This window comes from Dasypus novemcinctus, chromosome 18, assembly GCF_030445035.2.
Source record: "Dasypus novemcinctus isolate mDasNov1 chromosome 18, mDasNov1.1.hap2, whole genome shotgun sequence".
Lineage (NCBI taxonomy): Eukaryota > Metazoa > Chordata > Mammalia > Cingulata > Dasypodidae > Dasypus > Dasypus novemcinctus.
The window spans coordinates 87565253-87634839 of NC_080690.1; the positions used below are offsets into that span (position 1 = coordinate 87565253).

At 52.4% G+C, this 69587-nt stretch overlaps 4 protein-coding genes and 1 pseudogene across 7 annotated transcripts; 3 read left to right on the top strand and 2 right to left on the bottom strand.

Moving 5' to 3' along the window:
- Positions 1-5737: 5737 nt before the first annotated feature.
- A1BG (alpha-1-B glycoprotein) lies at positions 5738-9519 on the bottom strand. Its single transcript, XM_058279472.1, has 8 exons — positions 9422-9519; positions 9315-9350; positions 8971-9246; positions 8370-8642; positions 7864-8154; positions 6966-7262; positions 6164-6451; positions 5738-5910 (listed from the first exon to the last, which is right to left on the bottom strand). The coding sequence occupies exons 1-8, from the start codon at positions 9453-9455 to the stop codon at positions 5903-5905; spliced, it is 1503 nt and encodes a 500-aa protein (XP_058135455.1). The 5' UTR covers positions 9456-9519; the 3' UTR covers positions 5738-5902.
- Positions 9520-11952: 2433 nt separating this feature from the next.
- ZNF837 (zinc finger protein 837) lies at positions 11953-24385 on the bottom strand. 4 transcript variants are annotated; one of them, XM_023586411.3, is made up of 2 exons: positions 24241-24385; positions 11953-16850 (listed from the first exon to the last, which is right to left on the bottom strand). In XM_023586411.3, the coding sequence occupies exon 2, from the start codon at positions 16810-16812 to the stop codon at positions 15451-15453; it is 1362 nt and encodes a 453-aa protein (XP_023442179.1). In that variant the 5' UTR covers positions 16813-16850; positions 24241-24385; the 3' UTR covers positions 11953-15450. The 4 variants fall into 4 exon arrangements, 1 of the variants encoding a protein (XP_023442179.1); XR_002795391.2 differs by lacking the exon at positions 11953-16850 and adding an exon at positions 19716-20262 and having other exon boundaries at positions 24241-24344; XR_002795390.2 differs by lacking the exon at positions 11953-16850 and adding an exon at positions 19716-22216 and having other exon boundaries at positions 24241-24344.
- Positions 24386-32535: 8150 nt separating this feature from the next.
- RPS5 (ribosomal protein S5) lies at positions 32536-36852 on the top strand. The gene is made up of 6 exons (XM_004483239.5): positions 32536-32686; positions 33469-33577; positions 35264-35473; positions 35670-35798; positions 36541-36639; positions 36733-36852. Exons 2-6 carry the CDS (start codon positions 33470-33472, stop codon positions 36799-36801), a joined length of 615 nt encoding a protein of 204 aa, XP_004483296.2. The 5' UTR covers positions 32536-32686; position 33469; the 3' UTR covers positions 36802-36852.
- Positions 36853-38323: 1471 nt separating this feature from the next.
- Positions 38324-40345, top strand: RNF225 (ring finger protein 225). Its single transcript, XM_004483240.3, has one exon. The coding sequence runs from the start codon at positions 38324-38326 to the stop codon at positions 39296-39298; it is 975 nt and encodes a 324-aa protein (XP_004483297.1). The 3' UTR covers positions 39299-40345.
- A 3437-nt stretch (positions 40346-43782) lies between these two features.
- Positions 43783-45605, top strand: LOC131274225 (prefoldin subunit 5 pseudogene; annotated as a pseudogene).
- Positions 45606-69587: the final 23982 nt, after the last annotated feature.

The window sequence follows — 69587 nt, forward strand, 5'->3', positions numbered from 1 at the left end:
GGGAGTGGAAATGGCTTAAGCAATTAGGTGCCTCCCTTCCACATGGGAGGGCACAGGTTTGGTTCCCAGTGCCTCCTAAAAAGAAGACAATCACACAACAAACAGACACAGCAAATGCAAACAACAAGGGTAGAGAGAAATATTTTAAAAAATAATAAATTTGCTCTATGAGCACAATAACATAAAGGAGATAACACAAGAGCCACTAAGTCTGAAGGCAGTAATGACAGGTCTAACATTTGTATCATTAGAGTCTTAAAAAGAATGGAGAAAGAGTAGGAGCAGAAAGAATATCTTAAGAAATAATGGGTGGAAACTTTACAAATTTGGCAAAAGATACACGCTTACAAGTTCAGAAAGCCCAGTGAACCCAAAACAGGATAATCTTAAAGAAATCCATGCCCACACACATCATAATCAACTGCTGAAAACTAAGAGCAAATTTTGAAATCAGCCTAAGGGAAACTATGGATCACATAAAGGGGGAAAATACGAATGATCATAGATTTCTTATCCAAACCATGGAGGACAGAAGGATTTCTATACCCAATGAAAATATATTTTAGGAAGGAAATAAAAATGAAGATTCTTATTATTTTTTTTTAAGATTTATTTTATTTAATTCTGCCCCCCTCCCCCGGTTGTCTGTTCTCTGTGTCTATTTGCTGCATCTTGTTTATTTTGTCCCCTTCTGTTGTCGTCAGCAGCACGGGAAGTGTGGGCGTCGCCATTCCTGGACAGGCTGCACTTTCTTTTGCACTAGGCAGCTCTCCTTATGGGGCACACTCCTTGCGCGTGGGACTCCCCTATGCGGGGGACACCTCTGCGTGGCAGGGCACTCCTTGCGCACATCAGCACTGCACATGGGGCAGCTCCACACGGGTCAAGGAGGCCTGGGGTTTGAACCGCAGACCTCCCATGTGGTAGACGGACGTCCTAACCACTGGGCCAAGTCCGTTTCCCAAAATAAAGATTCTTAGATGAAGCAAAACTGAGACAACCTGTTGCCAGTAGACTGGCTCTAAAATGTTAAAGGAAGTTCTTTTGGTGAAAGGGAAATGATATCAGAGGGAAAGTTTCAGGAACAAAGGAAGACTAACAGATTTTTAAAATATCTGGGTAAATATATTACTTTTTTTCTCTTAAGGTCTTTAAAATATGCCTGAATGTTGAAAGCAAAACTTATAATACTGGGAGTTTTCAAAGTATGCTAATGTATATTGCTATGACAACTACAACATACTTTATGGGTTATATGGTGATAAGGTTTTTACATTCCACTTGAAGTAGTAAAATATTTATCCTAAGTAGACTATGAAATGTTAAGTATGCCTAGAGGAGCTACTATAAACAAAAGCTAGGGAAGCAGATGTGGCTCAAGCAATTGGACGCCTGCCTACCATATGGGAGTCCCTGGGTTTGATTCCTGGGGCCTCCTGGTGAAGGCAAGCTGGCTTGCACCACAGAGAGGTGATGCAGCAAGACAACACAACAAAGGGAGATGCAGAGGAGAGACAATAAGAGCTGTAGTAAACAAGGGAGCTGAGGTAGCTTAAGTGATTGAGTGCCTCTCTTCCAAGTCAGAGGTCTTAGGATCGGTTCTCAGTGCCTCCTAAAGAGAAGATAAGAAAAGAAGACAAGCAGACACAGAAGAACATGACAAGCAGGCACAGAAGAACATGCAGCGAGTGAACACAGAACAGACAGAGCGCAGGTGACAAGGGGGGGGAATAAATAAAAATTTAAAATTTCTTTTTAAAAAAAGCTATAAAAAATTAATAGTCAAAACTCATTATGGGCCGTGGACTTGGCCCAATGGATAGGGCATCCACCTACTACATGGGACGTCCACGGTTCAAACCCCAGGCCTCCTTGACCCGTGTGGAGCTGGCCCATGCGCAGTGCTGATGTGGGCAAGGAGTGCCGTGCCATGCAGGCATGTCCCCTACGTAGGGGAGCCCCATGCGCAAGGAGTGTACTCCATAAGGAGAGCTGCCCAGTGTGAAAGAAAGTGCAGCCTGCCCAAGAATGGCACAACACAGAGAGCTGACACAACAAGATGACGCAACAAAAAGAGACACAGATTCCCGTGCCGCTGACAACAACAGAAGAAGCGGACAAAGAAACAAGACACAGCAAATAGATACAGAGGACAGACAACTGGGTTTGGGGTGGGGAGGGGAGAGAAAAAAAAAACCAAAACCCTAATCATAATTTAATCATGCCCAGGTACAGACTAATTTACAAACATAATCCAGTATCTATTTTTGGAATTCGTAAACCATATCAAACTGTTACACTGGGAAATGGATGTGGCTCAACCAGTTGGGCTCCCGTATACCATATGGGAGGTCCAGGGTTCAATGCCCAGGGCCTCCTGGTGAGGGCAAGCTGGACCACATGGCAAGCTGGCCCATGCGGAGTGCCAGCCCACACTAGAATGCCACCCCATGCAGGAGTGCTCCCCTGTATGGGAATGCTGCCCCATGCAGGAATACCAGCCAACGTGAGCTACCTAATGAGAATACAAGCAGAACACATAGAATACACAGAGGAACACACAGCAAATGGACACAGAGAACAGACAACAAGGGGAACAGGGGAGGGGGGGAGAATCAATAGTAAGTCTTTAAAAAATGAAAAAAAAACTTAACACTATTTTAAATATAATGATATTATGACAAGGGTAGATTTAAAGTTTTGTTGTTTTTTTGGTTTCTGATAGGTTTAAAGTTAAAGGATGAATGGAGCGTGGGTGTAGCTCAGTGGTGGAGCGCCTGTTTCCTATGTATGAGGTCCAGGATTCAATCCCTGGTACTTCCTAAAAAAATAAATAAAGTTAAAGAATGGGAAAAGATGTATCTTGCAAAAACTAGTCAAACAATGCTGGAGTGGGTGTATTGATATCAGAGCAAGGAAAAGTACCGGGAATAAAGAGGGACATTACACATAAAAATGTCGTTCACTGAGAAGACTTAACCATCCCAAATGCATGCATATGTACCTAACAAGCTTTCAGGGGAGCGGATGTGGCTCAAGTGATAGAGCTTCCACCTACCATATAGGAGGACACAGTTTGATCCTTGGGGCCTCCTGGTGGAAAAGAAGAGAGCATGCCCACGTGGTAAGCCAGTGCCTGGGCGAGTGCCCACGTGGTGAGCCAGTGCCCTGCGCAAGTGAATCACACAGCAAGATGATGATGCATCGAAAGAGAGACAAGGGGAGAGTCAAAGTGAAGCACAGCAGAAACCAGGAACTGAGGTGGTAAAATTGACAGGGAACCTCTCTCCACATTAGGGGTCTCCAGAATCAAATCCCGGTGAATCCTAGAGGAGAGAAAATGAGAAGACAACACAGACAGCAAAAAAACAGGGGGAGGGTGGGAACGGGGGAAAAATCTTTTTTAAAAAAGCCTTTCAAGTACAGAAAGTAAAACTGATAGATTTGTTTCAGTTACGGTTGGAGACTTAAACATCCCTCTCTCAGAAATCAATAGAACAATTAGACAAGAAATCAGCAAGGATGTAGAACTAAATAACATCATCAACCAACTGGATGTAACTCCACCCAACAACAGCAGAATACACATTCTTTTCAAGTGCACATTGGACATTCACCAAAATAGACCATATTCTAAGTCATAAATACATGATCTATGATCCCACTTCTAGATATATACCCAATGGAATTGAAAGCAGGAATTCAAACAGATACAGTACACCAGTGTTCATAGCAGAACAGTACATCAATGTTCATAGTAGCATTATTCCTAATAGCCAGAAGGTAGATCAACCCAAATATCTACCAAGAGATGAATGAGAACAAATAAAATGTGGCATACACATACGATGTAATATTATTCAACCATAAAAAGAAATGGAGTTCTGATTGTGTTATGACATGGATGACCCTTGAAGACATCATGTTGCATGAGATAAAACAGACACAAAAGGACAAATTTATGATCCCACTTACATGAAATAACTAGAACATGCAAATCTGTAGAGAGGAGCAGGTTGCCGGGGGGTGGGGGAGGTGGGGAGCAGTCAGTGCAGGGTTTGTGTTTGGAGTGACAGAAACGTTTTGGTAATAGATGATGGTGAGAGGAGCCCAACATTGTGAATGTGATTAATGCCACTGAATTGTATGTTGAGAAGGGAAATTTTACATTGGATATATGTTTCCACATTTTAAAAAAGAGACACTAAAGAGATGATGACAATTAGATACAATCCATGAGCCTAGACTGGATCTAAAGGAGAAAATGCCCAAAAGAACATTATTGGGGCAATTGAAAAAACTGGAATATAGATTGTATACTTTATGTCAATGTTAAATTTCTTGAACTTGATAACTGTACTTAATGTGGTTACATAAGTGAGTATCTTTTTTCTTAAGAAATATACATGGAAATACTGTGTTCAAGGAGCAGCTTACTCCTAACTGTTTAGAAAATAGACTGGTAAATCTCGGTATCTAGATAGGAGGTATATTAGAGTCCTATGTGCTGGTGTGTTTTGTAGTTGTTTTCTTTAGGAGGTACCAGGGATCGAAGCCAGGACCTTGTACATGGGAAGCAGGCACTTAATCACTGGTTTTATATTACTTTTGCAGATGTCCTGTAAGTTTGAAATTATTTCAGAATTAAAAGTTGAAAGAAAGAAACAAACAAACAAAAAGCAGAACGAAACAGGGACCACTATGAAGAGGCTCTGTAATAAAGGCTTCTCCCCTGGAGCCCGCCAGGAACCGTGTCCAAGGTCCTCAGGGATCTCTGCCTCTGCGTTCTGCAAATAAAGTCTTCCTTTGCTCATCTGCAGGCGCCCTCTGGACGGCTGTGGAAGATGGGCTTCAGGTCCCCACTTCCTCCCCTGGCCTGCAGGCAGCAGCCCAGGGCAGAGGAGAAGGCTGGGAGTGGACTGGACACGAGGCCCTGCTGCTGCTCTCTGCAGGCCGGCAGGCAAGACTGTGGCCTTCAGCTGAAGCAGGCTCGGCCCAGCCCCGGCTTGTCACTTATTAGCTAAGTGACCTTGGCCGGGTCTCTGAACCCCCCTTTCCTCACAATAAGGTTGATTTCCCTGGACTGTTAAAGAAAAAAAAATTAGAGAAGGCCTAAATTTACAACCTCAGTCATGAAAAAGGCGATATCACTGCACACCTAGTAGATATTGAAAGATTCTAGGAATAGTAGGAACAGCTATGCCAGTAAAGACTGCTTAGAGCAAATGGAAAAATTCCTCAAAAAACACAATTTATGAAGTATTCCAGGAGCACCAGGGAAGAATTCCAGGGCCGGGGTGGGGGTGGGCTGAATGAAGGGCCGGGAGGGTTTGGTGTGAGGGGTCTGGGATCGAGGGAGAGTCAGGAAGCTGGGCGCAGGCCGGGCGCGCAGAGGAGCCCTTGGCGGGAAACATGGTCCCGCACCGCCACCGCACGGCCACTCAGACCTGCAGGCGCCACACAGCCTGCAAGGCAGCCTCTGGGAACCACGAGGGCATATCAGCAGTGGGACCTGAGCCGTCCCAGCTCTGGAGAAGGCCCCTGCTGGGGGGGGGGGGGGGCTTGATGAGAGCAGAGGAAGGGGCTAGGAAAGTGAGAGCCCTTGATCCAGTCCAGCCCCCACGCCGGGTCCAGTGCCAGGGCCCGTCTGACCGGCAGGTTCCAGGGCCCGCCGGCCTGGGAGTTCCGCCCCTCCCCCTCCTCCAGAGCTGATCTGCTCCCACTGACCAAAGACACATTTTAAACAGTCTCTGTTCACTTTTTATTAATTCTTGGGAAGAATGGGGTTGAGGGGGGTGGAGACCCCTTCAGCGTTTCTGGAGGAGTCAGGACTCCAGCTGCAGCAGGAGGGGCTGGAACCCGGCTGCAGAAAGGACTTCTGAGGATCCCACTGGCAGCTGGATCAGCTTCCTTTTGGCACATTTGACAAAAGGAAACGAGAGAACAAAAAATTTATGTGTATACAGAACCTTCAATTGAGAAATGTATGTGTTTATTCAACTTTCTTTTTGTTTTTAATTATATTTTCAATTACTAAATGTACAAAATAAAGTTTAAAAAGAAATGAGAGGGGGTTGCCTCTGGGGACCCGGGCTAACTTGGTGGGAGTCCTGTGCCCAGCTGCCCAGCTCCTTGGGGCTGGGCAGGGCCCAGGGTCCCTCACCTGCCACCAGGAGCTCCACGGGGTCGCTGGCTTCAGACTCCAACGGCACAGGCCACCAGGAGCGGTAGCGGCAGCTATAGTTGCCGCTGTGCTGCGGCCCCACGTAGGCCAGCACGAGGTCCGCCTCCGGGCCGTGGTCCCAGCCGCCCTGCGACTCCACCACCTGGCCTTCCCGCAGCAGCTCGTAGACCACGTCGGGCACTCGGCTCTTGCAGCGGAGGACAGCGTCGCGGCCCGCAGTCACTGCCCCATGCCACAGGGGCTGGAGCTGAGGCCGCGGCAGTGGGCCTGGGAGGCATGGCCAGTCAGTGGGCACGTCGGGGGCTGCCCGGCCACCTCCGCTGTCGCCACAGCCAGGCCTCCGCCCTGCCTCCGCCGCGGCCTCTGCCCGGCCCCCAGCCCTGCGTGGAGGCAGCTCCTGCCCCCACAAGCTGGGGAGTCCACCAGACCCGGCTACCAGAGGTCCTCTGGGGTCCCAGCTCTGGCGCTGTGGGCCTTGGGACACAGGAGGGGGAGGAACAAAACGGTCAAGGAAACCCTGTGCCTGCAAGGTCGGGAGGTGGCCTCTGCCCCCAGGGAGAACAGACAGGCCCTGGGGGCTGGGGAATGAATCGTTAACCTCCCACCTGTGGGCCGACGACCCGCTGGGGCGGGGGTAATAATGCAATCATGATAACCTCGTGGCACCGGGACCCTCGGCCGCTAACCCTCCACCCCCGCTCCCCACCCGCGGGGAGGCCGAGGGGCAGGAGAGCCCAGGCGCCCCCGGGGCACCCCTGCCTGGCCGCGCGCCGCCGCTCACCGTCCACGCGCAGGTGCACGGGCGCGCTGGGCGCCGAGCCTGCGAAGGGCGGCGCGGGGTCCACGTAGACGCAGCTGTAGTTGGCCGAGTCCCGCACCGACACGTCCGGCAGCTCGAAGAGGGCCTCGGCCTCGGCGGAGCGCAGGCTGCCGTGCACCCGCGGCTCGCTCCGCTCCTCGCGTACCAGGGCGAAGCGCAGGCCGGCCCGGGGCGCCACGCACCGCAGCCGCACCAGCGAGCCGGGCGCGGGGCTCAGGTCGGCGGGCTCCGCCGAGAGCTCAGGCGCGGGCAGCGTCCCTGCGGGGAGGACGAGGACAACTGTGGGCTGCGGCCGACTCCAGGCGCCCCAGGACCGCGGGGATGGAGGCTCCCGGGTGGCGAGGGGAGGCTGCCCCCACGGCGAGCTGCCGCCCGCGGGCCTTCACACCGGCTGGGCCCCTGCCCCAGGGGTCCGCCCGGCGTCGCCAGCTCCCGCTTCTCCTCCGAGGGGAAGCGCAAACGGCCCGCCGGCCCACGCAGAGCGAAACCGCAACCTGCACCGGCCTCCTGGTCTATAGCCCTCCCAGGCTCACACGCACCCCTCCACGATTCCTTGTTCATTGCTCTGTCTATAAAAACAGTGGCAGGCTGGGTTTTATCCGCGCCTTGGCTCCTGGGGCCGGCGGGCGCTCAGGCGTGGATGGCCCCCTAAGAGCGGCTTCCGGGCACCGCCCCATGCTCGCCTCAGCGCCGACGGGGAACCCCCGGGCGAGGGCCTCCCGGCCCAGTGCTCAGTGTCCGCGGATGTCGACCCAGCGCAGGGCATCCCGGCCTGATCCTCCCGCCGCCGGGGACCTGGGAGCTGCGGGGGCCCGGCCGGGCCGGGACTGGCGCCGGAACTCGGGGCCCCGGGGCTCACCGTCGCTCAGCAGCAGCTCTATGGGCGCGCTGTCCGCGGACCAGGCCGTCCCGGGGTGGCGCAGGCGGTAGCGGCAGGTGTAGGGGCCGCCCGGGGCCGGGGCCTCCAGGGCGAAGAAGACGCGGTCGGGGCTGGTGCTGGACCTGGGCACCAGCAGCTCCTCGCCGTCGCGCCACAGCTGGAACTCCACGCCGCTCAGGGGGGCCACGCAGTCGAGGGTGACGCCCGCGCCAGGGCGCAGGACAACTTCGGCGCTTGCGTGGAAGGTCAGCTGGGGCGCGGGCGGCGCGCCTGCAAGGGGGACAGTCGCTGGGGCGGCCGGAGCCCGGGACGCGCAGACCCTCCCTGGAGAGCCGCGGTCGGCGCCGCCTTGGCCCTCGCGCGGGAGCCCCGGGAACCCCGCTCTGGTGGCCAGGCCAGGCCCTGCGCGCCCGGCTTTCCCCAGCCCGCGCTGGGCGGGGACACGAGGCGCTCCCGAGCCCCGCACCCGGAGGCCGCGCGCTCACCCAGCTCGTGGATGCTCACGGCGGAGCTGGGCTCCGAGGGGGCGCCCGCGGCGTGAGTCCGGTATCTGCAGCTGTATTTGCCGGCGCGGTGGACCCGGAAAACGACCCTCGTGTCCTGGAAGGCCTCGGCAACCTCGAGAAAGTCCTCGTCGCCTTCCCGCTCCAGGAGGAAGGTCACACCCCGCAGCGGCGCGCTGCACAGCAGCGACGTATTCAGGCCCGGGGTGACCCAGGGCACCGGCTCCGCCGACAGCGAGGGCGGGGGCAGGGACTCTGCCGGGGAGGGGGCGAGGTGAGGCGAAGCCCCGCCTAGGGGGAGCCGCCTGCCTGGCCCGGACCCCTGCCCTCAGGAAATGTCAGGGAGCCGCGGAGATGGTGGGCCCTGGGGGAAACGGAGGCAGAGAGGCAGCCCGAACCCCTCCAGGATCATCTTCACAAATCTCTGGATAGTACGCGTGGCGTCCCCATTTTACAGACAGGGAAACTGAGGCATGGAGGCACTTGGTGACCCACCCAGGGCCACCCAGTCGCTCAGAGAAGGGGCAGGGGATGGGGAGGGGCAGGGGATGGGGAGCGGCAGGGAGGCCCCAGCCCTGCTCACCTGTGCCAGTCACCTCCACCAGGTTGCTCAGCTCGGTCCAGCGGCTGCCCATGTGTGCACGGCAGCGGTAGAGGCCAGGCACAAGGGTGCCCGCCCCCAGCAAGAAGTGCTGCTCGGTGCTGGGAAGGTCGAGGTGCACGGAGTCCTGGACCACACCGTCCTTGAACAGCTGGAAGTCCTGGGTGCTCAAGACTGCCCGGCAGGTCAGATTCCCGCGGGCCCAGGGGCCCAGCGGCCACTCGGCCTCCGCCCACAGGCTCGGCCGGGTCTCGACCCCTGCGGGGGACAGGAGTCAGCACGGAGCGGCAAGTGGCCCCCCACCCAGGCCAGAACCCTGTACTCACATGTGGCCGCCTCGGTCTCGGGGCCCAGGGCCAGGCCTGTGGAGACAGCGCTGGGTGAGAACCCCACTCCCCCCCTTCCCCACCCCTTCTCCCCCAGGACACCTCACCCCACAGCAGCAGGGAGAACAGCATCGCAGACATGGCGGTCCCTCGTTCGTCCAGCCTCCTGCAGAGCGTCTGGGATTATAAAGCCAGGAGCGAGGGTGGGTGGGGACGGCACAGGACACTGACCTCTTGGGGCTTGTTTGCGCTTCCCTGAAGGTCAGGGGGGCTGTGCAGGGCGAGGACAAAGGGCATCTGTGGGCATCCGGCCAGTTCCTCAGGGCAGTAACGGTATGAATAAAGCTTAGCAATTAGCAAATAATAACGTCAATAACCACAGGACAACAAAAATAAATATGAATAAAGCTAAGCTAATATTAATAAGCCACTGTGCTAAGCGATGTATGATAAAATAACAAACGATGACCAGTAGCACTAAACAGAATGAAACGGTGCGGCGTAACAAAACAACACCTGACAGCAGCTGTGGAACGCGCGTGGTCTGTTTCCTTGTGGGCCCCACAGCCACGCCCTCCGACCCGTCCTGTGTCTCATCTTGGGAACAGCGCTGGGCCTTTTACCCAGAGGGGACTCCGAGACACCCCACTGCACCCTGGGCATGGCCCCTGGGGGCCTGTCTCCGGAGCCCTGCACGGCCCACCCCTGGGGCCTGGGGATGGCGACCGGCGTTTCACCCTTGGGCTCTCTGGAGCTGGCGCCACGCCCGGCGTCTGGAGGTGCACCGTGGCCCCTGCGGTGTGGCTTCTCCACCGCCAGGTACTTCTGCACTGTTTGACCACCTGGGGTCTGGATGAGCGCCTGCGCCCAGGACATTGGGCTCTGAGCAGCGCCCTCCGCCGCCCTTGACCTCTGCTCGGGCTGTGGAGAGTTGCCTGCGCTGTCCATGGTCACCTGCGTGGCTGCACCTCCCCTCTCCCCGCGGCCTCCCCCTCTTCGTGGCTTCGCCCTGACGCTCACCGACATCGCCTCCTGGGTGGCCCGAGGCCCAGGCTCTGGGAAGGGGCCGGCTCGAGGGCAGACGTGCCCACTGCGTCTGCAGCCCCGACCGCCTGCTCCGCGGGCATGTCAGTCTCTGTCCGTCGGCTTTGGATTTCGAGTCTTTCCTCTCTTGGTTGACGGGCGTCTTTGTGGCTCCAGGTGTTTGTGTGCCCGTGAACAACCTCGGGGTGGGGGGCTCGGTCAAACGAGCACCGGCAGCGGATACCGGGGTTCAGGGGCGCCTGGGCCTCCGCGCCTGTGGCCCTGAAGGAGCCCCGTCCCCTCCACTTCCTTCGCCACATGGGACAGCACCGTGTTTTTATCAGTAACTTCCACCTAGATCCCTTCTTGTTTTGAAACGTGGGCCCGGCCTCCTGCGCTCTTTCACGGAGCCATTGGGGGCGCAGAGCCGAGGTCCCTCGCGGCCGAGCCCGTCCTCTGCCCATTGGGTGGCCTCCGCGGCAGCCCTTCCTGCCTTCTGCTCCAGCCAGTCCCGGGCAGAGTCACGGAATCTCCCGGGCCATGGGCCCAAGGACGTGGCTGGTGATGGCCCGAAATTCCGCCCTTGGCAATCAGGGTATTGGGTTTAAGGGTGTCCCCACCCCGATTCCTGTTCTCATCTGGAAATAGGTCTCTGCAGATGCAGGCGGTGAGGCTGCGTGAGGCCGGGCTGGGTCCGGCGGGCGCCAAGGGCGGACGGCCGTGGGGGCAGAGGCTGGAGAGCGAGCACAGGCCAGCTGGTGGCAGCAGCCCGCGCTGGGAGACGAGCGGGACCAGCCCTGCCCACGCCTTGATTCCCGTGAGAGAGGAAACGCCTGTCGCTTCAGGCCATCCCAGTCCACAGTGACTTGCTTTGGAAGCCACCTCGGGAGTGCAGGGACCCCCTTTCTGTGCCCCAGCGGGGAGCCTGCCCATCCACTGGGGTGGAGCCTGCCAGGTCCTCTCGGAGGTGCAGCTCGGGCAGCAGTGGGCAGCCCCAGCAGCTCAGGACGGAGGCGTCTGCGGGGAGAGGGGGCTGCACTCGGCCTTGGGGACAAGGCCAATGTGTCGGGGACAAGGCCAACACTCCTTGGGGACAAGGCCAGCATCTCAGGGACAAGGTCTGCTCCTCGGGGACAAGACCAGCGCCTCCTCGAGGACAAGGCCAGCACCTCTGGTGGCGGGCGGGATGGCAACAAGCAGGGAGGCCTAGACAAGGGTTTGGAGGGTAGGGAAGGCCAGCAGGGTCCTCTGGGCTCTGCTCCAGAGACCCCTGTGTTACAAACACGCAAGAAACCTGGAGGGGCACGCCGCACGCCTTGGCTCTCTGGATCTGGCGCAGTAGAGCCGCTGCCTCCAGCTCTGCATGCAGGGACCCCAAGATGGTGTCTGCTGTCCTGGGCTGCATGTGAAGCCCTGCCGCAGCATGGGACACACCGACTTCTTGTATGACCAAGTGCTCCTCATGCTCCCTCGAGGCACGGGGAGGGAAAGCAAATTGTGGTGCAGCCATGCAAAGGAGTATTATATGGCCATGAAAAAGGCTGCACGGAGCAGAACACACAGCATGGAGGGGTCTCACAGACGCGGTGCTAGATGAGAGACCAGGCATAGTATCAACAGTGTAGGACTCCATTTTTATAAGTTCAAAAAAAGACAAAGTGAATTTATGGCATTGGAAGTCAGGATGGTGGCTATTGCTGGGTGGGAGATGGATGGGAGGGAGCGAGGGGATGTAGCTGCTGGAAATGCCTTCTTCCTTGGCCAAGGAGCCCAGCACACAGCAGGAAGCCTCACGGAGCTCTGCATTGCACCAGGGGCACTTGTCTGCATGTGATATTCCTACAAAGAGGGTTTTTTTTTGTTTTGAGATTCTGGATGTTGGGGGGCAGGGAGCAGGGCTAGGAGGGAAGGAAGAAGCTTTGAGAAGAAGTACAGAGATATGACTGTCACAAAGAGCTGAACATTTTAATACCAAAACAAAATAATCTGGTGGCAAATGGTCTTGTGACATGGCTTCCCCCGAGTGGGTGCAGGCAGAGCAAGGCAGAAGCCACCAGGCTTCCTCTGAGCTTGTCTTGGAGGTGAGACCCAAGAGGGCCTTTGAGTTTCAGGGTGGCCAGAAGAGCCCCAGGGCCTGAGGGTGACTCCTTCCAGGGGCCGAGGATTCCCAGGCAGTGGGGGCGGGGCGTCGCTCTGTCTACCAGGCCACAGGAGTCCTGCTTGTCCCCTGGATGGTGTCACCAGCTGGGAAAGACCCCAGCGCTTCCCCACCACAGGGGGCGCCAGGTCTCCTTTCTTTGCACAACTCCGGCAGGTGTGCCTGCAAGGCTCTACGCTCTGACATGACCCTCCTGGCGTCTTCATGCCTTACTGCTAAGCTGGAGAACCTGGCTGCCGAGGACACCGACTGCTGGCCTTGGAGACGGAGCCAGGAGGAGGGGCTGGCAGTGGGGAAGGCGTCCTCTGTCCACTCGGGCTGGCCCTGGCCGGGGCCAGGGAGCGTGAGCTGCCGAGCAGACGGAAGCCACCTCCCTGGCGCGGCCAGGAGCTCTCGTCAGCCAGAATCCTCTAGTTGGTAACAGGATGGAGCGTGTGAAGACAGACACAGGCACGGCAGCTGGGAGGGGACGCCGAGGCCATGGTCCAGGTAAAGAGAGGCGAAGCGCCAGGGGGGATGCCCGCCTTGGGGGCGGGTGGATGGCAGGAGTCCCCGCGTGACTGTCCTCCGAGACGGAGGTGTGCTTGTGCCACAGGAGGAAGGGTGAGCCGGAGTTAAAATACGTCCGCACGTGTTTTTTTACACTTCTCTTCACAGGAGCACTCCCTTGAGGGTCAGCAAGACTTACCGACTGGCTGCTAAGGGCAGAATGTTGAGAAGCAAAAGTGTGTCACCTCCGTGACGAGGCCACGGGCAGCGGCGGGGCTTCCACCAGCTCTCCCGACACTCCCTATGGGAAGCCAGCCGCCCACTGCCGGGACACTGGAGCCGCCCCTGGGAAGCAGATGCCCCCGTTCCACAGCCCCCGGCAGCCACCGTCCTCACTGACAGCTCGGCTGCGGCCCCACGAGACCCCGAGCTGGAGCCGACTGGCCAGGCCTCTCCTCGACTCTGGGCACATGTAAAACCGAGTGGTGTGAAGTGTGCCAAGCTCCCTCGTGGTGACAAGTTCCCAGAGCCCTCTGTCTCAAGCATCTTAAGTGCTGGGACCACATGCTCAGCTGGTGGGAGGGGCAAGGCGGGGGCTGTAGGGAGGAAACAAAAGGTCACATACAGGGTGTGGGGGGACGGGGTGGTCAGCAAGAGCCTCTCAGAGGAGGTGGTGTTTGGGCAGGGAGACCTGAAGAAGGTGCACGAACAAACCAGGCGGTGGGGGACAAGCACGGCTCGTGCAAAGGCAGAGGCACGAGGGTGCCTGATGAGCCTTCATGGAACCAAGTCTGACCCACGTACTGGCGCTTGACTGCTGACATCTTCGAACCGCCTGCTCCCTTTTCCCCACGGTACATTCGTCCACACCTGGGCAAGCCGGTTAGGACTCCTGGAGCCTGCCCCCGGTGCTGCAGCCCGCGTCCTGCCGCCACAAGACCCCACACAGCCCACTTCCCTGTTTTCAAGCTGTTTGAGACCGCCCTGGATGGCCTGCTCTGTGCTCGCCAAGGAGCCCTGCTATGCCATCGCCCCTTTCACATGCACTTTGCTCTAGTCGCATGGTCAGTCTCGACGTCCAAACCTAGCTTGGGGTGGGGGCCGGCCTGTCTAAACAGAAGGGCTGCAGCAGGACGGCAGCGAGGCCGGGGGCAGGGGACATGAGGGTGGAGATGATGGGGGGCAGGGGGCGTGAGGGTGGGGTGAGGGCATGAGGAAGGGGACGAGGCGGGTGGCCGGGTCCGGCCTGCAGGGACTTGAAGGACACGGCGACCACCCGACCCCTTATTCTGACAGGGAAGTAGAGGACGGCCACGATCAGCTCAGCTCTTTACAGGCGCCGGGATGGCCAGGGCGGTGACTAGAGCCTGGGGCCCTGCCCTGGTCCCTGATAGACAGCTGGCCTGGGGTTGGGGGAGGGTAAGACGTGGGACTCCGTCCACCTGAGGGTGGAGCCCCAGGACCAGATGTGGGAGTGGAGGTGGGAGGCACTGGGACTCCACCCTGGTTTCCTGCCCAAGGAGTTGGAGGCTGGAGGGGGTCCTCGGAGTCAGAGAGGAGGTGGGACAGCTGGGCAGGGAGACCGGAGCGCAGTTCTGCACCGCTGGGCTTGGGGCTCAAGAGGTCGAGGTAAGGCAAGCCCTGCCAGCCGGAAACTGCGCCTGGGGCCCTGGGAAGAGGGGCTGGGCATGGTGACAGGTGAGGCAGGTGCCACCCGCAGAGACCCACCCCTGCCCCCACCGCCAGTGGCAAGGTCTTTCCCCAACCCACTGTCCGTCCAGCCAGCACTTACGCAGGAACACATGGCAGGGCACGCTGCGCACCCCAGGACCACCACCAGTGCCCACCCTGGCCCACAGCCTGCAGGGCTCGCAGAGAAGGCAGAACTGGGACAGGATGAAACCAGAGCCAGGGGCACTGGGCATGAGGCGTCCCCAGGGACAAGGCGCCCAGGGACAAGGGGCCCTGGGGGACGAGGTTGGAAACCAGGCCAAGGACACACAGGGGGCGCAGGGCACTGAACAAGCACGTGCCATACTGCTCCCCCCCAGGCTGTCATTGTCCCACTTTGCTGGGACAGCACCTGGCACAGAGAGGTGATGTGAGCTAATCAAGGTCACACAGCAAGTTCGGCGTGGGGCCTGGCATCCCATCCCCTTTCCGCCGGTGGCTGCCTGGGGCCTGGCAGCCACCGCAGGCCACTGCAGCGGCAGGAACGGCAGTGAGAGGTCCTGGGTCCAAGCCCTGCCTCCCCCACTCGCTGGCCGGGCCCACGGAGTCACTTCACGCCGCTTCCCAGTACCAAAGCGTACAAAAATATCCACCTCCGGGCGGTGGACACGCAGGCTGGGACCACGTGCTTGGTCTAGAGACATGGCGTGCACCCTCTGCAGCAAGGGCCACGCGCAGGGCCCAGTGGCCGCTGTGCCGACAGAGCGAGGCTTAATCAAGGCCACAAATGCGGGCTCAGCGCGCTGCGCGGCCCGCGTGCCGCTTCTGGTGCTCGTTGAGGTTGGAGCGCTGGCTGAAGGCGCGGCCGCACTGGCTGCAGGCGTAGGGCCGCTCGCCCGTGTGCGTGCGCCGGTGGCGCACCAGGCTGCAGTTGCGCACGAAAGCCTGGCCGCAATCGCGGCAGATGTAGGGCTTCTCGCCCGAGTGCAGGCGCTCGTGCTGGCGCAGCTCGGAGCAGCCGCGGAAGGCCTTGCCGCACTCGGGGCAGCTGTAGGGCCGCTCGCCGGTGTGCGCGCGCTGGTGCTGCAGCAGCCCCGAGCGGCCCTTGAAGGCCTTCTCGCACAGCGCGCAGGCGTAGGGCTTGGCGCTGCTGTGCGTGCGCCGGTGCCGGCTCAGGTTGGAGCGCTGGTTGAAGGCCTTGCCGCACTCGGGGCACGCGTACGGCTTCTCGCCCGTGTGCACGCGCCGGTGCTCCACGAGGTGCGAGAACAGACCGAAGGCCTGGGCGCACTCGGCGCACGCGTACGGCTTGGCTCCCGCCGCGGCCTCCCGCCGGGGCCCCGGGCGCCCACGCAGGCAGCTCCTCCGGGGCCGCGCAGCCGAGTGCGTCTTCTGATGGCGGTGGAGGCCGGAGCAGCGCACGAAGGCGCGGCCGCACTCGGCGCACGCGTAGGGCCTCTCGCCGGTGTGGATGCGCTCGTGCTGCAGCAGGCTGGAGGTGCGCGCGAAGGCCTTGCCGCACTCGGCACACGCGTACAGCCGCTGGGCTGGGGGCGCGGGGGCGCGCTCGGGGCCCGGCGGGGGACCCTGGCCGGCCTGTGGCTGTGTGCACGTGGGGAGCGGCCCCACCGAGGGGCTCCGCCGCTGGGTGCCCGGTAAGGTCTGCGTGCCCGCCCCTTGGTCGCACGGCCTGTCGTCCGCGGCGGGGTCTCGGCACTGCTGGGCCCGCGGGCAGCCCCAGGAAGACGCCCGGCCGCCACAGCGGCCACACACAGGGGGCTCCTCCCCTGCGGGGTCCTTGCGGCGCCACGCCGGGCAGGAGCCCCGGCTGGAGGCTCTGGTACCCGCGGGGCACAGACAGGGGCCCTCCTCAGTGTGTGGCGCCTGGGGCGGGCCCTGGTCTGGAGAGGAGGCGGCTCCAGCGCCCGCGCTCTGGGCTCCCGCCGCGGGGCTCCCGCAGAGGCCGCAGCCCGGGGCACCAGCCCCTGGTGGTGGAGTCGTCCCGCAGCCAGCCGCCGCTCCACGCAGGTCTCCCTCCTCAGATGAGCACCTCCGGGCGCTGCCCTCTGCGAGGGGCCTCCGCTCTGTTCCGGGGTCCTCTGGACCTCTGGTGGCTCCCAGGCGAGCCTCGGGGAATCCTCCCTGCCGAGCCTCCATCCTGCGGCCAACCCCGACCAGAGCTCCGGTGGCTGGATCTGGAAGAACAGATGAGAAATGGGGAGGTTGGCAGTCCTGGGAGGTGAGACGGGGAGAGCTGACCCAAAGGAGGGGAGCTGACCTCTGGTGCTTGGGGGGGCGGGGGCTGTCCCTGCCTGGAGGAGGGTGCAGGTGCGAGCACAGGAGCTGGGGCCTTCCTGTCCCACCTGGGCTGCCCCAGTCCACAGCAGTAGTAGGGCCACCGCGGTGCCCCCAGCACTCAGCTGCCACTGGCCACAGCCTGCCTCCCTCACTGCGCTTGGACCCTCCTGGCTCCCTGCTGCCGCCCGGCCCCTCCCCGAGCCGCAGCCAACACGTTCTTCCTAGGTGAGGCTGGGAGGACCAGGCCCAGAGCCCCCACCCCGCCTCTCCAAGGGGCCGTGGCCTGCGCACGTGGGCAGTGCCACAGCACTTGTGACACACTGGGAAGGCCCAGTGCCTGCTGTTACTACTTACACATTCCACTGTGGTTTTATTGGTTTCCCATTGCTTCTGTAACAACCACAAATTTGGTGGCTTAAGACAACACACATTTTGGGCCAGCCCAGGAGGTCAGAAGCCCTGAGTCAGCTTCTGCAGGACTGTGTTCCTCCTGGAGTCTCAGAGAAAAGCCCTTTTCCGGGCTTTCCAGCTTCCAGAGGTGCCCACATCCCCCCACCTTCAAGGCCAGCAACGGCATGTCTTCAGATCTCTTGGGCTCTGCCCCCACCCTCACCTCGCCCTCCCTGACTCGAGGACCCATGTGAGGATGGTTAGAGCCCATCCGGGTAGCCCATGGTCAGCCTCCCTCTCCAGGGAAGGCCAGAACAAGCCACCGCGCCAGAGACACAGCATGTCGGCGTGAGTTCAGGCCTTAATTAATACACACAATGGAAGAAGCACACAGACACGCTCATCTCAGACACAAGCAGCCCAGTGCCCGGCTGAAAACAGAGGAGCAGCAGGAGGATAAAGAACTGGAGCACCACTCAGCTAATCCCTGCCTCCTGTGAGACTCGGGGAACGGGCCTCTAAGCCCATGGGAAAGAATGAGGTTTGCTCCAGTTTCTGCCCCAGCACAAGGGAGCAGCTGTCCAGCCAGCCCTGCAGCCTGGAGAGCCGGCAGCCAGCAGGAGGGGTTCCTGCACTAGCACCGCAGAGCACCTCGCTGGCACGAGGCCCTTCTCCTGCTTGCCTTGTCCCCTTTTCTGCTTAAGGAAGATATCCCTTTCCCAAACATTCTGGAAATCTGGCTTTATTTACTTAGGTCACTTGCTCTAATTCTCCTGAGAAAATTGTCACTTTTCCACCATTTTTGCAAATCTCTAACAAGCAGTTGCACCCAGCCACCTGGCAGCCTGCAATAAGTGCCCTGGGAACTGAAAGACACCCAAACCATGCTGCCCTTTCAGCGAAGGTCGCTCGAGCCACTGGACACTGTGGACTAGTGGCAGAAATGCATTGGCCAGCACTCTGGGAGCAAATGGTTCTGAGTGGAAATTAAATGCACGGAAGGGTCAAAGCCAAACGTGCAGGCGCTGGACAGTTCCTGAAGATCATGAAGGGCAGAAACTGCTCCCCTGGGCTTGGGGAGCTTGGGGTGCTGTCTGGTCACATGCTCAGCCAGAGGCTGGTGCCAGGCATGCCCAAGAAGCAAGGGGGCAACACGGATGGCTCCAGAGGGAACTCCACGCTACCTGAGGCTCCTCGTAAGCCCTTCCCCAGTCACCCAGGTGATCGTTAAACCCTCCTGTCCACTTTCAGGCCAGAAAGGTGGGGCCACATCTAGGACCACAGGGCACCTGTCCTGGCTTGTTCTCTCTCCTATGGGCACCAATGATTGAGACTAAGTGGTTCCTGCCATGAAAATCTGCTTTGTGCCTCAGTTTTTCACCTACAAATGAGTTGGCTGGAGCTGGAGATCCGAGGAGGTGAGTGCAGAGTCCCTGGTGTGAGGGGCTTCTCCGAGTATGAGGACATCTGGGTGACACTGAAAGGTGTCACGTCGCCATCCCATGCCTGGGTGTGTCCTGGCAGAGACCCATTGGCACATGAGCTGGTGGGGGCAAGAGAACATCTCTCCATGAATGCTAGTGTGAGGACCCCGTCCCCCAAGCGCTCGAGAGGTTGAGTCTGAGGACATTCTCTGCAGGTAGCTGTCGCTGGACACTGCTGCACCTTGTTACTCTGTCACCCTCAGACACTGGGCACCTTCCCCAGTCCAGCAGCAGGACGACACCCACCTGCCAGTCCGGCAGCCCCAGTGTGGACTCTACCCAGTGTGGAATCTACCCACAGCAAACACTGTACCCAGGGCTGGAAGGAGGGGCCAGGGAGGTGCTTTCTCTAGAATGCGGTGCTCTGTGAATAAACTAGACGAGCTGGGGGGTCCTGGGCACCCCAGCTGCAGGTGAGCTCCTTAACCTCGTCTGGGGCAATGCCCGCTCGGATGCTGGAGGCATTTTAAAAGCAGAGTTTTCCCTGACAAGGACAGGCCAGGTAGGCCTGGTGGGGACAGGCAAGGGCAGAAGGCACACCCTGCTGGTGGGATGTAACAACAGATGGCCACTGTGGGAAAAGTGTAGCAGTTCCTCAGAAAATTAAACATAGTTATGTATGGCCTAGCAATTCCACTCCTAAGTATGTGCCCAAGAAAAATGAAAACATATGTCCACATAAAACCTGTACATAAATGTCAGAGAAGCATGATTCATAATAGCCAAAGAGCAGAAAAACCCAAATGTCCGTCAATAGGTGGAGAAACAAGGTATGTCCACACAACGTAGTATTATTCAGCCATTAGAAAAGAATAAAGTTCTGATCTACTTCACACGGATGAACCTTGAGAACATGGTCAGTGAAAGAAGCTAGACACAAAGACCACATGTTGTATGACTCCATTTATAGGAAATGTCCAGGGTAGGCAGAACCACAGCAGGAAGCAGGGGAGCACGCCGAGGGCTGGGTTGGCGAGTGGGGAGTGATTGCTCCTGTTCTCGAATTAGAAGAGGTGATGGTGCCGGTTGCAGAAAACAGTGAATATAAAACTGCTGAACTTTAAAGAGGTGGATTTTGTTACACAAATTACATTCCAAGCACAGCATGAGGCGATCCTACTGGGCTTCCGTGCTGGGGCAGCCTGGGCTCGCCCTGCAGCACCCAAGGCGCCATCTGGGCTGTGGCGCAGGGGCAGCGCTGGGCAGAAGTATACGTGTGTTTCCTAAACAGCACTTTTGGGATGAGAAAAGCAAGGCTCTCCAAAATTACTAGGTACAAGAAAGTTAACTTCTCGCACAGCCAAAATGTGCGCTCAGTTGTTGCCTTCTCCCCAGGGCTCAGGTTTCTCCTCAACAGGCGCCTCTTAACGACCCCATCAGGATCGTGGGTCCAGACGAAGACTCTTCCTGCGAATTCCTGCGGCAGTGGATGCGCCTGCGGGGTAGAGTGGGCTCCATGCAGGGTGAGGGCAGAAGCCTCATGGGGTCACATCCAGGCACCACAGTCACCGTTAATGGGCAGGAAACGCTGGCTCGGGAGGAACCAGGTAGGACACGGGAAGGGACTCCCGCTCAGCTCTGCCTGGCACGAGGCCCCATGCTCCTCGCCCAGGCAGCCCCTGGCACCCGCCGTCCATGGCACCGGCTCCTACCTCCCATAGGCGGGGGCTGCACCCACCCCCCAGTCTCACCCCGTCTGGCACCACAGGCTTTGCAGAGACCCCACAGGAGGCCAAGTGCGTGGTCCTAGAAACCCGCAGGACCCACTGCGAGGGCACTGTCAGGCTCAGGTCCAGCCTGCCACAGCACCAGCATGGGACCCTGACCCTCCTACAGCAGCAACCCCCAGGGGCCCTGACAGCCACTCATGGGAAGAGGCGCCCCACCACAAACCCCCATGCAACTGCAGCCCCGGCCCTAGGGAAGGGGCATCCCACCAAGTGCTGGCGGGCAGGAGAGGGCTGTCACCAGTCGGCTGGGCCTCTGGCCCGGCCCTGGGGGGACCGGGGCTTCCATGCCAGGTGCCCACCGGGTTCTCCAGTGAGGTCATTCCAGGGTGGCCACAGCTGTGGTCAGTGTGCCAAATACCTGCCACTCTCCCGTCCAAGGCTTCCAGGGAACATGGCTGGCCTCATGCCCCCGGCTGCGCAACAGCTGGCAGCAAGGCAGGGCCCATGCCAGGTGCCCAGCGTGACCTCCTGATTCCAGGGAACAGAGGCCACACATGCCCCAGGGTGGAGAGACACCTGGAGCAGCCTGGCTGAGCCTGGGCGGCCTAAGGACTGGGCTGGCCCCAGGGAAGGAGGCCAGTGCCCTTAAGGGGCCATGTGAGAGGTGCAGGGTAGACATGACTGCTCGGGGTCATGTGCCCTTTAGAGGGTCAGGGAGGGGCCGCGGGGACAGGGCCAAGGTCTGGAGACCCTGGGTACAGGGAGACGATGGCTGATGTGCTTCGACGAGGGCCCGCTGCCCAGCACTGCCCAGGTAGGAGGCAGCTGTGGCCCATGGCGGCGTCTCCTCACACTTGCCCCCTCGAGTGGGATAAGCTTCCGGCTGCAGGCTGGGCACAGCACGGACGACCCAGGCTTCCAGGCCCTGCAGCGACTTGGAGCGAAGCCACAGGCCCAGAAAGATTTCCCCGTGCACAGCACCCCCTCTGAGGGTGCAGGGGACTGAGAAAGGCTTAGAGGGTTCAAGGCTGAGCCCTGAGGAACTGCACCGCCCAGCGCTCATGTTCCGAGCAGCAGCACAGCTGGGAGCCCAGTCCCCCTCATGAACGCTGAGCTGGCAGGGGAGGGCTGGGCCAAGGGTCCACATGGGCTGCTACCGCGGTGTCCCAGCCTCTCACCACCCAGGGAAGGGGCCGACACTTCCCAACCGTGCAGCCCAGAAGAGCCTCATCCTGGCTCAGGGCCCTCCTGGGTCTGGTGTTCCCCAAGACCAAGTGCCCGCCCTCTCACCAGCTCTCCTGACCCTCACCCAGGCTCAGGGTTCACCCCCCCCTCCAAGGTTCTGTCTGCCCCCTCACTGGCCCTGCTGACCCAGGAGTTTCCCCATGGTGACTGCCTCCTGGATTGGTGTCAGGGCTGCTGGTTAGGAGCCCCTTTGCACGATGGCATCTGAGGGGATGCCGGCCCTTCCCACACCCTGCACGCCGGCAACAGGGCAGGCAAGGCCCCTGCTCTCCTGGAGTCGGCACACCGACGCTATGCAAGGAAACCCTCAGGGCTCCGCCAGAAGGCGGCAGGAGTCCTGAAGTAGAGGGGAGAGCCACCCCACCACCCTGGGAAAGAGGGGGCCAAGCACCTTCACACCCAGTGGTGACCCCTGAGTAGCTCCACAGGAAACCTTCGCTGTCCACTTCAATCTCGCTCTCCTGAAACAGGGACCTGGGTGGGAGCAGGGGTGGGACTGCTTTGAGCCCAAAGGGCTTCTCCCCGAAGCGTCTACACTCAGCCAGCCTGTTGCCCCTGCTCCCCCTTCTGCATGTGGGGTCCACATCAGGCGCAGGAGCCAGAACGGGCAGCTGCCAAGGGCTCACTAGGGGTCGTGCCAGATTCCTCACATGGCAGCTCATTAAATCCACAAAGGGATGAAACCACCTGCCCAGGATGTGGACACTCCACAAACAATCGGAGTGTGCGCCGGCCCTGGGGGGCAGCTGAAGCGGCAGGCAGAAACCCTGTGCAGGCTCTGCTGTGGGCGGATGGGGCATCTCGAGCCTGTTCTTTCTCTCCAGCCTCCCTGGCAGCGCACAGTAGGGCAGGTGACAGACCCCACCCTGGAACCGTCAGGCTACACGGGAGACACAGCAGTGCCTGTGGACTGCAAGAAAGGCACCAGGGAGGACACGGAGACCCACGGACAGGGGTCAGCAAGAGGGTGGGCTCTTGACTGCTGTGCAGGGCAGGGCTGGGCTAGTGTGAAGTAGGGGATGGACTGGGGCTGCTGCTGTGGAGGGAGTGAGGAGCACGGATCAAGCAGTGCCAGGGAAATAGAAGTACCAGTCTGCCCACTGCAAAAACCTGCTGCCGGGGGTGGGGGGTGGGGGTGTCACATCTCCGCGTGGGTTAAAGGAAAAGACATGCCAAAGTGCAGGGACCGCAGAGCCTGCTACACAGCAGGTGCTCAATAAATGCTTGTTTAATCAATAAATGGAGGCAGAAGGAGAAAACCTCACCCTGCAGGAAGTATCTTCCACCTTAGACAGAAAGCTTTTTAACTTAACGTGGCAACGGTTGGGAGAGAAAAGCCACTAGACGAACCCTTCTCTTTCCATGGCCTCCAAAGGGACGCCTAGGAATATGTCATCCTTTGAGGGCCACAGGGGCAGTAGAAGCACTGAGGGAGTGACTTTACTGTACTTGGTGCTACCCAAATGTCCTCACACCTGGGGCACCCTGAGCACCCCCGGATTTCAAACTCGCTCATTTGTCAGAGGCGGGGAGCTGAATCACGAGCAGCAGCGACTCCTGCAGTGTGGTCACCGGCAGGACTGTGGAGGGAAACACCTAGCCCAGCAGCGAGAATACACTCCTTGTGCCGGAAGGGGGTTAATGAGGTTCAACGTCCTCCTGTGATGTCTTTGAGAGCCACAGAGAGTGTGCAGCAAAGTCAAGGCGGGCAGCTCTGAGGTGTTGAGGGCCCACGATGGGAGCAAGCCGGGCAGCTCCACCTCTCCAGTCACGGGCCAAGCTCACCCCCACCGACTGGTGCAGGGGACACAGACCCACTGTACACCCCTTAGGAAAGACAGTGCCCAACATACAGGAGGGCGGGAAGGATGTCCCCCGGGCGCAGAAGGAACGGCCTCTGCTCCCTTCTGGGCCTGTCCTCCCCACTGCGCCTCCACCTACGAGGGACCGGCACCAAGGAGCTCGAGGACAAGCGAGCTTCCACACTCGCCGAGCATATGCACCCGCCAGGTCCCGGAGACACGGCAGGGCCGGACCCTGCTCCTTGGTGGGTGCGTGGAGGAGCGCAGGAAACGGGTAGAGATCAGTGAACGAAACGCTTTGAGAGAGAAAGGGTCGTGAAGAACACCAAGTCGGGAGCGGCTTCTCCGGGCCTCTCCGGCACGGGGCATCGAGCAGGAGTTGGAGGAGCAGCCGCCCTGGCTGTGGCGGGGAAGCGAACGGGAGCAGAGGTGGGAGGCGGGACCAGAGGCAGCGGGGAGGCCCCTGTCGGCCACGGCGGCGTGACCGGCGCACTCCAGCCCCGACCCGGCGCCCAGCCTCGGGCTCTCCACCTCCCCGCCCGGAACCCCGGGCAGGAGGACCGGAAGCCCTGCGGCGTCGCCCCTCCGCCCCGGACCCGCGCATAGGGGGAGGGGACGGGGGCGGTGGCCGCGCACAGCGCCCGGAAGCCCCGCCCCGCGGGCTAGGGTCGCGCGTCCGCGCAGAATACCACTTACTCGCTGCGGGCAGCCCGCGCGGGTCCCCTGGTCCCCGCCCTGCACGCCGTGCGCAGCGCGGAGCTTAGCTCCCGCCTCCTCAGGGCCGCCGCGGCACTGAGAGGTCGCGGCCGCCGCGAGGACCGGCGGGAGCCCGCGCGAAGCCTGCTGGGAAGCGTAGTCCCGCCACGTCTCGCTCCATCGCTGAAGGAAAAGCCAATCACAGGCCTCACCGGTTGTCATGGCAACCACGCAGTCTCCACCCACCAAATGGGATAGGAGCCCGCAGTGTCGCTAAGGAGACGGCGTCCTGGTTGGGCGGGGCTCTCCCGCGCCTCGGGTCCGCCTCCCTCTCCCGGCAAGGCGGACGATTGGCCGTAACGGTGATTGATTGGCTTGACGCCCTGTCAGGTTTCTAGGAGGTCTGGCCCCATTTCCAGCCTCGCTCTGGTGGAACATCTTTTTGGGGAAACACCTGGGAGCTTTTAGACGTCTGAGCGCTCTGGCTACTAGAGGGTGGGCCTAGGCATCTGAGTATCTAAAGCTCCCCAGTTTGAGAACCGCAAAGGTGTTGCTGACCCTGCTTGCGCTCCTGCGTAGGAGAAGGGTAGATCAGGCCTCCTATCTATTTTTGTCACCTGCATTTTGTCCCCATCTATTCCGTGGCTCCTGCCCTCAAGAATACTGGCCCATACAGAGACATTAAATTTGGCTAACCGCTCAGCACTGTGCGCATTTGGGGCTGCATCTCCCTCGGGGGCTGGGCTGTCCCACTCCCTTTTCTGTCCTCAGGTGTCTCCACACTGAACGCCCTGTACAGGAACAAACGGCTTGCTTTGCAGTTCTGCCTTCAGCCCCTCGTGCTCACTGAGGTTGCAACTATGGCTGGAGGGCCACTCATCAGTGCGTTCGCTGGTGGCTCACAAGCCAGTTGTGACTTTGCCTTTGCCCCAGTCAGAGCAAAAGAGCTTCTCCCCCAGAGTGCAGCTGCTGGTGCAGGCATGGCCTAGAGCTACTACACACTCAGGGTGCCCAGGTGGGACTGGAAGGCCCTCCACTGCACCCCTGGGGCTTCTCACCACCATGAATCCTCTAGTGCCCAACAAGGCCTTGCCACAATCTGGACACACATGCCTTCTCACAAGTGAGTGTGTGCACTGCTGCTGAGGAGCTCTAAGCTCTCTGGAAACATAGTCCTGCTATCCGTCCACAGAGGGCCTCTCCAGAGGGAGTTATCTGGAGTTGTAGGTCAGAGCTGGGTTGAAGGCTTTCGCACTGGCTGAGCACTGGTGCTAGGGCTTGGAGAAGTAGGGGCTGTACCGTCCACAGGTCTTTGTGCCCTCCCCACATCTGCATGGCTTGTTGCCTACATGAACCCCATAGGGTAGTGGCAGAGAAGCACCTCCCCACATTGTTCATGTGGGGGGGCTTTAGGAGAGAGATGCTGGGTCACGTGGAGGTGCAGCTGAAGAGGCAGGGTGGCCTCCCAGCTCTGTCCTTTCTAGGGGCCTCTGCTCTGCCTGGGGCCTCTCCTGAGCAGCAGCCTCAGGGACTCCTCCCTGTCCAGATTCTCAGGCCCAGCCATCCATCCTGGGGCAGACTCAGAGTCAGGGTAAGAAATGGAGAAGCCGCCAACTCCCAAAAGGAAAAAAGGTATCAGGAAACATGAAAGTAAACCCCAGAGCTGAGACACCCTGGGCAGCTGGGTCTTGAAAGCTTAAAAGAAAAGGGGGGCAGGGATGGGAAGAGAGACAGATAATGAAACAGGTTTCCAGCTCAGCATTCGAGGTGGCCAGAGGTCACCTCCCTGCCTCTCCAGGTTCAGCTCCCATTGTTTCTTTCACCTGCCCCCTCACTGGTCTCTCACTGGCCTCTGGCCCATGTACCTCAGCAGCTGCCCTGGGCACGCATCCAAACTTCTCCTCTGACAAACCATGACCAAGCCAGCCCTCCTGTGACAGCCAGCCCCAGGGCCAGGGCCTGTGTGGCCATTGGTGCATCTGATGGGCTGCAGTGATCAGAGCCTAGAGTCTAATGTACCTTGTGGTAGGCAGAATACTGGCCCCCAAGGATGTCCATGTCTTGTTCCTGGAAACTGCAAAGATGTTACCTCCCATGGCAAAAGGGATTGTGCAGATGTGATTAAGGGTCTTTAGATGGGGGGATTATCCTGGCCTATCTGGGTGGGTCCAGTGTAATCACAGAGGTCCTTCTAAGTGGAAAACAGAAGCTGGAGAGAGATCCAAAGAGACAGCATTTTGAGAAAGACTAGAAGGGCCATTGTGGCTTCGAAGGTCAAGGAAAGGGTCACCGGCAAGGAATGCGGGCAACTTCTAGCAGCTGGAAAAGGTAAGGAAACAGATTCTCTCCTAGAACTCCAGAAGGAACCAGCCCTGGTAACACTTTGATGTCAGCCCCTTGGTTTTGGTCTTCTGCCCTCCAGAACTGTAAATAATACACATATGTAGTTTAAGCCTCTAAGTTTGTGATTTGTTACAGCAGTGATAGGCAACTAATATTCCACCCTCCGGCTTCTCCCCCAGTTCTGACCCCCTGACCATGCTCACATGTGGTGTCCTCCCTCCATCTCCCGTTCCCCAGGCTGACCCGCTGGGCTGGGTCCCTGGCCTGCCTCTGGCTTCCGTCCATGCTCTTGCACCAGCTGAGCTAATTCCCTCCTGAGGATTTAGACATGGAGGGCCTGGCTGGCGCAGGACAGGAGGAGCATGTGGAGCTCAGATGTGCCTCTTCAACTTGCAGGCATGCAAGAGCCTTATAGAAATCCAGGTCAGACTCTCTTGCCAAGTGTCTGGCTGGAAACCAGGTGGGTGACTGCACTCCCCAAGACAGCCCCCCCAAGCCTGGGTCAGTGGGCCAGTCACTTAGCAAGTCCTGCTGTCTTCACTTTCACCATCACTGTCTGCATCCTCCCCACTCACCTGACCCTGTCTCCTGCTTCTCCCTCCCCAGAACCCATGCAGGCCCCTGAAGGGTGTGGGAACATGATGCAAAACAGAGCCACAGAGGGAAGTATTTCTGGCATTCAATTCAAAGTATTCGAGGCCCTCGGAGGGGGAGGGCTGTGGGCCATCTCTCTTTAGATCTTTGTGACTGAGCCTTTCTTGTATTTTTTCCTACCACTAGGTATTACCTTTGGGAAAGGAAAAGATAAAAAATTGGAAGGCATAACATTTTTGCTGTCACAATACTCTGACCCTTGTCCTAATGTCTGTTCTGGGTTATTTATTCCTGAATAACAAACCACCCAATACCATTTTATTATGTTCATGACTCTGGTCAGGACTCAGACAAAGCTCCACAATAACTAGAGCCTCTGCTGGGGTGGCTCTAATGGCTGGGCATGGCTAGAGCAGCACATCTGGGACCTGGCACCCCAGTGGAGTTCCATAAATGTCTGTTGAATGGACAAACCATTTTACAGAAGATTAACTGCGGCCCCAGAGGTTGGGTGACTTCACAAGCTCACAGCCAGTGAGAAGCAAGTATAGACACTTGGGTGTCTATGTGATTCCAAAGTCTGCTGTGTGGCCACTGGCCATGGAGTCCCCTGCCCCTCTTTTGAGCCCCACTCATCAGCCCTCAGACTTGGGGCACTGACCTCACCAAGACCACAGTTAAAGAGCTGGATCTACAGTATGCAGGCACCATCTTAATCACAAGGGTTCCGGGACCGGGTAGGAGAATCTGATTCCAGCCACATATCACTCAGGTCAATGTGAAATTCATGTGTGTTTCCAAAGAAGAGGTTAGTCAGACCTTTACAAACTAGCTAAAAGAAGCTGGCAACAGGCCCTGTATTGAGGACGTTACATGGTTGATTGATTTTGTTCTCAAGTTGTTTCCATTGTACAGAAGGGGATATGGTGAGCGGAGTCAAGAGAGGAAGCCAGCCCCAAAGTGGCTTACAACCTGGCAACCAGGTGTGGGTCAAATTCTTGGCGTTTAGGTCCTCAGAAATCCGCAAACTTTTAGCGTCCAAGCTCTTTTAAATGCAGATCCATGGTCACCACCACAGATTCTGTCCCAAGGGGCTTACAAACCTCCATGAGCCCAATGCCGTGAAATCCCCACTTCAGAGATGGGGTATCTGCGGCCCAGGCAGGAAAGCTCCACATCCCAGGTCTTAATCCAGGCAGCCGGATCGGGGCCAGCGCCCACGCTGGAAATCCAGCCTGGGTCAAAGAATCCCCTTCTAACCCACCTGCCCTGCGAGGCAAGGGAACATGGTGACTCCCACGACACACAGCACAGGGGAGCCTCCCACGAGGTGCCCGGGCTGTGGGTGCCACCGGGAAAACGGGAGGCTCCTCGGGAGCGTTCGCCAGCCCTCGGGGAGGCCGGCCGCCCCGTTAGCCACAGCCGACCCCCTGGGGGGCCACAGCGGCCGTTTCGCCCCCTCGGCTCCGGAACACAGTTTCACCCCGCCACTGCCCCACCTGGACCGGAAGTTCGGGGAGTCCCGGGTCAAGCCCTAAGAGGCCCCTTGCTGGGCTGCTCTGGGCGCCGGGAAGACAACCGTCTCGGTGATCTCCGGGCCTGCGCGGCTTCCCGCGTTCCTTTCACCCAACTAGGGGGTCCCGGCCTCCACCCGCCAGACCCACCATGGCCGGGGGAGCCGCCTTGCGGGTGGACTCGTGCCCTTCGCAAGAGAGGAGATGCAGGTGCAGATACAGAAAAGAGTGTAGAGCTGGTGACACAGGCCACGAGGGTCCCATCGCGAGGGCCTGGTAGGGGCAGGAGCCAGAAGGCAGTCGGAGAGCGAGGGCGGGGACGGCAAGTGGTGCCCATCCCTTCCAGGCGCCCGAGCCTCCCAAGTTGATGCATCTGGACAGTGGTGTGCCCGGTGGGATCACACCAGGTCTGCTCGCCTGCCCGGCTATGGGTAGGGGCGCAGCCAGGCACTAGCAGGCGTGGAATCCTGACCACGGCCACCGACTCCTGACACTTATGTGTGCCGTCTGTTGGAGCCCAAAGGAGACAATGAGGACACTGCAAGGGGCTTGTATAATGGGAAGGGGGGGTGCCTTGGTCTGGGCTTCCCCCCTCTCCAGGCAGGGTGACTAAGACCAAGATCTTAGCCCGAGGTGCTGGACAGCCTGGGGTCAAACCCCACTTGCTATGTGACCCTGAGATGTCATCCACTCTCTTGGGCCTCCCTCTGGCCGTCCCTCTGTCTGCCCCAGGTGAAGGGCAGGAGAGGTGTCAGGATTTTTGGTTTGGGACAGTAGAAACTGGTTCACACAAGCCTCTGCAAGGGGGTAAGTCAGGGGTAGCTCCAGCCAGCTCCAGGAGCCCTCCATCTCTGGACTCTGTTCACCTTGACTGCCACATGTAGGCAAAGACGCCTCCTGCCAGCCTCAGGCCTTTGTCCAAAGGGCTGGAAGTTGCCCTCTGCTCAAGGACCCACTAAGGTGGGTTCTCATCAGCCTATGAGAGCCCATGTCAGTCACTTGGCCGAAGTGAGGGCTGTCAGATTGACCAGGCCTGGTTCCCAAATCACCTTTAAGATGTGGGTAGGTCAGCCCATGAGAACCCCCCTGGAAAGGGTGAGGGTAGGCTGACTCCCCAAAATCCAAGGTGTGTATTCATACATACTGGTACACAGATGTTGACAGTACCACTACATAACAGTAGCCAAAAGGGAAAAACAACCCAAATGCCCATCAACGAGTGGATGAATAAACAAATTGTACTATATTCAGTCATAAAAAGGAATGAAGTACTAATATGTGCTACAATGGAAAAAACCCTACAGTGAAAAAAAAACAAAACACAAAAAACCATAGGCACAAAAGGCCATATATTGTATGATTTCATTTATATGAAATGTCCTGAATAGGCAAATCCATAGACTAGTGGTCTAGTGGTAGCTGGGCGGGGGGGGGGAGGGGGGGGGTGTGAGGGAGGATGAAGAGAGACTGCTAATAGGTACGGGGTTTCCTTTTGGGAGGATACAAATGTTTTGGAACTGGATAGAGGTTAAGGTTGAACAGCATCATGAAAGCGCTAGATGCCATAGAATTGTGCACCTTCGAATGGTTAATTTTGTTATATGAACTTCACCTCAACTTAAAAAAAAACAAACTGAGGTAGGTCCCAGAAGGACCAGAGGGGGTGAGGGATCCTCCTACCCTTCACCTCAAAGAACACAGAGCCAGCAGCCCTAGACCACAAGGTCAGATTCAGATCTCATCCCTGCATCCTGGGGAGGATGGGTCACACTGGGGTTGGCAGGTCACATGTGAGCCTTGGCTGTGGCAGGGAGAACACTGCAGTGCCCCTTTCCAACCCATGGGGCCTGGCCATGAGACCTTGTGGGCTGCCCTCCACAGCACAGCAGGTCCTTTTCATGAGGTGTCTAAAGGTGGCCATTACCTAGTACCCACACGTGGCAGGCTGCAGGCTCCAAACCTACCTTGCCTGATTCTGTTATCATTTAAATACTAAGGGGGAAACTGAGGCTCAGGCAGAGTGGGGATCCCATGCTGGACCCCAGCTGAGCATGAGGGCAGCTACCCAGTACAATGACTGGTTCCTCTGCCTGTCCCCACCTCCCCTGCTTACTCTAAGCCAGATCCCACCCAGGAACCTTCCCCAGACCCAGGGAGGGGCCTACCTAGCCCCCGCCAACCCCAGTGGAAGCCCCAAATCCTAGTGCCAGCTGCTGTGCACATACCAAGATGGAAGGCAGGGGTAAGGAGGGCCTGGGGACCTTGGCCTCCGGGTCTAGCCCCTGCCCAGGTAGTCTTCAGAGCCTCTTTCCTTCCCAGCCCCAGGAAGGTTCCTCTTTGGGGAGCTCTCTGGAGTCTCCAGGTCTAAAAGCACAAACTCAGCCATGGGGCTGGAGAGGAGGCTTGCCTGGGTCAGGTGCTCAGCCCCTCAGATCCAGGAGGGGGCAAGATGCCCCTTAGAGGCCAAGGTGGAGTGCGTGGCCTTAGTGGTCAGTGTTGCTGGGAAGCCCATCAGGGCTGAGTCCACGCCTGTGCCAGGTTCTCAGGTCCAGGTCTAGGAGACGCAGGACATGTAGGAGGTGTAAATGGGTCACTGGTTGGCACACTACATGGGGGCTGCGGAGTGGGCGGGAGTGCTGGCCTAGTGCCCATGGCACCTCAAGCCCCAGATGGACAGAAGTGGGTGGAAGCTGTCCCGCAGGTTTAGGGCCCAGAGACATGTTGACTGGAGGGGCATGCAGGTTCCTAAGCAGTGGGTAAACTGAGGCACTGAGCAGGAAGCCCTCCCCCAATCCAGGCTGGGGCTCCTTTTCCACCACGCAGGCCTTTAGCGCTCGCAGGTCTGCCTCTGGCCAGGGCTGTCCCCGTCTCCGAGCAGCCCAGCGAAGAGCCCCGGGGAAGGGGAGGAGAAGCTGTTTATACCAGTCTTCCTCCTTTCAGCCCTTGCTCCCAAAGGCTTTGGAGAGACCGGCCGGCTGCAAAGGGACAGAGGCGCCCTCCGGAGCCTCGCTTGGAGCCGGCATGTCGGGCGCCCCGAATTCACGAAGCTGTCAGCCCCTCGCGGGCTGTGGGGAACGCAGACAAGAGGCGCCTCCCTGAGCGTCCCCAAACCACCCGCCCTACCTTCACCTAGGGCCTTGCCCGCAACCTTTAGCCGCGCCCTCGGGAACCCCCCGCCCCAAGAGGGCCTCAAGCCCTTCCTCCCGGCGCCCTGCCCTCCCCACGCCGGACACCTGGAGTGAGCACGAGGCGCGGGCGGCCGCGGCTGGAAGTGAGGAACCTGGCATGAGGTGGGAGGAGGGGTCAAGGGTGACAGAAGGCCTTCTCCGTGGCCGGGAGCCCGAGATGTAGGGCTGCGGGAACCAAACGGAGGGCGAGGGCCAGCGGCAGGGAGGCGGGAGCCGCACGCGTAGTCGCGCATACGCACGTCCGCCCGGGCCCAGGGCCCGGGCCCCGGGGCTCGCCGTTGTGACCACTCGGCCCCGCTTTCTGCCCGGGCCTCGCGGCGTACGCGTTCCTGTGAGGCGGCCGCGACAGCGGCGGGGAGCGAGGAGCCGCCGACTGACTGCCCACGTTCGAACCTCGCGTCATGTGCCCGGCAGCGGAACAAAAGGAAGCGCAGGCCCAACTTCTGCCCTCATTAATAACGGCGACTTCGGCCTCCCGCAGATCTCTGGGCTTGCGCAGGTGCCCACACGCTCCGGCATGTACTGGATGGTACGCTTCCGCCAGGCACGCATATGGCTCCTACTCCTGCAAGTGCGCATGCGCCGTAGAATGCTGCGTGCGGTGCGTTCTGAGGGTTCCTTTGCATTCATGCCTTGGATTGGTCTTTGGCTCCATGAGGTTACTTTGCAGATGGGTCGTCGCCGCTGACCCGGAAGTGTTCGGTCCAGTTAAAGGCGTCGGCCCCCGGCGCGCGGCCTCTTCCTGTCTCTGCTAGGGCAGCGCGTGGTGCTCGCCGAGCGTCTGAAGCGTCCCGGCTGCGCCCGCAGGTGAGGCCACCGCGGGATCGGGGACCGGAGGGACCACCCAGAGACTGCCCCTGTACCCTTGTGAGCCGCAGGCGGGCCCAGAGGCTGGGGCCTCCCATTCTTGGCCTCACTTCTCTCCGAGAATCGAGGAATAGAGGAAACCGACAGAAATGCAAGGAAAGTTATTTTCAGGTTTTCGCCTCCTGCGTAGCATTGCTCCGCAGCGCGGCTCTGAAGTTTCATGCTGAGCTAGGAAGTTTCTGTCTTCTTAAGGACGTGATGTACTTTCTGCTCAGTACTATGCTTCCCCCCATAAACAGCAGCCCCGAAAAATTTGTTTGGTGCTCGACACGAATCTTTGCCTTGATTATGCCGCATAATTGGGTGGCATATAACGGTCGTATCTTACGAATGAGAAAACTGGGTCTTCAGCAGTTTGTTGACTCTTGTATGCTCACGGAGCTCTTAAACGGTACGGTTGGGTTTGGACCCGCAGGCCATTTGGTGTTACCGTTGAACCATTAGCATGATCCGTTCGTGACAGGAGCCTACACTTTCTTGGCCCCTGGGGTCCTAAGTGACAGGCTTCTTGCTGATAGCTGAGTATTTAGTAGGACTCCAAAAGATGGGCCCAGAAGTTCATCCCTTCCTTAGTGCCTCATACCTCCAGTTGCAGTTACACTGGGTGGGCTTAGATTCCCTGTCTGCCCCTAATTCACAGCATGGGACCTACCTCAGGTCAAAGGCTGAGGCAGAGGCTGGCTTGGCTATGAGGGCTTCTTCCACCCCCACCCTCTCTCCAGGATGACTGAGTGGGAGACAGCGGCGCCTGCCGTGGCGGAGACCCCTGACATTAAGCTCTTCGGGAAGTGGAGCACAGATGATGTGCAGATCAATGACATTTCCCTGCAGGTGAGGGGGTTGGCAGTGGGCAGCTTTAGAGCTTTTCCCAGGAGCTGGGGTGGCATGGGCAAGTTTAAAGCGTTAAGGGTCCACCTTCATTCTTTTGCATTTAGATAGCCAAGAGAAGATTTGGCGAGCTGGGGATATGGGCAGTGCTGACCACTCTGGTGCTGGTTAAAAGTTGAGGAGGGGGCAGGCAGATGTGGAATCTTCTGGGCGGGTGTCACTTGAAATTTTTAGTTGTTCTGCTAAGTCAAGAATTGAAGACAAGTACAGCAGAGAGTCCCTGCCACTGAAGCCACTCATTCTGTATCCTGTCCAGAGGTCACAACTGCTTTTGTTATGAGACGATTCCCTCACCAGGAGAAGCATCACATGTTACATACTTTATTTTTATAATTGTAGTAAGATACATTTAACACAAAACTCACTCTAAGTGAAAGATCCAGCTTCATCCTTTTTAAATGTAGATACCCAGGTGTTCCACCAACCACGTATTGAAGAGATAAATTTTGATTTAACTTATTCTACGCTTTTTACACTTATTTCCTCACTAGGGCTGCGTTAGGAGTTTCATGAGCCCCGTTGCTATAAAGATGGACACAATCTTTAATCAAGGCTGGATTGCTCCTTTTTTTTTTTTTTAATCTCTTTTCATTTTACAAGGAATGAAAACATTTCTGTTAGCTTCTACATGTATTCTGGGCCCTGGGCACCACAAACGATTTTTTGCTGACGCCTGCTCTGTCCAGCAAGCAGTCATGGAACTAGTCTCTGCTAGGGCCTGAGGATGCAGAAGTTACCTTGGTGCTAGCATTCGTTCTGATTTCAACAGTTGTACAGGGCCTCCCTGCGAGGCTGCACAGTTTAAGCAAACCCCAGCAGGGAACATTCAGTGTTTGCTGCACTGTGCCAAGCCCTGCATGAGTACCCTTCTGCTGTTGGAGCTAGGGTAGATACTGGACTGTTGTGCTTTTCCTGTCATTTGAATTTGTAGAAGCATGATGTTCTTAGTGTGGAAGCAACAGACTAATCTGGAGTACATTTTATAAGGAAACTATTGATAGCAATGATCCTGGCATGCACATAGCTCCTCAGGATCCATGCTCTACACCCACGTAACAGATGCTGGGTTGGCGTTTTAGTGTTTTCTAGACATTGTTTTGGGATGTATATTTGTAACCTTGTTAATGATTCCTTTGAAAGTGTTCTCATCCAGGGGTGATTTTACTCCTTGGAATGTCTGGAGGCATTTTTGGTCATTAGAACTGGGGGGTGGGGAGATTGGTACTCCTGGTGTTTAGAGGGTAGAGACCAGTGATGGTGCTAAACATGCTACAGTGCAAGGACAGTTTTCCAGAGCAAAGAATTACCTGGCCCAAATGGCTGGAGTGCTCAATCTGAGGACTGCTGTTCCAAAACAAAACCAAGGTCATGGGTCATAATCTGTTTAGTTCCCTATCTCTGCCCCCATGTACAGGAAGCAACCTTTTTAGCAGTATGGTCAGGTCAGTTCCATAGGTATTACTTTCATGGTTGATGGGCCTCACAACCAAGACCCTGCCAGGAAGCTGGCTGGGACTACAGGTGGTTGGGAGGCTCCCTGGGTGCCAGTTGGGGACCCCGTTTCCCCTCTGGTCCCAGCCAAGGTCCATCTCACCCCTGACCATTGCCCCTCCATCTCCCTCTGCCCAGGACTACATTGCGGTGAAGGAGAAGTATGCCAAGTACTTGCCCCACAGCGCAGGGCGCTATGCGGCCAAGCGCTTCCGCAAGGCGCAGTGCCCCATCGTGGAGCGCCTCACCAACTCCATGATGATGCATGGCCGCAACAACGGCAAGAAGCTCATGACCGTGCGCATCGTCAAGCATGCCTTCGAGATCATCCACCTGCTCACGGGCGAGGTAGTGCCCTGTGGCCTGGGTGGGGACAGCATTAGTACACTCCAAAGCTGATGGCCTCCTGCTCCCTGGGCTCTGTCCCTGCGTGGAGGGGGACCAAGGAATTAGTTTTAGAAAATAAAGCCACAGTCCACTTGCTCACCCACCATTGCAGGAAGGTATGTAGGGGCCAGGGGCTCACCATTTTCCTCCCTCTCAGAACCCCCTGCAGGTCCTCGTGAATGCCATCATCAACAGTGGCCCCCGGGAAGACTCTACACGCATTGGGCGAGCTGGGACAGTCCGGAGGCAGGCTGTGGACGTGTCCCCACTGCGTCGCGTGAACCAGGTGGGTGTGGAGGCCATGGGAGGAGTGGCGAGCTGGGAACAGCCACTAGGAGCAGGTGGGCCTGACTGGTGCGTGGGAAGGCTCGGCCCTGCCTGCGTTCTTTACTGGGAGTGTCACTTCCTTCAGGAACACTTCCTGGATTCCCACCCCACACAGGCAGATCCTGTCTCTGGGCCACATTTGGCTGAGGAGCAGTTTCATTTAGGTGTAACTTTTTATTCACTGTATGTATGTGTGCATGTGATTTTTTTTTTTTCCTGAGCCCTTTGGGATTCAGTCATTGGCATCAACAACCCTTTTCTCTTAAACACTTATGAATGATTGTGTCCTAAGAACAAGGATGTTTTATTACTCTCATGTTTAACACAATACAATAGGTAACATTTATAATATAATATATAAAACAGTTCCAGTGGTACCAAATGTTCCATCATTGTTCACATTTATGCACCTGTCTGAGTCCTCGATAGCTGTTGATTCTGTGTTTGTTGTTTGCAGTTGTTAGTTTTTTGATTCAGGGTCCAAGCGCTGCTCCTTGTATCTAGTCTCCGTCACCAGGGCCACTGTATGTGTCTCGCGTTGTTACTCTCTGAAAGCTGTCCTCAGCATCCTTCGGTCCAGTCTGTCTGAGTTGGGGGAGCTGATATCTGGCCTTTGGCGCATCTTGGCCCATGGGTAGGGGCCCATGTCCTGCCTCCTGGGGCCCGGCTCCTGTCCTGAACCTGCCCCCCGCACTCCCTAGGCCATCTGGCTGCTGTGCACAGGCGCCCGTGAGGCTGCCTTCCGGAACATCAAGACCATTGCTGAGTGCCTGGCAGACGAGCTCATTAACGCAGCCAAGGTGAGCAGGGCGTGCGCAGAGTGGAGTGCGGTTCTCAAGACAGGGCTTTGGGGGTCTTCTAGCACCCAGAACTGACCGTCTGCCTCTTCCCAGGGCTCCTCCAACTCCTACGCCATCAAGAAGAAGGACGAGCTGGAACGTGTGGCCAAGTCCAACCGCTGAAGGCCTTGCTGTGGCCTAATAAACCTGTCGGCCTTTGGGGCCCTCTGCCCACCTGTGCTTGCTGTCTCATTTTGGAGGGGTGGGGGTGGGCTACAAGGCTGCTGGTGGTCCTGACTTCCACCAGACTGCTGGGACCTGGAGTCATGAGGGATACTCCTGAGGCTCTGGAGGCACAAGCTGGCTCAGGCTCAGACACCCCAGAGCCATAGGCTTGTAGGCTTGGCTGGGCAGGGGGGGGTCCTGGTGGGTGTCAAGAGGGGTGGGGTTGTCAGTGACCACAGACAGGATAGTCTGTGGTGCCTGAGTGCCCAGCACGTGTGAATCGGTATGGGGCGGGGCATGGTGGGTGCCCGGGGTAGAGGCTGGGATCTGCTTGGCTCTTGCCACTGTGCGGTGCTGTCCTTGAGCTGCCCAGCCCAGCCACATTGGGGGTGGGGACAGCCGATCAGGCCCTGGCACCCTGGACTTGGTGGAACCCCTTCATCCCACCAGCCACAGGAGAGCTGCTAAGGGCAGCTTGGGGCCCCCCAGGGTTCATGAGCACTGGTGGAGGATTTGACAAAACAAGGTTCTAAAACCTCATTTTAAGGGTCTTGGCAGGCTCCCTTGCCGGCTCACTTGAGGCCCTTTGATGTGGCTGCCCTGCTGCCTGTGCCATCACCAGGTCTGCCACCCCCGCCATCCGGCTGAGGTCAAGCAGGTTTACAGCCCAGGGGGCGGGGCAGGCGGGTGGACTGGTACAGCAGGTGCCTGTCCCAGAAGGCACCCACCCCTGGGGAGGGGCCCCGTGTACCCTGCCTCTGGTTTCTCTGGAAATGGGGTCAGACCTGGCAGGGACACACGGCTGGCCAGAAAGGAGGCGCACCAACAGGTAGGAAGGTAGCCATGGGCTGGCTGGGGTCAGCTGCTTCTGCTGCCAGGGCCCCGTAGCCTGTCCTAGCCTCCTGCACACGCGGTGACACCCCCTGGGCTCCCAGTCCTGGCTGTTCATCCCTGTAGATGGGAGCCTGTCCCATGGTCTGGGTGCCCCCTGGCCAGCTGCCCTTCTCTCTAGCTTATCTGTTGGCTTCCTGTCTCAATCTCCCATCTTTGGTCTTTCTGCTGCCTCTGGACTCCCTGCCCCTGGTGTCCCAGTCTCTGGTTTTTCCAGAAGTCACTCCCAGCCCTCGCCTCCCCACGCCTGGCCGAGGTCTGCTCCTGACTTGGTCCCCTCGAGTGTCTCCTGGGCCTCCCGGCAGCCTCTAGCCTGGGGTCTGACACCTTGTCTGAGACCACTCCTGGTCCAGCCCAGGGTCCCTCATTTTAATCCCCAGAGCCGGACCCACCCCAGCCCCTCCCTAGTCTTGGTCCTCAAGTCCAGATCTCCCCTTCCCCTCCCCATCTCCGCTATAGCCCCTACCCCCTTGGCAGCCAGCCCTGCCCGAGTCCCCATGCGACCCCCGGTGCCAGACGCCGGCTCTGCCCAGTACCATTCCCTTCTGCGGCCTCCTCCCTGCCTGACTGCGTCTCCCCGCAGGTCCCGATGCCCTGCCCTCGGCCGCCCTGGCTCCACCGTCCCCGGCCCCCCCAGGGCTCCGGCCACAGCTCTCCGGGTTCGCTCTCTGCGCCCCGCTCCCCAGGCAGTGGGGAGGACGATGAGGAGGAGGAGGGCGACGGCAGCCCGGGCTCAGGCCCCATTCTGTCCCCCGCGTCCCCAGTGGAGTGCCTCATCTGTGTGTCGCCCTTCGACGGCGTCTTCAAGCTGCCCAAGCGCCTGGACTGCGGCCACGTCTTCTGCCTCGAGTGCCTGGCACGCCTGTCGCTGGCCACGGCGGGCGGCGGCGACGCGGTGGCCTGCCCGGTGTGCCGCGCGCCCACGCGCCTGGCCCCGCGCCGCGGGCTGCCCGCGCTGCCCACGCAGCCCGGCCTGCTGCCCCGCGACGCGCGCGCGCCCCTGACGCGCCAGGGCTCCGTGCGCTTCGACCGCCGCCGCGGGCTGCTCTACCTGCGGCCGCCGCCCGGCCCGCGCAAGGCCCGCGCCCCGCGCCCGCCGCCGCCGCCGCCGCTGCGCCTCGGCCGCCCGCTGTCGCGCCGCCTGACGCTGGCCAGCCCGGCCTGGGCCTTCAACGCGGCCGTGGCGCTGGCCGTGCTGGTGGCCGCGGGCCTCGTGGTCTCGGGCGTCTACATCTTCTTCCTCATCCCGCACGCCGCCTCGTCCGCCCAGGCACGGCCGCAGCTTGTGGCGCTCGCCCCGGCGCCCGGCTTCTGGTTCCCGCCGCGGCCCACGCCCGGGGCACCCTGGACCCACGCCTGGACGCCGGGCTCCGCGCGCCCCGACCTAGAGGACGCCTGGTCAGGGGCGGCGGAGGACGCTCGGGACCCCGAGGGAGACCCGGAGAGCCCGGCAGAGACTGAGAGGGGACTGGACTGGGGTTTGGACCACACGTGGGGGTCAGCGGCTGGCCCCAGGGGGTTCCCCCGGGCGCAGGGCGGGAGGCGACGGTGGAGGGCCGAATAAACAGGTGCCTGGGGGCCTGGGCGTCACCTCTCCCCTCCCCCTCGCGGTCCCCTTCCACCAACCTCAGCTCCCTCACCTCACCTTCGCACCTGTCCTCCCCACTGGGACCTTGGGGACCCCTCACCCGGGCCGCCGTGGGTCCCACAGGAGCGCTAGCACCGCGGTCCTAGCACGGATTCATGGGACGGCAGTCCTGACTGATAGTCTGAGCAGGGTCGTGCTGGGGGCACCCCCAGTTAGGGCTGCTGCAGAGCCCTGGGGCAGTGTCCACTGGTAGCAGGGTTGGAGGTTCTGGCCTTGGTCTCACCACCGTGGCTGCGGGGAGCCTCCCCTTTGGAGCGGGGCACGGCTGCTCTTCCTGCAACCACTCTCCACAGCCTCTGCCCTGTTGGCTCTATGTCCTGCCCTGCTGCCGGCGGGCTGGACCTGGCTGGGACCCAGCCATCCCCACGCTGATCCCAGGTGGACAGTCACCACTGTGCACACCTGTATGGCTGGGGTGGCCAGACAGGGCAGGAATCTCAAAGGCTCCTGCCCCATCCTGAGGCCCACTCCCCTCCTGAAACCTTGACTTCCCCCACAGGTCATGGCCTCTGGGATCCCCTCAGTACGCTGGGCCATAGCTGCGGTCCCCACAGCTCAGAATGGCCAAGGGCGCCCGAGAGGCCAGACAGCGGATGCGATGTGGGGGTGGCGGTTCCTGAACCACTGCCCCTCCCCCCAGCCACCAGAGCCGTCGTCCCTATAACTCCACTCATAAACTTCCTGGGGCCAGCTCCTGCACCTCCTCCTCTAGGCCTCCCCACAGCCCCTCCCCACCATCCCCTCCAGCTGTCCCCTAGCTGAGGCCTGGTGGTCCTCCCCATGGACAGCAGCCTGCATCCTTGTCTTCTTCCTAGAAACCTTTCCAGGTTAGTCAGAGTGGGGTAGACGGCAACTGCCCTCTGTACAGGCTGGACCCAATCCCCCATCTCCCCACAGGCCCTGGAGCTCACCTCACCTAGGGTCGGGGCACTGTGTGTTGGGGAGGAGCACCCAGGAGAGAAACATGACTCCTCCAGGGTTGGAGGCTTCTGTCCAGTTTGTTTACCTGTGTGTCCTCTGTGTCCAGCATACAGTGGTTGCTTATGGGAATCTGGGGAGTGACTGATAGGCAGTCTGGGAATGCCCGGGGCCCTGCGAGGCTCCCTGGGCTTCCAGCCTCCCTGGGCCCAGGCATGTCTGCAGAGCAAGGTCTGTTGTGAGTTACTGCTGAAAAGGTGGAAAGCCAGAGGAGGAACGTCAGGGTGCGGAGAGTGGCTTCCCAGACCAGTTCTAGGCCCGCATCACCCACAGGGCTCAAACCATCACACTGGGTCATTGGATGGTCAGCCCAGCTTCACCGGAGGAGAGGGGAAGGGTGGGCAGCCTGTAATCATTTCCCAACTTGGTGGCTTGAAACTCAAATTTATTTTCTCACTTAAGACCAGAAGTCCAAAATAATCTCACTGAGCTAGATTCCAGGTGTTGACAGGAGGCTGCAAAATCCTGGCGGCAGAACTGGCCTTGGCTTCTCCAGTGCCAGGGGCTTCCTTCCTCCACCTTTAAAGCCAGCAAGTAGCTTCTTCGAATCTGTCTCAGATTCCCCGGCCTCCCTCTTTCTCTTATAATAGGACCCCCTTGATTTATTGTGCCAGCACAGTCCCCCCAGCTCAAGACCCTTAATTGAACCATTTTGCCATATAACGCGACACCCGCAGGTTCCAAGATTAGGACCTGGCTCTCTTCGGAGGGCCTCCTCCAGGCTGGGGTAGGTTTCGTGGAGTGGACTTGGCTTAGACGGGCTCTGATATGACGTCAGGAAGGAGCCCCTGACTGATGAGCAGGAGAAGATGCGGCCTGCTTGGGGGTGGTCAGAGAAGGCTGCCCAGAGTAGGGACCTCAGGCCTGGATTCTCAAGGACACTAGGAGAAATGGCAGCTGACATCGAAGCTGGGGCAGAGCCTGCACAAGGGGGACTTGGGGCCGCGAGGCCGTGGCTGGGGGCAGTGGCTGGGCCTGCTTCCCTCCCACCCTGCCCTAACCAGCTTCAGGCCCCTCCCCGCCTTCCCCCTCCCCCATCCCAGACATCAGGCTTTTCAACCCTCTCACCCAGGAGCCCGTAAAACGAGGCTGATGACAGAGCCATGGAGCCGGGAGCGCGCCTGCCCGCCCAGTGTCCCTGACCAGCACGGCTGCCCCGAGACCACCCAGGCCCAGACCACGGCGGACTCCTCCCCGCCTGCCCACAGGTCTCCGTGGCCACGGGGCCCCATCTCCTCCTCCCCGGGTCCCGGAGCTGTGCCCTCCCTCTGCCCACCCCTGCTGTGCTGGAAGCCCCCTGCCCCTGGCCTCTGTGCCGGCGAACGGCGCCCTGGGGGCAGCCAGCTCCAGGGTGGCACGGTGTCCAGGACCCAGGGCTCCTGCCTGTCCCTGTCTGCCGGGAAATTCCGGGGTGCTCCGGACGAGATGGGAGGGAGCCCGCATGGAAGGTGACGTCAGAGAGGGGCTGGAAGCCGACCCCGTGCGCCGACTGCATTGCCCCCGGCCCCACGCCCGCGGGCCCCAGGGCCCCCAGCCCTCCCTGGGCGCGGTCCCCGCCTCCTCGCCGGTCCTGCGGGGGCCCTCGCCTGCCTCCCCTCAGGGGGTGGGAGACCCTGGCCAGGGGAACCGTCCTTCGGCCGGAGGGCCAGGGAGCAGGGGAGCCCGCGCTGGGCGGCGGCGCGCGGGCCGACAGACGCGCACCGCGGGGCGGCCAGAGCGCGTCTGCTGCGGCTACAGCACCTGGGCCCGCCCCCGGCCGCAGGCCTGGCGGGAGGAGCCGGGAGGGCGCTTGCGGCTCGCGGCCAATCAGAACCTCAGCCGTCGTTGCTATCGCGACGGGGCGGGGCTGCGCGCGCAGCGCGTCCGGACGCCGCGGGCGGGGCCCAGCGGGAGCGCGCTGGGCCGGGGGCCGGTTGGGGGGCGGCCTGGCGTTGCTATGGCGACCGCAGGGCTTGGGGCCCGCGCGAGAGCGTTGGGAACCTGCGCGCGGCGCGTGGCGGGAGGGGCCGTGGGGTCGGCGGGCCGCGGAGGGATCCCGGGGGAGGAAGCCGCCTACCGCCGTGCTGAGGCGGTGCGCGCGTGAGGAACGGGCGCGCCTTCTCCCGCCGAGCCCTGCAGGCCTGCCGCGCCGGCTCACGTTGCGGAGGGGACAGGGCACCTGGGGTAGATCGTAGAGTCCGAATACGTTTTAAGACGGTGGGTTCCATAGTTAAGAGTGAAGTGCCGCAAGGAGCCGCGGATGCAGGCCGGAGGTGGTGGGGGAAGGGCAGTGTTCAGTTGAGCCTCTGCTCTTCCCGTGTGGTGAGCTCAGACAGGCTTTTCCTGAAGCTTAACCCACCTGCAGACCTGAGAAGGGTCCTTTTGTCCCAGCGTGGTCCTGGCAGAACTGGGAGGCTCCCCCAGGCCTGTTTGCCCCTGAAACGGGGAGCTTCCTCTGCCTGAGCAGCCTCCACAGAGCCTGTACTGGTCTGGGGCCTGAGGGGTTAGGAGCTTTGGGCCTCGCTGGCTTTGTGCAGGCTTTGCTCCCTGATTTCAGGTACAGGCCATAGTAGGGACGCAGATCTCAGCTCCATTTTGAGGAGTCACCAAGTGGTCCCAGTGGGCTGGCAACCTTGTGGACCCGACATCTGTCCACGTGTCCTGTGGGCCTGCTCCATCTCCATCCCAAGCCAGTATTTCATTGCATATGTCATTAACTCACTCAGCAGGCACCCACGACGTCTGGACTAGGTGCTGAGGTTCAGGCAGTGAACACGATGGACATACATATCCCTGTTCCCATTACTCCTGGAGCTCATGGGGGAGGTGGACAGCATACAGCCAAAACAAGGCACTAAATGGTATTATTTTAGTGCTCTGAGGAAGACAGAGTCAGGTGACAGACTCACAGGGGCCCAGCTTAGATCATGGGGTCAGCCAGCAGGAATAAAGATACCCAAATGGCAGGAGGAGCGAGGCACGCATTGAACCCCTGGCTGCCTTGCAGGGCTTGGCTAACGGCTTCCTGCCAGCTGCTGACCCGTAACTGGGAGGGTGCCCTGGCAATCTTCCATTCATGCAGTGCCTGGCTTGGTGGCACTGCAGCTGCTGTGCAAGGTCACCTCCACCTTCTCTCTCCAGCAAATTCTTTTTTTTTTTTTAAAGATTTATTTATTTATTTAATTCCCCCCCTCCCCCGGTTGTCTGTTCTCTGTGTCTATTTGCTGTGTCTTGTTTCTTTGTCCGCTTCTGTTGTCATCAGCGCCACCATTCCTGGGCAGGCTGCACTTTCTTTTGCACTGGGCGGCTCTCCTTACAGGGCGCACTCCTTGTGCGTGGGGCTCCCCTACGCGGGGGACACCCCTGCGTGGCAGGACATTCCTTGCGCGCATCAGCACTGTGCGTGGACCAGCTCCACACGGATCAAGGAGGCCCGGGGTTTGAACCGCGGACCTCCCATGTGGTAGACGGACGCCCTAACCACTGGGCCAAGCCCGCTTCCCTCCAGCAAATTCTTTTTGTCTACTTTTGCTTTATGTATGGCTTCTGCTGAGCACTGTTTAAATACTTCAACTCTGTAACTTTATTTATTTATTTATTTATTTCTACCCCCACTCTCTGCCCCATGATCTGCTCTCTGTGTCCACTCACTGTGTTTTCTTCTGTGTCTGTCTTCTCCTTAGGCGGCACTGGGAACTGATCCTGGGACCTTCTGCAGTGGGAGAGAGGTGCTCAATCTCTTGCACCACCTCAGCTCCTTGATCTGCTGTGTCTCTTGTCTCGTCTCTGTGTCTCTTTTTGTTGCATCATCTGGCTCCACTCGTGCCAGAACTCCTGTGTGGGCCAGCACTCTGCATGGGCCAGCTTGCTGTGCAGGCCAGCTTGCCTTTACCAGGAAGCCCCAGGAATCAAACCCTGGACCTCCCATATGGGAGACGGGAGCCCAGTTGCTTGAGCCACATCTGCTTCTCTTTGTAACTTCTTAATCAGGAATTAGCAGTCTTTTTCTGGGAAGGATCAGAAAGTAAATTCTTTCATCCTTATGGCTGTGCAATCTTTGTCATGACTACCCAATTCTACTTTTTTTTTTTTTAATCACAAAAGCAGCCATAGATAGAGTGTAAATGAATAGGTGTGGCTGTGTTCTAATAAAGCAAAAAAACTTTATGGTCACTGAAATTTGAATTTCATAAAATTTTCACATGCCATGAAATAGTATTCCTCTTTTGATTTTTTTCCATCATTAAAAAAAAAAAAAGTTAAAAGGTGTTGCTGACTTCCAGTTCACCAAGATGCTTCAGGGTGCCATGACCCCCACAGAATCTTTGAACAACTAGCAAAAACTGCTAGAGTCATCTTCCTTAAAACTCCAGAAAACAGTTAAAGGATTGCAGTAACTGGATGAGTGACAAATCAAGAAAAGGCAGTTTTACAACCCAGGTGTCCATCAAGTGATGAATGGATAAAGAAACTGTGGTATATTCACAGGATGGAATATTATGTCGCTGTAAGAAGAAATAAAGTTGTAAATAGTCCTTATTACCATCATGGCGCAATCCATTAACATCACAGAGTTGATCCTGCTGCAACTAGAAATGCTCAAGAATCAGCTGGACCAGGAATTGGAGTTTCTATCTACGTTCTTTGTCCAGCTCAAGATGGTACTGAGTATGTGGAAGCCAAGGACTGTCTGAATGTGCTCAATAAGAGCAATGAGGGGAAAAATTACTCATTCCATTAACTAGTTCTGTGTCTGTCCCTGGGAAGCTACATGGCATGGAACATGTGCTCCTGGAAGTGGGAACTGGCTACGATGGAGAGAAGATAGCTGAGGATGTGAAGGACTTCTTCAGGAGGAAGAGAGGTGTCCTCACCAAGCAGATGGAGAAAATCCAACCAGCTCTGCAGAAGCATGTCATGAAACAGGTTGTTGTGGAGATGATGAGCCAAAAGGTTCAGCTTCTCATAGCCCGGGAGCAATGCAGGTTACTGCCAAGGCCTGAACCTGTTGCAGAAATGGGGCAGAGGGTACCCTGCTTCAGGGAACTGTGACTTCGTGTGTGTGGCTTTCTGCTGTGGGAAAGAGAAAGGTCTTGTGTTTAATGTTAATAAATGTGCCAGCTGGGCAACAAACAAACAAACATGGATGAACCTGGAGGACATAATGTTGAGCAAAGCAAGACAGGCATAAAAGGACAAAAATTGTATGATTGTGTTACTGTGAACCAAATATATTGTGTAATATATTGTGTGATTCAAAAAAACATGTATCAAGTACATTTAACTGAGAAATGTATGTTTTTATTTAACTCATTTTCTTTTTATTTTCAATTATTAAATATACAAAATAAAGTTAAATAAAAAAACAAAATGAAAAGGCATTTTTAAAAATAGTAGGAGAAATGTACAGGAGGTGGGCAAGATGGCTTCTGAGTAAGTACATTGTCATCATCTCTCTTACGAAAGACTGACTGTGTGGTGACAGAGTCCTACCGCAGACTATTTCAGGAACATGCAGGGCAGGAGGTGTCTGGACATGGATCTGGCGAGACTGCAGCAGAATTGGTGTTTGCTCAAGGTAGAACTGCGGGTTTCTAACACTGAACTCGGGAGCCATGGGAGGGTAAATCCTTCTCCATAGGGCTAAGAGCTGCGGCGGTCACTGAGAACTGCCGGTCATAGGATGGAGTTTCCAAGCCCCATGTTTCCCAAATGTGTGAACCCCAAGCCTGTGTCCCCTGAACACCTGCAGCCCATGTTTCACAGACCTACATACCCCGAATCCACATTCTTCTGGACCTCTGTTTCCCAAGCCCAACACTCCCGGAAATCTGGCATTGCCTTACCCCTCCAGGCACAGACTAACTCTGGGAGTGGGAGAGTTTAGGTGGGAGGTGCAGAGGGGTCAAGGAGTGCAGGTTCAATTTTCTGGTCCCCCCCTTTTATTGAGTTTGGAGGAGCATGTTAACTGACTTGGAGAGAGCCTAGGAAGAGAGAAGAGGTGAATCTGGTGAGAGAGCCCAAATTACCTAAATGCCCTGGGATAGGAAACTTGGTCTGGGAGAAGGTAGAGTCAGAAAATTAACCAGCCCCCTTGTAGCACACCTAAGGGAGAGGGATAGTAGGATGTGCTTTACAGGCTTCCAATAGCATATTTAGGGTTCCTGGCAAGGGGTGGGTGCTCGCTCAAGAAAATAAGAGTCATTATTTTCTCAGGTGAGTTGGTTCACCAGGGGCCCATTTGAATTTCCTACAGGAGCCCTCACACAGCCTTTCTGCTGCCTTGGGAGAGAGGGAAGTGAGTAAGGGAGAAAGGAGGAAGGTCAGACTCCTAAGCAGTTTATTCAATTACAAAGAGGATTCTTTGTCTGAGGCCTTGTCTGGTCTTTTTTGTTGCTTTGTTTTCTTGTTTTTTCATCCTCTTTCCCCCCTCCCCCCCACTGCCCTTTTTCTCTTTTTCTTTTTTCTCCCTTCTCTTTTTCTTGCTCTGCTTTTTCTTCTTCTCTCTTTCTCCTTTTTTCCCCTTTTTTCTTTTTTTATATTAGTGCTGCAGGCAACATTTCTTACTTGCTGTGCTTCTTCATCTTCGATTTTCCCTTTTCTGTGTGTACTGATTTTGGCTACCAATGCTATCCACTTTCCTTTACATCATTCTCTACTCCACCATTTATTGTTTCTCTTACATTCCACCTCTCTCTGTTTAGCCTCCAGTATTTCTGACTTTTTATCTCTAATACCTCTAATCTGTTTTCTATCATTTATTCACTCTTCATATTATTGTTCTCTTTTCTTTTTCCCTCTCTTCTGCCCACATTGACCTTTTAATTAATAGTATATTCCTCCCCATATTCAGTTTAATATCTCATTATAGGTACTCCGCTTTTTTACTGTTATAACCATACACAACTTCCATGAGTTCTATATCCATTCTCCTAGATCTCACATGGTTCTCTTGCTAACATTCACTATGAATCCTACTATTATATTTTTCTTTTCTTAGCCCTTTTGCTTTCTCTGGACCTAATATTTTCCTTCAAGAGAACTTAGCCAACAACAAGGAAATAGAATAAGATGAAAAAAGTGACAAAGAGAAGAATAACATGCACACAAAAACAACTAATTAACCCCCAAGACTAGAATAAGAAGATGATCAACAGAATAAACCCAACAAGATAAAATGATGACCAGACAGCAACAAAAAACTACAGATTGTACCAATAATCAGGAAAACATAGCCAATACAATGAACAAACTAAAAACCAGGAAGAGAAGTGGGACATCAAACAAGTAATTAAAGTGCTCAAAACAGGGGAAATGGACTTTGGCCCAGTGGTTAGGGCGTCCGTCTACCACATGGGAGGTCCGCGGTTCAAACCCCGGGCCTCCTTGACCCGTGTGGAGCTGGCCATGCACAGTGCTGATGCGCGCAAGGAGTGCCGTGCCACGCAAAGGTGTCCCCCGCGTGGGGGAGCCCCACACGCAAGAGTGCGCCCGTGAGGAGAGCCGCCCAGCATGAAAAGAAAGAGCAGCCTGCCCAGGAATGGTGCCGCCCACACTTCCTGTGCCGCTGACGACAACAGAAGCGGACAAAGAAACAAGATGCAGCAAATGGACACCAAGAACAGACAACCAGGGGAGGGGGGGAAATTAAATAAATAAATAAATCTTTAAAAAAAAAATTAAAAAAAAAAGTGCTCAAAATATGTATCATGGACCAATTCAATGAAGGGAAGGAAGAGATTAAGCATATTAAGAAAATACTTGGGAAGCATACATGGCCCAATGGATAGGGCATCTGCCTACCACATGGGAGGTCCAGGGTTCAAACCCCAGGCCTTCTTGACCCGTGTAGAGCTGGCCCATGCACAGTGCTGATGCGCGCAAGGAGTTCCGTGCCATGCAGGGGTGACCCCGTGTAGGGGAGCCCCATGCACAAGGAGTGTGCCCTGTAGGGAGGGCCACCCAGCATGAAAGAAAGTGTGGCCTGCCTGAGAATGGCACTGCACACACGGAGAGGTGACACAACAAGATGATACAATAAAAAGAAACACAGATTCCCAGTGCTGCTGATAAGGATAGAAGCGGTCACAGAGGAACACACAGTGAATGGGCACAGAGAGCAGGCAACTGGGGGGGGGGGAGGGGAGAGAAATAAATAAAAAATAACTTAAAAAAAAAGAAAACACTTGGAGAGCATACAGAAGAAATTGTGATCATGCACAAAAAGATCACAGAGATGATGGGGATCAAAAGCACAATCCAAGAAATAAAAAATACACTCTCAGCAAATAACAGCAGATTTGAAGGGGCAGAGGAAAGAATTAGTGATGTGGAAGACAGTACATCTGAAATCAAACAGATGGTAGAATTAATTGATAAAAAGATAGAAAAAAATCCAGCAGGGACTTAGGGACCTGAATGACAATGCAAAACACACAAACATATGCATTATATGCATCCCAGAAGGTGAAGAGAAGGGAAAGGGGGCAGAAGGGGTGTTGGAGGAAATAATGGCTGAAAACTTCCAAAACCAATTGAGGGAGATGCATGTACATGTCCAGGAAACTCAATGCACCCCAAACTGCATAAATCCCAACAGGCCTATCCCAAGACACACACTTGTCAAATTATCCAATACACAGGACAAAGAGAAAATACTAAAAGCAGCAAGAGAAAAGAGAACCATCACATACAAGGAAGGCTCCATAAGATTAAGTGCTGATCTCTCATCTAAAACCATGGAGGCAAGAAGGCAGTGGTATGACATAGTCAAGGTACTAAAAGAAAGGAATTTCCAACCAAGAATACTCTATCCAGCAAAGCTAGCATTCAAAAATGATGGAGAGTTCAAAATATTCACAGATAAACAGAAACTAAGAGAGTATGCCAACAAGAATCCTGCCCTTCAAGAAATACTAAAGGGAGTTCTGCAGGAGGAAAGAAAAAAACAGGAGAGACAGAGTTGGAGGAAAGTGTATGAACAACTAAAACTACAAAAAGAGAAAAAAAATCAAACAACACAAGACAAACACAAATCCAAAGAAAGCATGTCTAATATAAATAATTGCTTAAAAATAACACTAAATGTCAAGGGATTAAATTCACCTGTTAAGAGACACAGATTGGAAGATTGGATAAGGAAATATGACCCATCTATATGTTGTCTATAAGAAACTCATCTTAGACCCAGGGATTCAAGGAGGTTGAAAGTGAATGGCTGGAAAACAATCTTACAGGCAAACAATAACCAAAAAAGGGCAGGTGTAGCTATATTAATGTCAGAAAAAAAATAGACTTTAAATGCAAAACTGTTGTGAGAGACAAAGATGGACACTACATATTAGTGAAAGGGATAATCTTTCAAGAAGAACAAACAATCATAAATATTTATGCCCCTAACAAGGGTGCCTCCAAGAATGTGAAGCAAACATTGGAGAATCTAAGTGAAGGAATAGATGCTTCTACAGTTATAGTGGGGGAACTTAACACACCACTATTGCCATTGGACAGAATATCTCAAAAGAAAATCAATAAAGAAACAAAGACTGAACAATATATTAGATGATCTGACATATACAGAACATTACACCCAAATACAGCAGGATATACATTTTTCTCAAGTGCACATAGATCATTCTCCAAGATAGAGCATATGCTACTCCACAAAGAAAGTCTCAATGAATTCAGAAAAATCAAAATCATACAAAATAATTTCTCTAACCATAGTGGAGTGAAGCTGCAAGGGCCAGAGGCCCAGATTTGGCACCAAGATATGGAAGTTAAACAACAAACTCTTAAAAAAAACAGTGGGTCCAGGAGGAAATCTCAACAGAAATCAATAACTACTTTGAAACTAATGAAAATTATAACACAACATATAAAACTAATGGGATGCAGCAAAAGCTGTACCGAGAGGGAAATTCAAAGGCATAAATTCATACATCAAAAAAGAAGAAAGAGCTAAAATTGAAGAACCAACTGAACAATTGGAGGAATTAGTAATAAAACAACAAACTAACCCCAAAGAAAGACAAAAGAAAGAACAAAGATCAGAGCAGAACTAAATGAAATAGAAAATAGGAAAGCACTAAAAAAAATAAAACAAAGGCTGGTTCTTTGAGAAGATCAATAAAATTGACAAACCCTTTGCTAGACTAACAAAGAAAAAAAAAAAGAGAAGATGCAAATACACAAAATAAGAAATGAGAAGGGTGATATCACCACTGACCCCACTGAAATAAAGACTATCATAAGAGGATACTTTGGAAAACTATATTCCAGCAAGAAAGACAATTAAGAGAAAATGGACAAATTCCTAGAAGCACATAAGCAACCTACATTGACAAAAGAAGATATCAATGATTTCAACAAACCAATCACAAGTAAAGAGACAGAATCAGTCATTAAAAATCTCCCAACTAAGACGAGCCCTGGGGCAGATGGCTTCACAGGTGAATTCTACCAAACATTCTGGAAAGAAATAACACAAATTTCACTTAAACTCTTCCAAAAAATTGAAATAGAAGGAACATTGCCTAATTCATTTTATGATGCCAACATTACCCTAATACCAAAGCCAAACAAAGTCACCACAAAAAAGGAAAATTACAGACCAATCTCTCTAATGAACCTAGATGTGAAAATCCTCAATAAAATACTTGCTAAACATATTCAACAACACATTAAATAAATTATACACCGTGAACAAGTGGGCTTCATTCCTGGTATGCAAGGATGGTTCAACATAAGGAAATCAATCAATGTAATACACCATATAAATAGATTGAAGGGAAAAAATCACATGATCATATCTATAGATGCAGAAAAAGCATTTGACAAAATACAGCACCCTTTCTTGATAAAAACACTGCAAAAGATAGGAATAGAAGGAAACTTAGTGAACATAATAAAGGGTATATATGAAAAACCCACAGCTAACATCTTTTACAAGGGTGAAATCCTAAAATCTTTCCCTCTGAGATCAGGAACAAGACAAGGATGCCCACTATCACCCCTTCTATTTAACATTGTGTTAGAAGTACTTGCTCAAGCACTGAGTCAAGACCCAGACATAACAGGTATCCAAATAGGAAAAGAAGTAAAAACTTCACTAATTTGCAGATGACACGATCCTATACATAGAAAGCCCTGAGAAGTCTACAACAAAGCTTCTAGAACTTACAAATGAGTTCAGTAAAGTCACAGAGTATAAGATAAATGCACAAAAATCAGTAGCATTTCTGTACACCAATGATGAGCAATCTGAGGAGGAAATCAAGAAACAAATACCATTTAAATAGTAAATTTAAAAAATCAAATACCTAGGAATAAATTTAACCAAAGATGTAAAGGACTTATACACAGAAAACTGCACCAAACTGTTCAAGGAAATCAAAGAAGAGTTAAACAAATGGAAGAATGTTCCCTGTTAATGGATAGGAAGACTAAATATTATTAAGATGTCTATCCTACCAAAAGTGATCTACACATTCAATGCTATTCCAATAAAAATCAACACAGCATTTTTAAAATAAACTAGAAAAACTAACTATGAAATTATTTGGAAAGGAAAGAGGCCCCGAGTAGCCAAAGACATATTGAAAAAGAAAAATGAAACTAGAGAAATCACACTACCAGACTTCAAAACATACTACAAAGCTACAGTAGTGAAAATGGCATGGTATTGGCACAAGGATAGTCACACAGACCAATGGAACCAAATTGAGAGTTCTGATATAGATTCTCATATATACAGTCATCTGATATTCAACAAAGCCACCAAGCCCACTCAACTGGGAGAGAATGGCCTCTTCAACAAATGGTGTCTAGAGAATTGGATATCCATATACGAAAGAAGGAAAGAGGATTACCATCTCACACCTTATACAAAAATCAACTCAAGATGGATCAAAGATGGAAACAGACTTGGCCCAATAGATAGGGAGTCCGTCTACCACATGGGAGGTCCGCAGTTCAAATCCTGGGCCTCCTTGACCCATGTGGAGCTGGCCCACGTGCAGTGCTTATGCATGCATGGGTGTCTTCTGCATAGGGGAGCCCCACGCGCAAGGAGTGAGCCCTGAAAGGAGAGCCGCCCAGCATGAAAGAAAGTTCAGCCTGCCCAGGAATGCTGCCACACACATGGAGAGTTGATGCAGCAAGATGATGCAACAAAAAGAAACACAGATTACCATGCCACTGACAACCGATGCAAACAAAAGAACATGCAGCAAAATGGACACAGAGAACAGACAACTGGGGCACGAGGAGGGGGGAAGGGAAGAGAAATAAATAAAATAAATCTTAAAAAAAAGTCTAGTAAAAAAAAAAAAGATGGATCAAAGACCTAAATGTAAGAGCCAAGACCATAAAGACCTTGGAAAACAATGTAGGGAAGCTTCTACAGGAACTTGTAATAGGAAATGGCTTCATGAACTTCACACCTGAAGCACAAGCAGCAAAAGAACAAATAGATAAATAGGACTTCCTCAAAATTAAAGCCTTTTGCATCTCAAAGGAGTTTGTCATGAAAGTGAAAAGAGGCCTACACACAGATGGAATTCAGTGCCATGTCAGTCGGCCCTTCTTTGGAGCTGGTGTTTCTGTGTGATGGAGCTGGACTCAGATGTGATCTCTTTTCACGAGCTTTTCTTGTTACTTTACCAGAATTGTAGTTGGGGCTGGGGTTTAATATATACCCAGGGGATCTGAATCTCTGGACTGACCATATGATAGCCAGGCCCTGAGCCTCAACAGACTTCAGCTCCTACACTCTGGTTTATTGGACTTACCCCACTCAGCTAACATGGAGTTGAAGAAGGTCAACCACCACACCATGGAGCCAAGAGTGCCTACAACTGAAAGCAGGAGGACTGCACCCAGCATCCATGTAGAATCTAAGCCCCCTCTTGACATAGATGTGGAATGGACACAACCAAGCCAAGGTCCACAGGATGGAAGAATAGAATATGGATTAGAGTGGACTTACTGATATTCTATTCATGAACTATCATGATTAGTAATCGAAGAAAATGTGGCATTGGTGTGGAGAAAGTGGCCATGGTGGCTGCTGGGTGTGGGGAATGGGAGGAAGAGATGAGATATGGAGGCATTTTTGGGACTTGGAGTTGTCCTGGGTGGTGCTGCAGGGACAATTACTGGACATTGTAGGTCCTCCCATGGCCCACTGGATGGAACGTGGGAGAGTGTGGGCTATGATGTGGACCATTGACTATGAGGTGCAGTGATGCTCAGAGGTGTATTCACCAAATGCAATGAATGTGTCATGATGATGGAGGAGAATGTTGCTATGGGGGGAGTAGTGGGTTGAGGGGGGTGGGGGGTATATAGGAACCTCATATTTTTTTAATGTAATATTTTTAAAAAATGAATAAAGACAAAAAAATTTAAAAAAGAGGCCTACACAATGGGAGAAAATATTTGGTAACCATATATCTGATAAGAGACTTATATCCTGCATATATAAAGAACTTCTATATCTTGAAAATAAAAAGACAACCCATTTAAAAAAATGGGAAAAATATTTGAACAGATGCTTCTCCAAAGAAGAAGTACAAATGGCTAAAAAGCACTGAAAAAAATGCTCAAAATCACTAGCTATTAGGGAAATGCAAATCAAAACTACAATGAGATACCATCTTACTTCCATAAGACTGGCAGCTATCAAAAAAACAGAAGACTACAAGTGCTGGAGAGGATGTGGAGGAATGGGAACACTCATCCACTGCTTGTGGGAATGCAGAAGGATCCAGACATTCTGGAGGACTGTTTGGCAGTTTCTCAAAAAGTTAGCTCTAGATTTACCATATGGCCAGCAATTCCACTGCTGGGCATATACCCAGAAGATCTGAAAATAAGGACCCAAACTGATATATGTACACACAATGTTCATAGCAGCATTATACACTATTGCCAAAAGTTGGAATCAACCCAAATGCCCATCAATGGATGATGGATAAATAAAATGTGATGTATACATACAGTGATACAATGGAATACTACTTCACTGTAAGAAGGAGTGCAGTACAAACACATGCAACAACATGGATGAATCTTGTGGACCTTATGCTGAGTGAAGCAAGCCAGGCATTGACGGACAAATACAGCATGACCTCTCTGATGAAACAAGCAAACCAAGCTGTCTCAGAGAGCTAAAGACTGGAAGATAAGCTTAAAAGAATCTGGGGGGTGGTGGTGTGAGGAAGGATGCGAGCTGATACGTACATGGGTGGAGGTAAGTATTTGTACAGGAAAGGGATAAGATGGGGGCATAGGGATATCGTTGGGTGGGGCTTTGTGAGCTTAAGTTGGGCTAGGGTTGGGAGGATGGGTGAGATGACCCAAGGAATTGGGGGGAGGGCTGGGGGGAACCATTGAATATGGGAGAATGTCAGGTATATGTTTGAAAGTATACTGTTGAGAAAACTCTTTAGAAAATATAATAAGGAAGGATTACATGTTTAAGGTGCTTAAGGGGGGCATCTCGTACAGGGGCAAGCTTCTAGGGAGTATGTGAGTGCTAATTTTGTCATGATGTGTTATATCATTGGGTGGAGACCCATACAATGAGTGTGAAGATGTACCCACATCCTGGGGAGACCTGATGTTCCCAAAGAGAGGGAATTGTGTCTCTCGAGAGGATCACTGGCCCCCAATTAGTTAGGGCAGTCTAGTATGTCAAGCCCTCAGCACTGTTGGAGTATCTGAAAATCTGGTTCCTCAAGTAGTGAAGATAGAGTGTCACGGTGTGCCCTGAGGGGAGGGGGGGAGAGGTATAGCATGGATGGAAGGAGGGAACTGGGGGGCAATGGAAGTGCTCCACAAGATCATGGAATGATGGACATGTCAACTTACATCTAAAGTGTATAAAAGCCTATAAACTAAAATGTAAACTATAATGTAAAACATAAGGAAACTAAAAATTTAGAAATTTGCACAGTCTAAAATATAAACAATAATGTAAAACAAAATGGAACCATGTTTGATAGCTATGTTTCAAAATTTGTACATCAATTGCAGCAAATATAACATGTAAAGAGATCATTGCTGGGAAAAGGATTTGATGTTGTATATCTGGGAGTCCCCTCTATTGTGTATGTGAATTACTGTGATCTAAAACTTTTTTGAAGACAAAATTTAAAATTAGAAGAAAAAAAAAAGAAAGGATGTAGACACTGAGGAAGAAATGAAACTGCCTTGCCACTGTACATACAGGGCAACACCTATTACAGGGATGAAAGGCAAAACATTAGAAACAAAGCTTAATAATATTTTTCATTTTATTAATACACCAATTTATTCTTTTTTTTTTTTAGTATTTCTAAATTACTATGTATTCTATTTCTAAACTTTAAACCCATTGCTGTATTTCAATTTTCTGTTAATTGAATTTGGCAGTATATTAGGATTCATTGTTGAAGTTTTGGACCACAGAGAGGTTCAACTATGGCAGGGGAGGAACTCTGATGTGGGGTGTTATTGATGGGGGCACATGGGCGGGGGGGGGAGTTCTCCAGGGCATGTGTATAGGGAACATAAATATGTTAGGATATATGTTGGGTATTTTTATAGTAGTCAACTGAGGGAGTGCTGAGTTCCCACCCAGGGAACTCTGTCACATTCCCCAATGGAACAACAATAATCCCCCAAGTGCAACAGCAAAGATCAACAAGGAATGATGGTCCAATAATGAGCCCTTGATACTGGTGAGTATGCTTAGGAGCTGGTGTGCCTGAAATATGAACTAGGTCTAGAGCTGTAGAGTGCCTAAGAGTTACCTCTTGAGAGCCTCCATGTTGCTCAACTGTGGCCACTCTCTAAGCCAAACTCAGTATGTAAATGCATTACCTTCCCCCCAACGTGGGACATGACTCCTGGGGATGAGCCTCCCTAGCGCCAAGAAATTACTACCAGTCACTAACTGGAGAAGCAAATAGAAAGAGACCTCGAATAAAAGGGTCAACTCAGGCCAGTAGAATATCTCAGCCTACATGTTGGATCAAGTATTAAAAACTGCTCTTTGCCCTTATATAAAAGGCAGAAATGGCAAAGACAAATGAGCTGATATGGCTAAGAGTCTTCCAAAAAGAGTCTGGTGGTCATCAGAGGAGTCACACTTATGCACACCTCAGCAGGACCCCAGAAAAAGCCAAAGTAGATACAACCCTAGGTACTGGTTCTCCTGAAGTCTACAGAGATCCACAGGGTATATAATCATGGCAGATGGATTTGGAGCTTTGTGCGATGTCAGAGGGCCCTACTTTAGATTTTGTGCTTCTGAGTGTGATGGAGCTGAACTCAGATGTGACTTTTCTACACATGCCTTTTCTGTCACTTTTACTGAACCTGTGGTTGGTGCTAGGGATGGTCCATACTCAGGAGACTTGAATCTCTGGACTGCTCATGTGCCAGCTGAGCCCTGAGCCTCAGCAGAATGGCGACTCCTACTCTCTGGTTCATTGGTCTTACCCAAGTCAGCTAACAAGGAGGTGAAGATGGTCAACCACCACACCAGGGAATCAAGAATGCCTACAACTGTAAGCAGAGGAATTGCATCTATCATCTATGTGGGATCCAAGCCCCCTCTTCTTATAGAGGTGGAAGGGACATCACCATTCCAGGGTCCACAGAATGGAGGAGTAAAATATGGACTAGAGTGGACTTACTGATACTCTACTATAAAACTATTGTGATGAGTAATAGAAGAAATTTTAGCATCAAGGTGGAGAAAGTGGCCACAGTAGTTGCTGAGGGCAGGAAGAGAGTAGAAGAGATGTGATGTGGGGGAATTTTGGGGATTTTGAGTTGTCCTTAATGATATTACAGGGTCAGATGCTGGACCTTATATATTCTGCCATAACCCACTGAATGTACTGGAGGAGAGTGCAAACTACAGGGTGAACTATTTTCTGTGTAATGCCGCAGTGCCCCAAAAGTGTGTTCACTGAGTGCGATGAGTGTGCCGCAATGATGAGGGAGGTTGTTGGTGTGGGAGGTGTGTGGTGTGGGGGGCTGGGTGGTAAACAGGAACCTCATATTTTTTAGTGTACCTTTTTTTGTGATATATATATCTTTAAAAAATACAATTTACAAAAATGATGTGGTGGGGGGTGGGGAGTGGGTTATATGGGAACCTCTTATGTTTCTTGATTTTTATGTTTTTTTAATGTAACATTCCTTGTGATCTATTAACTTTAATTTTTAAAAAAGAAAAAATAGGGAGGCGGGGCAAGATGGTGGGTGAGTGAGTGCACCTTATAGTCTCTCCTGCACAGAAGTGGCTGGGCAGTGTTAGAAATTCTTCAGGACCAGGCCGTTTCAGGATTTTGCAGGGCAGGAGGTGTCTGGACATCGATTTGGTGGGACGGTAACAGAGAAGATTTGTGTAAAAGGTATTTTGAGGCTCTCTTACACGGAGTTAGGGGCTGCGCACAGGACGCTTCCCCCTGGGGTGGGCGGCACTGAGGCACCGGCACCACAGGGGTGATTCCTGGAGGCTCAGTGGTGCTGGGGAATTCATAAGCCCTGAGTGGGCTATTCAGGGGCTTGCAGGGCAGGAGGCTTTCGGAAACCGATTTTGTGAGACAGATGGAGTTTTTTGCGAGGCAGGGAATTTTGGATTTCTGACACAAATAAGAGTGCTTCCAGCTAGAGCCCCACCCCCTAGGCCTGGCTACTGATCTGCAGTGTCCTTAAATTGGCTGCAATATAGAGGCGCCCCTAACTGGCTGTTTTGGGGGCTTGCAGGGTGGGAGGTGTCCTGAAGTCGAATTGGTGATACAGCGACAGAAGAGACTCTAGTGAGAGGGGGAATTGTGGGTTTCTGACACATAGGTAAGAGTTTGTGAATGTGACCCCCCCCATAGGGCTGGCACCCAGCTGCAGGGATCCCTGAAGGCTGTGTTGCACTGCGGTGCTCCGAGTCTCCCTGTTAACTGGATTTGAGGTTGCCAGGTCTGTGTCCCCTAAACCCTGGTGGCCCACACCCCAGAGACTCACACCTCTTGAGTCTGCAATATCACAGACGTCCCATCCCTGAACCCACCACACCTTGAGGTCCATCTGAGGTCCTTGATTGTCCTAGCCCTCAATGTTTGTGGGTTTTTTTTCTCTCTTTCCTTTTTCTCTTTTTCTTTTTCTTTTTCTTTTTTATTTCTTATTGTCCTGGTTGCTAATATTGCATTATCTCCTAGTCTTTTCTCCCATTGTATCCCCCACGGTCTTTTTTTTCCCATTTATTTAGGGTTTTTTTGTTGTTGCTGTTGTTGTTCTCATCTTTTCTTTTCCTTAATTGTTTCCCTCCCTTTTCTTTACCCACCCCCCCTTTTTTCTTTCTTTCTTTCTTCTCTTTTTTTTCCTCTTGTCCCTCATTTTCTTCTTATTTTATTTTATCTTAATTATACAATAGGTGCTACAGGGAACACCTCACATTTGCTGGATTTCCTCATCCTCCGTTGCCTCATTTCTGTGTGAATTGATTTTGGCTACCTACACTATCCCCTTTCCCCAACATCTTGATATCCTCCATCGTCTACTGTCTCTCCCATACTCCACCTCCCTTTCTTTGATCCCCAAATTGTCTAACTTTTAATTTCTAATACCTTTGTTTTGTTTCTGTCTTTTATTCACTCTTGAAACTATTGTCTTTCTTTTCTCTCATGAAAACACTAGCTTTTTAATTCATACCATATTCCTCCCATATTCAGTTGACTACCTCATTATGGGTACTCTACTTACTGCTATAACTCTACACAACTTATATGAATCTAATATCCATCCTCCCAGATCTCATATTGTTGCTCTGTTAACATTTATTACCTATACTACTTTACACATTTTCCTTTCTTACACAATTGCCTTTCCCTGGCCCTAATATTTTCCTTCAAAGTGAACTTGGCCAGCAATAAGAAATTAGAATAAGAAGAACAAAAAGACAAAGAGAAGATATAACACTTACACAAAAACAACAGCTAATTAATCCCCAAGACTAGACAAAGAAGCTAAGGAACTGATTAAACCCGTCAAGATAAAATGATGACCAGACAGCAACAAAAAACTACAAACCAAACCAGTAATCAGGAAAACATGGCTGAATCCAATGAACAAACTAAAAACCAGGAAGGGGAGCAGAACTTCGCACAAGTAATTAAAGATCTCAGAACATATTATCAGAGACAAACTTAATGAAGTAAAGGAAGAGTATAACAATATGAAGAAAACACTTGGAGAGGAAATTGCAGACATATGCAAAAAGATAACAGATATGATGGGAATGAACAACACAGTTCAAGAAATCAAAACTACACTCGCAGCAAATAGCAGCAGATTAGAAGAGGCAGAGGAGAGAATTAGCGATGTGGAAGACAGTACATCAGAAATCAAACAGATACTAGAATTGATCGATAAAAAGATAGAAAAAATCCAGCTAGGACTTAGGGACCTGAATGACAATGCAAAAACGCACAAACATACGTATTATAGGCATCCCAGAAGGAGAGGAGAAGGGAAAGATGTCAGAAGGAGTGTTGCAGGAAATAATGTCTGAAAACTTCCCAAATCTACAGAAAGAGACAGATGTACATGTCCAAGAAGCTCGTCGCACCCCAAACATCATAAACCCCAACAGGCCCACCCCAAGACATATACTTGTCAAATTATTCAATGCTCAATACAAAGAGAAAATTCTAAAAGCAGCAAGAGAAAAGAAAACCATCACATACAAGGGAATCTCCATAAGATTAAGTGCTGATTTCTCATCTGAAACCATAGAGGCAAGAAGGCAGTGGTATGATATAGTCAAGGTACTAAAAGAAAAAATTTCCAACCAAGAATACTCTATCCAGCTAAACTAGCATTCAAAAATGATGGAGAGTTCAAAATATTCACAGATAAACAGAAACTGAAAGAGTATGCCAACAAGAAACCTCCCCTTAAAGAAATTCTAAAGGGAGTTCTGCAGGAAGAAAGGAAAAAACAGACAGGCAGAGTTGGAAGAGAGTGTAAGAGCAACAAAAAAGACAAAAAGAGAAGAACAAACAAACAAAATATGACAAACACAAGTCCAATCAAAATATGGCTAACATAAAAAATTCCTTGAAAGTAATAACACTGAATGTCAATGGATTAAACTCACCTATCAAAAGATTCAAGCTGGGACATTGGATAAGGAAATATGACCCATCTATGTGCTGTCTACAAGAGACACATCTTAGACCCAGAGATTCATGGAGGCTGAAAGTGAATGGTTGGAAAACAATCTTACAAGCAAACAATAACTAAAAAAAGGCAGGAGTAGCTATATTAATATCAGACAAAATAGACTTTAATTGTGAAACAATTGTGAGAGACAAAGAAGGATACTACATATCAGTGAAAGGGACACTCTCTCAAGAAGAACAAACAATCATAAATATTTATGCTCCTAACAAGGGGACCTCTAAATACATGAGACAAATGCTGGAAAAACTAAGTGAAAGAATAGATGCATCTACAATTATAATGGGAGATTTTAATACACCACTACCAACTCTGGACAGAACATCTCAAAAGAGAATCACTAAAGAAACAAAATATTTGAACAGTATATTAGAGGAGCTGGAACTAATAGACATATACAGATCATTACACCCAAACACAGCAGGACATGCATTTTTCTCAAGTGCACATGGATCATTCTCCAAGATAGACCATATGCTAGGCCACAAAGAAAGGCTTAATGAATTCAGAGAGATTGAAATCATACAAAATAATATATCTGACCACAGTGGAGTGAAGCTGGAAATCTACAAGGGACAGAGGCCCAGATTTCACACCAAGATATGGAAATTAAACAGCACACTCTTAGAAAAACAGTGGGTCAAAGAGGAAATCTCAAAAGAAGTCAATGACTACCTTGAAACAAATGATAATGATAACACAACATACCAAAATTTATGGGATGCAGCAAAAGCAGTACTGAGAGGGAAATTTATAGCCATAAATTCATATATCAAAAAAGAAGAAAGAGCAAAAATTGAAGAACTAACTGCACATTTGGAGGAATTAGTAAAAAAACAACAAAGTAATCCCACAGGAAGAAGAAAGAAAGAAATAACAAAGATAAGAGCAGTACTAAATGAAATAGAAAATAAGAAAGCACGCGAAAAGATAAACAAGACCAAGAGCTGGTTTTTTGAGAAGATCAACAAAATTGACAAACTTTTAGTGAGACTAACAAAGAGAAAAAGAGAGAAGATGCAAATACACAAAATAAGAAATGAGAAAGGAGATATCACCACTGACCCCACAGAAATAAAGACTATCATAAGAGGATACTTTGAAAAACTATATTCCAACAAAAATGACAATTCAGAGGAAATGGACAAATTCCTAGAAACACATAAGCAGCCTATATTGATGAAAGAAGAAATTGATGATCTCAGCAAACCAATCACAAGTAAAGAGATAGAATCAGTCATTAAAACCTACCAACTAAGAAGAGCCCAGGGCCAGATGGCTTCACAGGTGAATTCTACAAAACATTCCAGAAAGAACTAACACCAATCCTGCTGAAATGCTTCCAAAAAATCGAAACAGAAGGAACATTGCCTAACTCCTATGATGCCAGCATTACCCTAGTACCAAAGCCAAACAAAGACATCACAAGAAAGGAAAATTACAGACCAATTTCTCTAATGAACCGAGATGCAAAAATACTTAACAAAATACTTGCTAATCATATTCAACAACACATTAAATGAATCATACACCACAACCAAATGGGATTCATTCCAGGTATGCAAGGATGGTTCAACGTAAGGAAATCAATCAATGTAATACACCATATAAATAGATTGAAGGGAAAAAATCACAGGATTATATCTATAGATGCAGAAATAGCATTTGACAAAATACAGCACCCTTTCTTGATAAGAACACTCCAAAAGATCGGAATACAAGGACATTTTTTGAACATAATAAAGAGTATATATGAAAAACCCACAGCCAACATTGTTTACAATGGCGAAATCCTAGGATCCTTCCCTTTAAAGTCTGGAACGAGACAAGAATGCCCACTCTCTCCCCTTCCGTTTAACATTGTCTTAGAAGTACTTGCTCGAGCCCTGAGGCAAGAACCAGATATAAAAGGCATTCAGATTGGAAAGGAAGAAGTCGAAATTTCATTATTGCAGATGACATGATCCTATACATAGAAAATCCTGAGAGGTCTACAACAAAGCTTCTAGAACTCATAAATGAGTTTAGTAAAGTCGCAGGTTATAAGATCAATTGCCAAAAATCAGTAGCATCTGTACACCAATAATGAGCAAGATCAGGAGGAAATCAAGAAACAAATACCATTCACAATAGCAAATAAAAAAATCAAATATTTGGGAATAAATTTAACTAAAGATGTAAAAAACTTATACACTGAGAACTATACAAGACTGTTCAAGGAAATCAAAGAAGCCCTAAATAAATGGAAGACTATTCCCTGTTCATGGATAGGAACACTAAATATTATTAAGATGTCTATCCTACCAAAACTGATCTACACATTCAATGCAATCCCAATAAAAATCAGCACAGCCTTCTTTAAGGAACTAGAAAAATTAGCTATGAAATTTATTTGGAAAGGAAAGAGGCCCTGAATAGCCAAAGACATATTGAAAAAGAAAAATGAAATTGGAGGAATCACACTACCTGACTTCAAAACATACTACAAAGCTACAGTAGTGAAAACAGCATGGTATTGACATAAGGAAAGACACACAGACCAATGGAATCGAATTGAAAGTTCTGATATAGAACCTCATATATATAACCATATAATATTTGATTAAGCCACCAAACCCTCTCAACTGGGAGAGAATGGTCTATTCAACAAATGGTGCCTGGAGAACTGGATATCCATATGTAGAAGAATGAAAGAGGATTACCATCTCACACCTTATACAAAGATCAACTCAAGATGGATCAAAGACCTAAATATAAGAGCCAAGACCAAAAAGATTTTGGAAAGCAGTGTAGGGAAACATCTACAAGACCTTGTAATAGGAAATGTCTTCATGAACATCACACCAAAAGCACGAGCAGCAAAAGAACAAATAAATAAATGGGACTTCCTCAAAATTAAAGCCTTCTGCACCTCAAAGGAGTTTGTCAAGAAAGTAAAAAGGGAGCCAACACAGTGGAAGAAAATATTTGGCAACCATATATCTGATAAGAGACTTATAACTTGCATATATAAAGAACTCCTATATCTTGAAAATAAAAAGGTAAACAACCCATTTAAAAAATGGGAAAAAGATTTAAACAGACACTTCTCCAAAGAAGAAATACAAATGGCTAAAAAGCACATGAAAAAATGCTCCAAATCTTTAGCTATCAGGGAAATGCAAATCAAAACTACAACGAGATACCATCTTACTCCCATAAGATTGGCAGCTATGAAAAAAACAGAAGACTACAAATGCTGGAGAGGATATGAAGAAATGGGAACACTCATCCACTGCTGGTGGGAATGCAGAAGGATCCAATCATTCTGGAGGACAGTTTGGCAATTTCTCAAAAAACTAACCATAGATTTGCCATATGACCCAGCAATTCCACTGCTGGGTATATACCCAACAGAACTGAAAACAAGGACACAAACCGATATATGCACACCAATGTTCATAGCAGCATTGCTCACTATTGCCAAAAGTTGGAGTCAACCCAAATGCCCATTAATAGATGAGTGGATCAATAAAATGTGGTATATACATACAATGGAGTACTACTCGGCTTTAAGAACAAATACACTACAAACACGTGATAACATGGATGAATCTTGAGAACCTTATGTTGAGTGAAGCAACCCAGACATTGAAGGACAAATACCACATGACCTCAATGATATGAAATAAGCAAGCTGCCTCAGAAAGCTAGAGACTGGAAGATAGGTTTACAGGAAATCAGGGGGTAGAGGAAGGAGGTAAGCTGACATCTACATGGGTGAAATCTATGATAAGCTGGAGGTAAGTATGTGTACAAGGAAGGGATAAAATTGGGGCATAGGGTTACCTTTGGGTGGGGCTTTGCGGTCTTGAGGGGGGCTAGGGATGGGAGGATGGGTAATATTGTCCAAGAAATTGGGGGGAGGGTGGGGCAACATACGAACATAGGAGATTGTCAGGTGTTGGTTGAGAGTATAATGCTGAGAAAACCTTTTCAAAATATAATTAGGAAAGTTACCTGTTTAAGATACTTAAAGGGAATAATCTGATGTAGGACAGACTCCTAGAGAATATCTGAACGCTCATTTTGCCAGAGTGGGTTATACCATTGGGTAGAGACCCATGTAATGAGAGTGAAGGTAGACCCACATCCTGGGGAGGACTAATGCCATCAAATAGAGGGAACTGTATCTCTCAAGAGAAATGGTGGCTCCCAGGGCATTAGGGCAGTTGAGCAAGTCAAGCCCTCAACACTGTTGCAAGTATTGCTGAACATGGCTCCTCAAGAAATGAAGATTGACTGTCACTGTGGGGCCCAAGGGAAGGGGGAAATAGATATTGAATAGATGGAACCAACGTAACTGTGAGGGCAATAGAAGTGTTTCACAAGAGTACACAAGGATGGATATAAAACATGTAATATTACACCAAAAACATACAGGGGATGACAGACTAATAATGTAAACCATAATGTAAAACATAGGATAACCAAAAATTTAGAAAACTGTATAGCCTAAAGTATAAACCACAATGTAAACACAAATGTTACCTTGTTTGAAAGCTATTGTCTCAATATCTGTACATCAGTTTCAGTAAATATGATATGAATAAGTTAAAAGATTATCACTGTGGAAAGGAAAAGGGTTTATATTGGATATGTGGAAGTACTGTATATTGTATATATGAGTTACTGTCATCTATGGCTCTTGTGAAGAGAAGCTCAATAATTAGGAAAAAAGAAAAGAAAAAGATAGGATGTAGAATTTTTCCAAATCAATATATATTATACATCTAACCTTTAAACTCATCGCTATATTCCATTTTACTATTAAGGGAACCTGGCATTATATTTGGCTTCACTTTTCAGGAAGTTTTGGATCACAGAATGGTTCAACAATGGCAGCAGAGGAATACTGGTATGGGATGTTATTGACAGGGGACATATGGTTGACAGGGAGTTATACAGGGCATGTGTCCAGGGTGCATGGAAATGTTTGGATATACTCATAGTGGAAACAATTAAAAACAACAGCTGGGGGGGGTACTGGGTTCCTGGCTGGGGTGGGTCTCTGTCGTGGTCCCTAGGGGAGCAGCAGCAGTCCCCCGGGTGCAAGGGCAAGGACCAGGAAGGAATGAGGGTCCAACAGTGCGCCCCTGATACTAATGACTATGCTTGTGAGCCTATACACCTGAAATAAGAACAAGGCCTAGAGCAGCACTGTGCCTAAGAGTCCCCTCCTGACAGCCTCATTGTTACTCAAATGTGGCCAGTCTGGAAGCCAAACTCAGCATGTAAATGCAATGCCTTCCCCCCAGCATGGGACATGACACCCAGGGATGAGCCTCCCTGGCACCGAGGGATCACTACCAAGTACCAGCTGATGACGTAACTAGAAAATGACCTTAAATTAAAGGTTCAACATGGACCAGCGGAATATCCCTGTCTACATATAATAACAGGAGTTAAAAATGCTGTTTGACCTAAAGTAAGGGGGAAATGGAAAGGAGAAATGAGTTTATATGGCTATGAGTCTCTAAAAAGGAGTCTGGAGGTTGTCAGAAGGATTGCCCTTATGCATACCTGAGCAGAGTCTCAGAGACAGATAAAGTAGATACAACCCCAGATATTGGTCCTTTTGAGGGCTAAAGAGACCCACAGGTTCTATGGTAATGGCAGAAGGAGTTCACTGCCAGGCCAGTTGGCCCTTCTTTGGAGCTGGTGTTTCTGTGTGATGGAGCTGGACTCAGATGGGATCTCTTTTCACAAGACTTTCATGCTACTTTTCTGGAATTGTAGTTGGTGCTGGGGCTTAAGATATATCTAGGGGATTTGAATCTCTGGACTGACAATATGATAGCCAGGCCCTGACCTCAACAGACTTCAGCTCCTACACTCTGATTTATTGGACTTACGCCACTCAGCTAACATGGAGTTGAAGAATGTCAACCACCACACCATGGAGCCTAGAGTGCCTACAACTGAAAGCAGGAGGATTGCATCCAGTATCCATGTGGAATCTAAACCCCCTCTTGACATAGATGTGGAATGGACACAACCAAGCCAAGGTCCACAGGAAAGAGGAAGACAGTAAGGATTAGAGTGGACTTAATGAGATTCTATTCATGAACTATTGTGGTTAATAATCGAGAAAATGTGGCACCGATGTGGAAAAAGGGGCCATGGTGGCTGCTGGGTGCGGGGAATGGGAGGAAGAGAAGAGATGTGGAGGCATTCTCGGGACTTGGAGTTGTCCTGGGTGGTGCCCCAGGGACAATTACCGGTTGTTGTATGTCCTCCCATGGCCCACTGGATGGAACGTGGGAAAGTATGGGCTATGATGTGGAACACGGGACATGGGGTGCAGTGATGCCCAGAGATGTACTCACCAGACGCAATGGAAGTGACATGATGATGGGGGAGAGTGTTACTGTGGGGGGAGTGGTGGGGTGGGGGCGGTGGGGGTGAATGGGGTCCTCATATTTTTTGAATGTAATATTGTTTAAAAAAATGAATAAAAAAAGAAAAAATAGTAGAAGCTTTTTTTAAAAGATTTACTTCATTTATCTACCCTCCCCCACCCCCCATTATTTGCTCTCTGTGTCCATTCACTGTGTATTCTGTGTCCGATTGCATTCTTCACAGCACCAAGAAACTACGTCTCTTTTTTGTTGTGTCATCTTGCTGCGTTAGCTCTCCATGTGTGCAGTGCTACTTGTGGGTGGGCTGCACTTTTTTTTTTTCCATGCAGAGCAGCTTTCCTTGCAGGGTGCACTCCTTGCAAGTGGGGTGTGGGAAGCTGCCTCTGGCACTAGTATTGTATCGGCCATCTTGTTACCGAACGCCATCTTAGATACTAACCCAGTTAGGTTTCTATTCCCCCATCCTCACTGAAGTAAGTTAAGTTTCTATTTCTCTTTACGCCACTCCTCCTGGCTCCGATTGGGCACTCCCTAAAGTGCGAAAGTTTTTTCGCGGACGTTGCCAAACAACCATCTGCGCATGCGTGTGGTGTGAAAACTGAAAATCTAGTTACTTAATCATTTACCAACACATGCGCTGTCATCAGTATGTACTACCTTCTTCCTTCCTAGTTATAAATACCCCTACCTTACCCCTAATAAACGAGACTTGATCAGAGTCCTGTCTTGTCTCCATTCTTTCTTGTCCCCTGCCCCTACCCCCGCTTCTTCCCACAGGTTCCTGGACTCGCCCCCGCCGATTTCAGACAGTGGGGCATCCCTATGTGGGGGTGCCCCTGCATGGCACAGCACTCCTTGCATGTGACAGCTCTGTGCATGGGCCAGCTTACCACACAGGTCAGGAGGCCCTGGGTACTGAACCCTGGAGCCTCCCATATGGTAGGTGGATGCTCTATCAGTAGAGTCACATCTGCTTCCCAGTAGGAGAAGCTTATGGTGAGCACCTCACTCATCCACTCCCCAGAACAGTGTAGTGCTGGCCCGTGCTCCCCTTGTGGGTGGCCCTATTCTGGAAGGAACAGGATAACTCCAGTGCACATCCTAGGGTGCCTGTATGTTGGTGCCAGTGTATCAGGAGGCAGCCTGAAAGCCTGACCAAGGAAACTTGTCTCTGCCTCGCCCTCCCAGAACTTGTCCTGGAGGCAGAAGTAGCAGTGTAAGAAAAATTAAGTCAATGCAGGCTGGGACAAAGGATTTTGGCTTTACGACATACTGTAGAGCACACCAGAAAAGGGGAAATTCTATCTCATAGGGAGTAGAAGGGACATTTGTATTTCCTGTAAATGAGGCAATTCCTAAGGCCACAAGTAAGCACAAGCTCAGGAAAAGATGCAGGCTCAGAAAACAAAGAGCGCACCCTACACTTCACTTTTGCCTCAGGCTGATATATATATATATGATATATATATATCATATATATAATATATATTTTTTTTAATGTTTAACTCATTTAATAGGCAGTAATATTCTCAAAAACCTTTCTCTTCATCAGATGTTTGATCCCCTTCCAAAAGTTTTGGTTTGTGAGCTTGACCTGAAGCTTTACTGCATCAATAATATGATTTTCCTGATGTAGGACATTCTGAAGAAAACCTAACCCAACCCACACCTTCGTGAAAGCCAGTCTGTCTGTCAAAAAGTAGAGTGCACCTTCGTACATGGCCAAACTCTTCAAAATGTGCTCTCAGCTCATTTTTAGCCACAGTCCAGGGAATGTTTCTAACAAAAGCAGTGGACCTGCCAGCACTCAGATGCAACCTCACAGCTTGCCTGATTGCTGAGGCCGCCATGTTCTGACTGAGGAACCGTTTGATCTTCTTGATAGTATAACTATGAAGGAAAGCATCAGCCAATGCAGAGCCAATTAGCAAAGATTGTGTGTTGTTGTTTGCATTGGTTTGTTTTTGTTAGTTCCTGGCACTCAAAGAAATCTGTCATATCACTAGCGGTATACAGACTTAAGGAAATGACAATCCAGGGACTAAACCCCAGATTTAACACATTAAAATATTAAAATATACACTGTGTGACAAAAGATTACAAGACAAACAAAGAAACAGGAAATGATGGCCCACCCAAAGGAACACGATAAAAATTCTGAAACCATCAATGAAGAAGACCAGACTTCGACATTCAAGAAAAGAATTTGAAAAGATGATCTTCATTATACTCAAGGAGTTAAAGGAGAGCACAGAGAAAGAACTAAAGGATATAGGAAAAATTATAAATGAACAATATGAGAGTCTCAATAAAGAGAAATTTAAAAAAAGGAACCAAACAGAAATATTGGAGTTGAAGACCACAATTACTGAGATGAAAAATTCCCAAGGGATTTCAACAGCAGATTGGAGCAGACAGAAGAATCAATAAACTCTAAAGCAACACAACTGAAGTGATTCAGACTGAGGAGCAGAAAGAAAAAGAATGAAAAAAGTGAATAGAGGGAAGAAGATGTGGCTCAAGTGATAGGGCCTCTGCCTACCATATGGGAGGACCTGGGTACAATCCCTGGGCCTTCTGGTAAAAAGAAGAGAAAGCATGCCTGCACAGCA

Excerpts from the sequence above, each read along its gene's own strand:
- ZNF837 (XM_023586411.3), bottom strand. The coding sequence starts at position 16,812 with ATGGAGGCTCGGCAGGGAGGATTCCCCGAGGCTCGCCTGGGAGCCACC.
- RPS5 (XM_004483239.5), top strand. The coding sequence starts at position 33,470 with ATGACTGAGTGGGAGACAGCGGCGCCTGCCGTGGCGGAGACCCCTGAC. Across the intron at positions 33,578-35,263 it reads TCAATGACATTTCCCTGCAG|GACTACATTGCGGTGAAGGA; the intron begins GTGAGGGGGTTG and ends CCCTCTGCCCAG. Across the intron at positions 35,799-36,540 it reads CACTGCGTCGCGTGAACCAG|GCCATCTGGCTGCTGTGCAC; the intron begins GTGGGTGTGGAG and ends CGCACTCCCTAG.
- A1BG (XM_058279472.1), bottom strand. The coding sequence starts at position 9,455 with ATGTCTGCGATGCTGTTCTCCCTGCTGCTGTGGG. Across the intron at positions 9,351-9,421 it reads GTTCTCCCTGCTGCTGTGGG|GCCTGGCCCTGGGCCCCGAG; the intron begins GTGAGGTGTCCT and ends CTGTCTCCACAG. Across the intron at positions 8,155-8,369 it reads CGTGAGCATCCACGAGCTGG|GCGCGCCGCCCGCGCCCCAG; the intron begins GTGAGCGCGCGG and ends TCCCCCTTGCAG.
- RNF225 (XM_004483240.3), top strand. The coding sequence starts at position 38,324 with ATGCCCTGCCCTCGGCCGCCCTGGCTCCACCGTCCCCGGCCCCCCCAG.